The sequence below is a fragment of the Mastacembelus armatus genome, chromosome 19 (genome assembly GCF_900324485.2).
Source record: "Mastacembelus armatus chromosome 19, fMasArm1.2, whole genome shotgun sequence".
Classification (NCBI taxonomy): Eukaryota; Metazoa; Chordata; class Actinopteri; order Synbranchiformes; family Mastacembelidae; genus Mastacembelus; species Mastacembelus armatus.
In genome coordinates this window covers 12,619,955-12,690,459 of record NC_046651.1, presented here as the reverse complement: position 1 = coordinate 12,690,459, position 70,505 = coordinate 12,619,955, and the positions used below count along the sequence as shown (strand labels likewise).

The 70,505-nt window shown below is 40.2% G+C and overlaps 7 protein-coding genes across 8 annotated transcripts; 5 read left to right on the top strand and 2 right to left on the bottom strand.

The window, feature by feature from the left end:
- Positions 1–33,938: 33,938 nt before the first annotated feature.
- On the top strand, positions 33,939–35,490 carry crygmxl2 (crystallin, gamma MX, like 2). The gene is made up of 3 exons (XM_026315392.1): positions 33,939–33,947; positions 34,502–34,744; positions 35,215–35,490. Exons 1-3 carry the CDS (start codon positions 33,939–33,941, stop codon positions 35,488–35,490), a joined length of 528 nt encoding a protein of 175 aa, XP_026171177.1.
- Positions 35,491–36,001: 511 nt separating this feature from the next.
- On the top strand, positions 36,002–37,402 carry crygmx (crystallin, gamma MX). Its single transcript, XM_026316090.1, has 3 exons — positions 36,002–36,010; positions 36,578–36,844; positions 37,127–37,402. The coding sequence occupies exons 1-3, from the start codon at positions 36,002–36,004 to the stop codon at positions 37,400–37,402; spliced, it is 552 nt and encodes a 183-aa protein (XP_026171875.1).
- Positions 37,403–41,148: 3,746 nt separating this feature from the next.
- On the bottom strand, positions 41,149–49,997 carry aldh18a1 (aldehyde dehydrogenase 18 family, member A1). Its single transcript, XM_026315862.1, has 17 exons — positions 49,919–49,997; positions 48,619–48,770; positions 48,128–48,277; positions 47,688–47,792; positions 47,388–47,546; positions 46,812–46,902; positions 46,279–46,403; positions 45,659–45,803; positions 45,190–45,263; positions 44,992–45,091; positions 44,484–44,704; positions 44,252–44,389; positions 43,948–44,143; positions 43,632–43,753; positions 43,254–43,440; positions 41,678–41,773; positions 41,149–41,345 (listed from the first exon to the last, which is right to left on the bottom strand). The coding sequence occupies exons 1-17, from the start codon at positions 49,992–49,994 to the stop codon at positions 41,149–41,151; spliced, it is 2,334 nt and encodes a 777-aa protein (XP_026171647.1). The 5' UTR covers positions 49,995–49,997.
- Positions 49,998–52,336: 2,339 nt separating this feature from the next.
- Positions 52,337–53,934, top strand: LOC113135861 (phenylethanolamine N-methyltransferase-like). The gene is made up of 3 exons (XM_026316179.1): positions 52,337–52,508; positions 52,866–53,076; positions 53,496–53,934. The coding sequence occupies exons 1-3, from the start codon at positions 52,337–52,339 to the stop codon at positions 53,932–53,934; spliced, it is 822 nt and encodes a 273-aa protein (XP_026171964.1).
- A 1,843-nt stretch (positions 53,935–55,777) lies between these two features.
- Positions 55,778–59,658, top strand: LOC113135669 (phenylethanolamine N-methyltransferase-like). Its single transcript, XM_026315871.1, has 5 exons — positions 55,778–55,899; positions 57,266–57,395; positions 57,572–57,802; positions 58,315–58,525; positions 59,014–59,658. The coding sequence occupies exons 3-5, from the start codon at positions 57,634–57,636 to the stop codon at positions 59,465–59,467; spliced, it is 834 nt and encodes a 277-aa protein (XP_026171656.1). The 5' UTR covers positions 55,778–55,899; positions 57,266–57,395; positions 57,572–57,633; the 3' UTR covers positions 59,468–59,658.
- Positions 59,659–59,864: 206 nt separating this feature from the next.
- On the top strand, positions 59,865–62,095 carry LOC113135796 (phenylethanolamine N-methyltransferase-like). Its single transcript, XM_026316089.1, has 3 exons — positions 59,865–59,889; positions 61,042–61,252; positions 61,741–62,095. Exons 1-3 carry the CDS (start codon positions 59,865–59,867, stop codon positions 62,093–62,095), a joined length of 591 nt encoding a protein of 196 aa, XP_026171874.1.
- An 879-nt stretch (positions 62,096–62,974) lies between these two features.
- LOC113135612 (protein phosphatase 1 regulatory subunit 1B-like) lies at positions 62,975–70,129 on the bottom strand. Of its 2 annotated transcripts, none has more exons than XM_026315788.1 (5): positions 69,780–70,129; positions 65,138–65,221; positions 64,819–64,894; positions 63,929–64,057; positions 62,975–63,816 (listed from the first exon to the last, which is right to left on the bottom strand). In XM_026315788.1, exons 1-5 carry the CDS (start codon positions 69,906–69,908, stop codon positions 63,680–63,682), a joined length of 555 nt encoding a protein of 184 aa, XP_026171573.1. In that variant the 5' UTR covers positions 69,909–70,129; the 3' UTR covers positions 62,975–63,679. The 2 variants fall into 2 exon arrangements, with proteins under 2 accessions (XP_026171573.1, XP_026171574.1); XM_026315789.1 differs by having other exon boundaries at positions 69,789–70,129.
- Positions 70,130–70,505: the final 376 nt, after the last annotated feature.

The following is a 70,505-nucleotide window of genomic DNA, read 5'->3' as shown; positions in this document are numbered from 1 at the left end:
CCAATGATTTGTTTCCTCCACCATTTGGAGGAACACAGCTCACATCTAAATGAATATCAGATTAACACCTTGAAGTTATTACAGCACTGTCTCGATTTTCATGTTCAGTCCATGCACAACAACAAGCTAAGTTATGATGAAGCATTAGATTTTGTTTTTTCATTGTTGTGTGTGTGTGTGTGTGTGTGTGTGTGTGTGTGTGTGTGTGTGTGTGTGTGTGTGTAGAGGACAAAGAACAGAGAAACAGCCTCAGGGTTCATTTCTCTCATTAAAATGTCCAACGCTCAGTAATGAGATAACCATGCACACACACAGGCATGCTATGCACACATAAAGTAGTCAACAAACATGTTCATCAGTAACATTACAACAGTCCAACCAGGTCTCTTGGGACTAGATGAAGCTTCTTTAAGGTAAAAAAAAAAAAAATATTGGTCAAGATGCTCAGAAAGTTAAGATTAGATGCAGCAGAGAAGCCAAGGAGGACAATCCAGATCCAGTGGGCCCAGGTGGAAGTCATTTGTTAGCACCATGTCCTTTCACAGTGTAAAATAGCCTGGGGATGGACCTGGGGTGCTAGGCCAAATAAAATCTGGGGGATTGTAAACCAGAGTACAGGAGAGAGCTGTGAACTCTTCAAAACTTCAGCTGGAACAGAGAAGCCAGCAAGAATTATGACTTTCTTCTCAGACTTCGATTACACAACAGTCAGATACTTGGGGTGTGATTTTGGAAGCTCGGGGTATACACTACTTTTCATGTTCTACAAGCCCATTGACTTCTGAAGCTCAAGTCACGTTTGTAAAGTTACGGGTATGGTCAACAATATGGCACAAATCTGAGACACAAAGCAACAGCAGAATCCATACATACTGATGTTGTTTAGCATTTATTTTGGCAGTCACTAACTCTGATTAAGTGACCAAGGCCCCTGTCAATGGGCTCCCATCTTATCCATAGAGAATTCTCCTCACTGCACCGCAGGTTGTAATTTCAGCCACAGGGGAGGGCATGCTCATCTTTTTTGCGTGACAGATCTCCAACATAATACATTGTCAAATAATTCTTAATACGGTAAGTGTGACACGATGGCCGTGTTCTCAATATTCAGATTTGCTCTGGCTCATAAACTCAGCCACCACGGTGTGCCACTGGCCCATCAATCAAGACCCCCCCCACACCCCCACCTCTCCAACTTTTCTTCACCTGTCAGCCCATTTGAATATGAGGTGGCGCTTGGATGGCTTCCACAAAATAAGCCTGTGGGAGAACAAGGCTTGGCAAAGCTGTTTACACATGTAGGAATTTTGACTGAGGAATATGCAGCTCTCTCCGGGGCCAATGGATGTGACAGTCCCTCTCACCCCCGTCAAAAGGGCCTCTCCAGGTTTATTTACACATTACAAGCTATATTTCATCTTGTAGCAAAGTAAAGACTTTTATTAACCAATCTGTTGACACTCACTGTTTGAACAGGCGTTTGCAAAATTCCTTGGCAAACACTGGCTACAAATAAAAGCAACTAGACAATGTTTGCTCTAGTTTGATGATGAGAACAAACGCTGACAGAAAATATCAAGGACTGACAATCGCTGCCCATCTTTCTTAGTCTCCCCTTCAATAAGTCTCCATTTAGACACCCTGTATAATTGAACTTGTGTAAACAACAATCCATCTAAAAGCAGAAGGGCTATTTAACACAGAGTGATTGTCTGTGCATGAGGGTAAACAAACAGAAAGCCACTGGATCTGTCATGCCTTGGACCCCTCTAGATAAAGATGGATGGAAAAGTGGAAAGGAGGGAGGGAGCCAAGGGACTGGGACAGGCAGTAAAGAGCCACGTCAACTGCTCTCCCTCCTCATGCATTAAATTCAAAGGAGGCTGGTGTACAAAACTCCCACTGATCAATTGTAAGCAAAAGGGAGCAGAGAACGGGAAGGGGGGCAGGTAACCGTGGCTCAGGTTTGGCATACGTGATCAGCACATTGGGCCAAATGATGTCATCCATCAGGACGGACACTGCAATTTTCCATCTATTTCCTCATCAATCAAACTTGAGTGCTTGTACAAGGGGGTGGGATATGTGTTTATGCATGTGTGTATGTGCGTCCGTCTCTGTCTTCTGGAGAAAGGATTCTGCAATCTGCAGGCCTTACCTGAAGGGCTTCAAGTGGCATCAAACCCCTCCACTGCTCTTTTATCCCTGAATAACATTTAGAATCTGCTCAGCATTTTATTTCTCCAGAACATTTTTTTCCAAATAAAAATCTTATGCTATTGTTAAATGCGTTCTTAAAAATCATCATGCACTTCAAACTTAAACCTTGTTAGAGAAGACAGAAGACTTTTGAGTTATGACTTGTTTTTCAGAATACTTTACATGGCGCCTCCACTCTCTCTATCTGACCGGCCATTCAGCTGCTGGGCTGTTTTTAACTCAATGCACCTTTAGCGCTTGAAAAAAAAAAAAAAAAAAAATCTGTATTTCATCTATGATCCTCTAACTGACCAGTCGATGTTTTCCCAGCTAAATTTCATTAAATACATTTGGTCCTAACTTCTTTTCATCTATTATCCACAAATATTTGTATGCCTGCATTGTTAAACACTATTTTGCATCCTCCTGAAAAAGCTCATTCACAGTCCTGTTATTCTCAGTCACAAGCTTCAGTCTTTTAGAGTTTGAGAGGAATTTATTATCCTGAAACATATACTGTCTCTATATAGACAGTGCTATATGTGCTATATAGACAGTATATGTGCTATGTAATCACGTCATAAAGTGGATTAACTGTGCTGGATGGCTTTCCCCAGGCATCTCAGATAGAAGTTGCTGATTAACAGTTTCTCCTTATATATTTCCTGTTGGGTCCTGACAGTGTTATTCTCAGCACATTTTCAGCCTAATCAAGCACTTATTCTTAGTACTGAGACTATCCCGAATGATCAAGTTTGAATTAGTTAAGACAAGACATACTCCTTCTTTATTTATTTATTACTATTGGCAGAAGTATTGTAATGTCCTCTTATCCACACATTCCCGTTATTTCTTCTTCTTTTGAGTTCTTCTCTTACTTTTTCTCCTGCATCTCCTAGTACATCTTACTAACTTTACTATTATTGCTTACAGACACTACCACTGCTAATAAATAATCCATTTATTCACAATCTTATGACCATTACCTGACCCAACAATTCGAAACAACCACTGCTCTCTCCCTCATCACTTTTCTCTTACAATGCTGAGATAATGGTCTTCTCCCCTCTGGGGGTAAAGGGCTACCGATCTTTTCTGGGACTGGAAAAGATCAAGTTCACCTCATTATTAACCCACACACCCCTTCTGACCTCTCCAGCACCCACCCACCAGGCAGCAACATGTGCATCTCATTGTGGGAGGATTCAGTGGCCCCCTTTTACCCCTGGCCTGCCTCGGCTGGCTCGTGTGGAGATCCAGAGCTGATTTATGGCCCTAACAGATTGGTCCCAAGTGACTCGGATGCTTTGCAAAATGTGATGCATGACTAAGGGTTGGCACAAGAGCTTCTTGTGTGATTGCAAGAGTCAGAGTGATTTAGGTCTTCTTGGTTTTAAGTTTTTAAAAATGTGAAAAAGCCAGCCTCCATCTCTTCTTTTTTTGTGTCATTACTGCACAAATCTGTAATCTACATAAACCAAAATATCATGAGGCCTGTGCGTTATATAGTGTTCCTTTTTAAACGTACTGCCTCATTGACAGGTTTAGTTCCCATCAGGCCTGTAAGGAAAGTCTGATAATGCCAGTGGTGAATTCCAGCAAATGTGTGATGCATTTGTGTGTTTGCATGATGAAGTATGAAATCTTTTTACTTTTCTGAAGGTAACTAAGCAAACAAGTGTCTTTTGGTTATTATAATGTGTAAACTCATTTGATCCAGATTTTGTCAGGACTCTAAGCAAAGACAGAAAATACTTGTCTGTCTTGTAGTGAATATTTCTCTTTCTTTGGTCTGTTATCAACAGTGCACTGGAACGGTTGATGGCCTTTATCTGAAGTCAGATATGTTACATAGTTTTCTCCATTTGGACCAAATCACAATTTAAATAAATACCCACTGAGCGATTTTGGTGAAAATGTAATCAGTGGAGTTTCTCACTTGGTAGACTTGCTCTGTAATGGAGCAGAACAGATGAGACACAAAACAGAAGGACAGCGGGCTGACAGTTTCATAAAAGAATAAATATGCAAAATGAACAAAAAGTAGAGGTACTGTACAAAACACACACAGGCACACACACACACATACAACACTGACTCCCTCTTTCTGAGTTACTCACTCTCTTCCTCGCTCTCTTTTTCACTCTCTTTGTCAACCAGGCTGAGCACAAGCAAGAGCGCTGGCATCCACTCGGGCTGGGAGATGTTCTAAGACCTCTTCTTACTTTGTGCCAGCTCTGCTATACCCTAGTGGGTGTGCGTTTAAGTTTCCCCATCTGCTTCTGTTCACATTATCTAGCTCCAGGGCAGGCACCTTGCCTAAAATACACACATGCACTCATGCACAGACACACACACTCAAGAGTTTCATCTTTATGCTGATGACGCAGTTTTACAGTTGTGTGAAGCCCACACACACACAGCATAGCAGGGGTGGTTTTTTTTTTTTTTTTATCTTTACCTTCCTTTTCTTTCTCAACAGAACAGGCGAAATCAAGAGGAAGTGCTGGCCTCTGGAGAGTGGAGGCCGCTAACTTCCTCTGAGCGTTGTGATCACTGGCTGCTCATCCCTGGAGGTTAAATCAGTAGTGGAGCTCAGAGGACATAGGGGAGCAAACATCACTGGTTTTTCTGCTGTGAATGAGGGGCCAGATTTGCATCAGAGTACTGCTTTTTTCTAATTTTCTTTTATAAATACTTCCTAAATAAAATCATACTCCGCAGCAGTGGGCTGTGACTTCCAAGGTACGAGCAAGCAAAATCTTCAGATGATTAAAGAACACTGATTAAGAACTGGGAAAATAAAGGAAGTGAGTAATATAGGAAAGTGGTGAAAATGTCCAAAGTGATTTGAAATGTCACACCTAAATTAAAGGAAACATCTCAGCTACGTAACTCAGAAAGGGTTACAATGAAAAAGGTAACTCCAAAGAGGCCCCACTTCCCCAGGGCCATATGATGTGACTACGCTGTCTTTCTCTACTGTGACTGGTGCCATAAAAAGCTGATTGAGCTGTCTGTTCACGAGGTCGGAGGTCAAACTCATCCTGTCAGCAGCAGGCTGGTGGTAAGCCACAGGGAAGGGTTAGGGGCCAGTGACCTGTTGATTGTCCGAGGTATGATGGACTGGGAGGGGGCAGAAGGAGGCTGCAGTGTGCAGCTCCCATGAACTATGAGGAAAATCAGTGGTGACAAGGGGTGACTCGGGGTGGCTGAGCAATTCTGTCACCACCTGATGCTCTTTTCTGAAACTGAGAGGAAAAGGAAAGGTTGAGCAGAAAGAGAGAGGAAAAATATGTCCAGCAGGGGGCTGATCTTCTAAGAATATCTTAGTTCAAAGACTTAGACATCATTCAGAGGTATTTGAAAACACATCAGTAGAAGTTAAAAATAAAAGCACCACAAGGTACCTGGCACTGCCACATCACTATTATATAACAAAATAAGAGAAAGTAGGCCTTGGACCATTTCAGGAAAGCATCATCTCAACAAATGTATGCATACACGCTATTTCCACCGCTGCTAACAAAAGCTCAAGGGCAAGGTCTAACAGGCCTCTGAGCACACAGACTGTCAGTGACAGCACCTTCTTTACTGTATATGTGTGTGAAAACCAAGAGATCCTGACAGCCATGCAGCATCATCAAACAAATGATTATTTCCAATTTAAAGCAGTGACTTCACATGCTCACTTTTCATGTTTCTTTCAGTTCCTCGTCTGGTCCCTCGTGTTTAATGGCCGACAAGATGTGTGTATGCCTGTCCGCACGCCTCCCATTTTTTTCTTTATGTTTGCTTATCTGTTTGCCTTTACTTATTCATATCTGCGTTTTGGGCGCTCCTTTCTTGCCTCTTGATATTTGTCAATATGGGCTTGACCTCAGTGGGCCAAGTCTCTCCTCTGAAGTGGAAGCTGGCTATAGCCTTGAAAACAGACCTTTAAATTAAACGAGGGAGAACACAGATTGTTGTATAATTCATCTGGACCCCCCGCCGAGGATCCTCTGTGCAGTCCTGTTACTGTCTAGATTAGAATTTCCTTTTGTTGCCGCCTGTTTGTGTAATACACAATGTGGATCCTGCCAAGGCCCAGTAAATTACCTCTTTAAACATTCATTTGCCTTAACCAAGAGGAACGGGGAGAGGGATTGGGAGGAAAGGAAGGAAAAAACCTCTTGATTTCACATACAATGAATAAGTTAATAAAAAGATTTCTCCCTCTCCTGTGCACGCATTTTTTTCCATACTTGAAATCGTCCTCACTAAATCAAAAAGAGAGAAAGAGAAAGGGAGGGAGGAAGAAAGAAAGAGAAAGAACTAGAGTGAGACAGAGAATGTCTGCGTATGCAGAAGTACAACAACAACAAAAAAGAGGAGAGGAGTGAAACCGATTGGAGAGGAGAGAGGAAGCATGAGAGAGAGAGAGAGAGAGAGAAAGAGAAAGAGAGAGAGAGAGAAGGAGAGAGAGAGAAAGAGCCAGATGAGCTCTTGGAATGATGTGCCTCATAGTCCCCGCTTACGTATCCCAAAATACCTGGTGCTGGAAATGTGAAAGCCAGGCACACAACGGACGCCATTCCCCAGAGAGGCTCGGCTGGTATCATTAGCGATGGAAACGGCGGGCTCAAGTGGCGTACAAACTTCAGCAAAACGTCAAGCGAGAGAAATGTGCACGCATTGCGCCTCTTTTTTTCTCTCCCCTCTTTCCCCCTTTTTTCTCACTCTCCCTCTCTCTTTTTTCTTGCTTTGTGTTGTGTTTCAGATACGACACCACTCTTCTACCAAATTAATATTTCTCAAAATAAAAGCCAGGACAACTTTAAACTAGCGAGTGAAGAAAGGGGAGGGAAGAAAAGAGAGACGGTGTAGGGAGAGAGGGAGAATTTGGTTCAGTTTGCACGGTTCCTGTGAAGTGGAGTCTCTGTCTTCCTGCACCTCTCATTTTGAGGTCTGTGGTTTTGTCGTCTCCGTCTTGGAGTCAGCTCCATCTAACTGATGAGGTCGTCACAACTGCTTATGAATGCCAAATGAGGGAACACAGCGAGCATCCGTCTTAGGAAAAGTACATTTCCATACTGTTTGTATCATAAGCAAAAATTCTCCTTGACCTGGACAAAGTATTGTCACATGACTGGACTGTTCTGACACTTTGAGCACAAAACTTAAGCACAAAAACAGCCTTATATGCCAAATAACCTCCAATCACTCTCAGTCCTGTTTGTTTTGCTGCTTAGTCTTACACTTTCTGAGACACAGACTTAGCAGCCTTATCATAAAACCGTTCTTGTGTCATGTGAAATTTCTAATAGCAACACATTCAGGAAAAGTTGAGTCACTTATGATTGCCTCTTAAACGAGATCCTCGTGGCTCGTTTCTCCCACAGCCAATGGGACGGCGCGGCTGCAGCGCACAACTGTAATCAAGTGGGACAGCGAGCGCCCTTTGACGGTTGCCTGGTGAGTGAAGCCAAATATGTCTTTTCTACGTGGTGCGATCTGTCGCAGACATAATTACAAGTTAGATCTAAATAAACAAACAGCTGCTGCCTGACCGCTCCTTCAGGAGCTGTTTGGTGGCTGCTCTTGGAGATGTGGGCTTGCTTTGCTGCAGCGTTTAAGCACAATCATAAAAGAGTGCACACAGACGTGTTCTATATAGGGTGCTCTACAGACACAACACAACTAACCCTGTTATCATGCAAGACCTCACATGCACTGCATACTTTCTAATGACAACTCCGGTAAGAGGATAAACATATATGACACATACATTCAGACACAGAGCGTATAATTTTAGCTGCACCAGTCTACAGCCGAGAAGGAGGATTTATTTTTTTTTTGTTATGAAAAAGAAAAAAGGACGAAGAAACTGTTGAGCAAACTAACAATTAGCCCTTATTTTAATTAAAGCATTTCAAAGTGGATCAGTGGGCAACTGAGGCTAACCAAAAGTACTAAGTGGTGCTAAACTTGGAGAAAGTACGGCCTTTTTTCCACCACTCTTATTTTTGGAGAGACAGGCCGAGAGAGGAACTACAGAAGCCAGGAGCTGTAGAAAGAACTATAGTCTATGATACATGCATATAGAATCCAACAAAGCACTGGTCTGCCACCTCAACAAAACATATTTGTGGTTCACCACTACATAACCAAACAAGATACGAAACAACTGACTCCCTCCCGGGAAAATTACAGGAGGTGGACAATTTAATCTGTGTGCTGTGTCCTTCAAATGCGTCTGCGGCCAACAGAGGACATAGAGTTATTTGGTCATTAACAGCTGCCATTGTTGGCCCGATACTAAAACAGCTTAAATCTGGGGTAACAACTTCACTGCATAATTTCATCTCCAAATATGATCTAGTCTGAGATATCAGATTCAAAAAATAATAGATACACATTTGTGTATAATAATCTACATGAGAAAACAACAAAACAACACCAAAGAAACTGCTCTGACATTTATTACAGGATGTTTTTGTGACAGGTGTTAATCTTATGTGAAACTAACTGGGATAGGACAAATTATTTTTGCTGTAAGAATTTGGCCAAATGTTGCTGCCTTATATGTACCAAATAGTAAATACATTTACCTTACATGGAGAGATATTTTAGCATAAATAAAGAGCCTATGAATTTCCATATCAACAGGTTTTAGTTGGTGTTTGAATGAAAAAAATACTTTGAATGAAATCAAATAAATAAATACTTGTGACAATGAAAATGGATTTCTAGAACAACCAAACCCTTCTGTCACATAATGAGCTAACTGCTAGTTAATCACATTAGGGAATCAGACTGAATCAGCCGTCTGCTGTGTCATGTTTGCTCAAGGCATTTCAAACGCAGAGCAAAAAAATTAAGAAAATCAAATCCCTAGAATGAGAATTACTTAGGCTCTTTTCAAACCACACAAGTCAGGCTAACCGAACCTAACACCTAAGCTGACATATGACAGTATAACTAATCAAAGGTGCTATGGACTGCCATTAAAGAAACCCACTGCAACTCAGTTAATCCAGATGCCTTCTGGCAAAAGTTGTTGGAAACTGTCTTTGGGGAAATGGACAGTGCAGATGTTGCAGATGTGGAATTCTTAATGCTGCTGTCATCCAAAATGTGCTGTCAAAAAATTGTTTGCAAAATATTATTAGTGTTTTGCTAACTGGCTCAGAGTTAGCGAGTGGCAAAGTGAGCTGTTTGTATGATAATTTTAATGTGGCTGGACTTGATTACAATTTCACTGAAGCTTTAAAGTTTCCCCGAGAGACTAATTTTCTACGCGCATCTTTTCCAGCAGACTGATCAAGTATGTGAGAATCTGCAGAGAACAGCCATCAACAACATCTGAAAATTGTAACATGCTAAATTTTATGTGTTCATTTGTGCCAGACTGCTGTTTATGGAATTCCTTTATATTTTGACATTTTGAATATTTGATTTCTCCGATCACAGCATGTCCTTAGGTGATCAGTGTCCTGCCAGCAGAGACACAGATCCATGAAAAATCTGAAAGAAATGTTTGTTCAACAGAAAATACAATCTAAAGGTGATGCAGAAATAGTACAACTACTGTTTTCTGTTCAACGGCGATTAAATAGGCAGTTTATAATCAGTAATAAGAAATAACCTGTAATTGTTGACTGACAAACTAGTTGGACAAATTCCAAAGGCAACGGTGCGAATCTGGTGAGAACCCTGCGTGAACCCTGAGTTCAAAGGTTGCTCCTCTTTTTAAAACTGTGTTCCACTGTCCCACACAGAAACATTAGCCACTGATAATGGTTCTAGAGTAGGTAATGTGCTGATAACACATTACATTTGAAGGTTTGAGTGCTTTGAAACACCGGAGGGATGAGGTGTGGGAATCCAATCCATTAGATAAAGCCAGCAGTAATAGGTATCCCATATCAAAGGGATATAGTTTAAACTGCAGGGGCTTTGGATGCGCTTATTGCTATTTATTGTTTTAAGTGGAGCTTTACGCACAGGAGGTGATATCAACACACTAACAAAACCCTTTCAACAACATCGGGCTTTGCATGACATCAAATGTGTCTATTAACCAACCTCTTGACAAGCCAAGGTGATTCATCTTTACTGTGCTGCATGTGTGTGTATGTGTGTGTATATGTTTTTATTCCAGATAGTGATTTGAATGTAACTTAACAACAAACCGTACCAAACATGAACTATTTTGGCCACATATTTTCAATGTGACTTTTTCTTCTCATGCAATGCATTATAAAAACAATTAAAAAAATAAAAAAAAAAAAAAAAAAAAAATATATATATATATATAAAAATATGAGCACAAAATCCTAAACGACAAAACCATTTTCTTCCCTTCAGAGGGATGAACAGGGTACTGGCTTACTACAATAAACTGTTAAGAATGAATCCTTTTGTGTGTATAAAAAAAAAGAAGAAGAAGAAAAGTTGCTGACAGCTCACCAGATTCCTGAAACCTAGCGGCTAAACCCAATGTCATTCTGAAAAACAATGAGAGGCCCCAAAATCAAAGTCCCCCTTCAGCTCAATCACTCTAGCTGCTTCTCCCAAACACTAATAATCACTTTCCTCCCTTCCTTTCTTCTCCCGTGTGTGAAACATCGCATTGCCTTTGATTGGGCTGTTTAAATGATTAGCACACCACCTCGGCAGAGACGGCTGGCAGTGGCGCCAGGGAGAAGGGGAGCGTGTGGGCCTCCCGCTGAGACGCACGGTGTAGAGATGAGGCTCGGACCCCCTGTCACATCACAAGAAGATGGCGTCCAATAAACACTCGCAATGGTCACATCTCTCCCACACAGTTTGTCTCACTTACCTACATGCCTTCACTTAGTATTTGCTCCCTAGAGGATTGTTTTATGAAGGGGAATTTGGGGGAGGGGGTGTTCTGATTCGGAAGATGTCACCTAAATGCGGTTTTGTTTTGTTGTGTTGCTAGCGGCATGATGCAAATCTGGGTGTAGGTATGGTGTTACATCTCCAAACTAATAATAGTATAAGGTTTAATGTTTGTCCACAAAATAGACACAATAGAGTCAAAAAAGAAGAGAGGGTACTTTTTGAAAGAGTCTTTTCTACCCATAATCCTTTGTCAAACACTAACACATTGAGTACCGAGCGACAATACCTTCATACAGTAAGCCTTTAGAACAAAAAGTGCAGCCTTGATCCTTGGTTACTTGAGAAAGTCTCAAATGGGTGAATTGTGGTGACCATTGTTATTCAGTGGCTATAGTTCCTCCGGGCAGACCGGAAAAATACAAGTGGGCAGACAATTGGAACAAACAAAATATGGAGCCAATGCCAAAGCCAGCATTTTTTTTTTCTTTTTTTTTTTTCCACTTTGAGGATAAAACTTTGGTCTCAGTGCCCAGAGTCTTAAATGAATAGCATGGAGAGAGAGACTTTGATGTGACAATCATTCCCAAGTTAATTTGTGTTCAGTCACGAGTGCTCAGGGCATCCAGTGTACAATCAGCAGAAAGCAAAAGAAATACTACAGAAAAAAATGTTTTCTGAATAATGTTCTTGCTTTGATATGCTGGCTGTTCTGCTCCCACCTAAAGGCTGCACTATAAGTTAAGATCCATACAGACAATGAATCAGTCAGGGCCTGTTATTTTGTAATATTTGCACATTAATCAATCAGTTTTTTACTTTGCTCTTACTCCCAGACACACACGGTCACTTGCACAAACACAAAAAGCTTTTTAGATGAATGATTGAAGAGTAAAGTTATATGCACAGACTACATTTTGTCAAAGTATGAGATGCCAAAAAAAGTCCTATATTAAAGGCCACTGATGTGAGTGCCATGAATTTTGGCTTTTACTGGGCATGTTAACAGATACGGACATATACTGTATTTATAACATTTTAGAGTAAAGTATTTGAATGAGAATATATAATTTCAAATTAAACAAAACGATTTAAAGTACAATCCACTATATTTGCATAGTGTGTATTAGATTATTCTCTAGTATCCTGTATTCATCAAAATGTAAGGTCAATTCTTGATATATTTAGACAAACAATTATCAAATCAAAACATGAATGCTACATAAAACTTCTCCCTGATACAGAATCAGCTTGTTCTCTTAAAAGTATTTCACATGATTTTTATCATATATTCACATTTTTATCTTTCCCTGCACCTGCAAGCTGCAGTATTTGTGCCTACATTAGCCTGTGTTTATGGTTCTGAATGACAAAAAGCAGATATGTTTACTAAATAAGCTATTTATCTGAATATGACTGAATGGTATCAATAGTATCAATATGACTTTTCATTATTTCCTTAATTGACTCTGCCTGCATTTTAGCTCATTATTTCAATTCAATATCTAATTCTTCCCAAAATGCTCTTTTAAGTGTATATTAATACATTTGCATATGTTCAATTGCAGCCGTGTTATCATGAAGCGTATCTGCGAACAAGACTGTAAGTATAACAATAATTTCCAGGGCTGCTGGGGTAGTTTTTTGTAGTTGATATGCACACAGGCTAAAAGCCTCCTCTCGCCATCTCTGGTGAGTGAAGCTGAGCTGTTTCAAAGAGCGACATGTTCGTTGTGCTCTTCTGCCACCCGGTGGCCACCGGGGAGAACATAGAAAAATCTCCAAAGAGCTTTTGCCTGGAGAGGTTGATCAATCCTCATCCTTCATCAAAATATCATGATTGCATCTTAGGAGAGTCTTTGCCATCAGCCTGGAAGGCAAAAAATAAACCTCTCTCAACTCTCTCTTCTTCACATCCGTCTGTCTTCCCTTCTCTTTGTGTCTTTGTCAGTGGCATGACAGCTGATACCTCTTTAATGACTAAGACAATTAACTTTCTTGTGGGTGCAAAATAAGGAATAAGGGGTTTGGAGTGGGGGGTGGGGTGGGACTTTTAAAGAACGAAAAGGAAGCTATGTCTGTTTACCCACGTCATCATTAAAGTGACGGCCAACACTAGCCCAATGGGCTCATCTACATAATTGAATAGAGTTAAGAGTTGCACCAAAGCCTGTGGTTTCTGGCTGTGTGTGGACTCTGGAGCCTCAGTATCTTCCACTTGGTACAAACGTCATCATTAGACCTCCTTAGCCCAGTGCATAACAAAGAGTTAGCTCATTACTGACAAAAATATCTTTGCTAATGTCTCCCTCGCTTTCCCCGATTCTCTTCTAATCTCTCTTGGCACAAATGACTTCAATTTCATGATGATAACATAGGGGAAAAAAAAGAAATGCGCACAGAGGAACTGGAAGAGAAAAAGAAACAGCTTCGGTGACATGGCCACACTGTGTACAGAGATAGGCATGCCAAAATACAGAGAGAATAAAAAGAAATGAAAGCGCTTTCTTCCTGGCAATATTCCTGCCAACATCTGTCACAGGCAATGCTTGGTGTGTGAAGGTGTGTCTGCACACTATACAGTTTGTGCCATCTGTGTGTACGACTGTGTACTCGCTTCTGAATGCGAAGGAATACATATTCATGTTGTTGTAGAGTGTGTACATCTGTGTACAACTGCATTTAATGTGTGTGTTTATGTGACTCCATTTCAATGTCTGCAGGAGTGTGCAATCACATGCACTTATGTTTTATATGTATATCCAAATCCTCTACTCCTCATTTCCTTCACATTTTGTGAGTGTGTGTGTGTGTGTGTGTGCGCGCGCAAGTGCGTGAGGCCAACCCAAATGTTTTTGCACATACATCCAAAGCTTCCTCAATTACCCCATATTTGTAGGTATGTGTGTAGGGATTGTGCGTGTTGATGAGCATGTGTGTCTCCAACATGCCATTAGGATGAGCAATGACAGCTGTAGCCTCTTCACCCTGCAGCCCTCCTTTCCTGCCTCTAGAAATGTGCCTCCTGCTTGTCATAGAAGAGCTTGGCCCATCACTACCACCATATATCAAACTGCCGAACGGAGGTGCAATAAGTGCAGAAATATTTAACTCAAGTACAATCACTGCAACTTCATAAGTGCCCCTTTCTAAGGGTGTCGCAAAGCTGACTTCAGTGAGAACTGAATGAAATGATTGAAAAGTGCTTTTTAAATGAATCACAGGGAGGTAAAGGCCCTTAGAAATGAAATAACTAGCTAATTTATACCTCTGGTCTCGAGTGTATCTCACAGACCCTGGATAAGAGGGGAAGTGAGGTATGTTAGGCTCTTGCTCCCACCAAGGTACGGTATGTGCCGCAAAGAAAAGCTGAAGGCACTAGTGGATGAAGAGAGGACACATTTCCTGCCTTTGCTGTGGCAAACATTTGTGAAAATGTGGAACTAAGGAAAAGCCTGAAAATGACTGTAATCTGGGGAAATAACGTAAAAACAAACACTGCACGGAAAAAAAGAAAATGTCCAAATAACAAAAAAGAGAAAATACTGTATGTTATCTAAATTTCTTTTTGGTCTGTTTAACCACAGGTGGAAATGACTTATCATGTCTCTCCTAGCTCTCTTACAATGCCAGTAGAAAAAAAAGAGAAACAAAAAAAGTCAATTAAAAGACATCAGGACCTCTGCAAAAGCCATTTCCCAGAAATGAAAAATAAATACTACATGTTCCATTTGGGAGCAAGAAGTTGGCAAGTGACAATTACAGCAATGGATGACAGAACAACAAATCATAAATTTAGGGGAAATAAATTCTGAGCCCCAAAAAGTGTGTTTTCCATTTCCGATCAAAAATACAAGTAGTGAGGTCAGTCTTGAAAAGTATTATAACAGAGGTCTGCTGGAGAGGTAATAAGCTGCAGGCCCTAGAGCTAAAGCTGGTGAACTGCTTTTATAATCAATTTCATCAAATACTGCTAGTCACTGTGTTGGTTGCTGAACTATTGATGTTCACTTTAAAGATCCTTCTCATACTTAAATTAACAAGACCATAATAGCACACGTCACCAGCGATGACCATTAGGTTGATGTCCTTATCAAACAAACAACACACCAGGAAATATGTTAAAATGAAGACAATTGTGTTTCAGCAAAGTCAATTTGTAGCTGGAGATGACAAACACAACAAAATGAAAAACCCAAACTCCATCCTTTGTCTGTAAAAGCAACCTCTTTCAACTCCAACCTGACCCAACTCCAGCATCACCCAACCCAGAGCACTGCAACTCCAGCCAAGGCCTCTCTGCTCTCAGGCATCTCTAGTAGACAGTTGAGATCCACCTTCTCCTCTAAAGGTCCATCTAAAAAGAGAAGCAGACCTGGTGATGCTCTGGTCTCCTCACGCCACACATCTCCCCTGCTCAAGAAAGCCTCACTGCTTCTGCTGAGCCGATTGGCTGGCTCAGTGCACGGACCAGATAGGATCTTTCTATTTGCCCAGCGGCGGGGCTGCCTCTCTATCAGCGCTACCTCTGGAGGAGGTTTATCTGGCCTGCTGATAACAATATTTTCCCCAACCTCCCTCCCCTCCCTTATGGTTTGTTACACTAGCAAATGGGAGTCAGGGCTGGGGCTGAGCAGCCGCTGCAGTCAGCTGGCCCTACATTGCTTGTAAACAAGATTGGCTCGATTTGCTTTTACGACTCATCAGTGATGTGTGAGAGAGAGAGAGAGGGACAGAGGGAACAAGAGGGGAAAAAGTGGGACAAGCCTTTTTTACACTCACTTTTTCTATCACTAATCAAATTAGTCAACAAAAGTTTATTAATATATATTTTAAAAATGAATGTAACATTTTAATAATCCTGTGGAGTATAGCACAAGTCAGTGCAGTTCTTACTGCACTGTTGCCAGTGCATCTGTTGTTGGGGAGTTGCCAGTTTGACAAATCTGTTCCGAACAATATGCACTGGAGTCCAAGGAAGCAGCACTAAACAGCGTCTGTGTTAGACAAAACCTTGGCCAGTGCAGGAGGTGGTACTTTGCAAAGTGCACCCAAATATAAGTTGTAGATCACTTTCTGAGCTTGGCTAGAGCAAAACCTTCATCATGCTTTTTCATTCATGCTGTGGTGGGAAAAGCCTTGAATCTCTCTGCATGGATGAAACATCTGTAAGCTGTTGCTGAGACAGAGCCCAGAGAAAAACATTTACCTAACAGAATACTAATTCTTTCAGGCCCTAGTGTCAGCACGTCATAACTAAGCTTGCACATATGGTATTGTTTTCTTAAAGTGGGTCTGGGGAAACCATTCTGGTCATGGTAATCTGCCACATCCACCCATGAGGTTTTTTTTTTTTTTTTTTGACTGTTGTGTTTCTTTCTTTAGCTGCTTATGGCTGTTTAACACCTGCCTATTTCAATCATTTCTTCTCCCATTCCACATTTATATGTAAAGTATTTCTGCGCTTCATAGATTTGATTGCAAGCAAACAAAGGCTACAACAAGAGTATTAACAAACAGACAACACTGATGGCCATGAAATCGGATTTAGTGCTACAAGTCTTTCTGACACTGTGGATGTGCACATCCAGTTCAATACATTTGGATCTTATAAAGAAAGCTTTTAGTATACAGTAAAAAACCAGTGCAACATTTTTCAAACGTGGGTTGCTGTACGAGGCGTCGCAGGCTGTAAGAACAGCATCCAACTAATGGCCTACCATCTCCATCTCCCTCGTAGCACAGGCAAAACTCTGCTTTTATGTCCCTGCAATGAGTATGTGCATTCCTCTTTGGGAAGACTGTCCTAGATTTAAAGGCTTGTCAGACACCACTAGCCCTTTATTTTTCCATAAACTTTTTTTTTTTTTTTTTTGTTTTGGCAATTTTCACAGGGGAATTCTTGCTGCAGGAATGGTGTTGCAATGGATTATACAAAAAATGTCCACAACTGGGAGTTGACATGGAAGACTCCTTTATCTTTGCCTTGCAGCATCTTTTGTTGTGATGCCTGTGAGTTGGCAGCACAGAAACGCAGAAAGATTAAAAATGCACAGGAATTACAGATTTGCAGTTTTCATTTCAGGCACTAAAATATATGTAATGTAAAAGCGTCAAGCTGATGGTGTCAGCGGGTCAGAACATCTCTGTAAATGTCACAATTGGCATACGACAGCATCTGCAGGTATTTACAATTAATCAGAGCACTTTGGTAGCCAACAAGGTCATAGTTTGTCTGAGACAGGAAATGGAGATATTCAACACTGACAAGTCATCCTCAGCTGCTAAAATACATAATTCAGTGCTTTTAAACTGGACTAGTCTGGTGAAGCGAGCAGCGCTTGTGATTTTCTTTAGTACATCTGTCTCCTCGTCACTCCTGGAAGCTGACATCTCTCTCAACAGCATGGCACAATGGAGGAAAGAGCACTGCCATGGTGCAGGTAAACCCGCCAAGAAATAGCAGGCCCCCTCATGAATAAATGATTGTGACACGCGGCAATAATTTGCATCTGTGTAAAAGTGACGCATCAGCGCTTTTGTCTGCCGAGAAGTCTAGAGGTGTGTTTTTATTTTATTATTTAATGTAAAATGGCTTTCATTAACAGTGGCAAACCAAAAGGTGTTGACAGCGATGCACCGACTTGTCAAGCCGATCACAGCCTGTTTTTCAAGCCGATCACAGTCTCAGCCTTTTTTTCTCTAATTAGGCATATGCCGCAAGCATCATAACAAACGCTGAAACAGGTTTGTCCTTGCCTAATCCGAAGAACTAATTTTTAAGGTTATTATGCAAATCGATACTGTTTACAAACATGAAAGCTGGCGTCCTATTTTTGATCTGCCACATCGGTTTTCAATAGCTTAAAGCCCAGCTCGGCAGGTGTCATGTCAATAACAACCAGCAATCGATCTGTGCCAGTCTGAGGGGGATTGGGACAGCAGGGCCTTGCTGCGTAGATGGGATTCTCATCAGCTAAAGACTGCAGCACAGCCACAGCACAGCCGGACTCTTTTGTGCATGGACACACCCACTGATGACACGGTGGCTAAAACAGGACAGATGTTTATTTTCCTTTTTATTTCAATGTGATGATGCATTTTTGCATGTGTGACTCTGTAATTACAGCAACCCAAAAATATTCGCATACTGCTAATAATCTAAATGTAAAAACGTAAAAGCTATTTTTTTAATATGACGATGTAAATGACCACAGACGTATACCACAGCAACCTGAACTTGACATTAGTTAAAATTTCATAATTAAATAACTTGGAATTGCTGAACATACACCTTTTGTTAGAAGTAATATCATGGTGCAGTTGATACAAGCTCCAGTGAAAATGCTGAATTTTGACATGAGTTTATCTTTAGTAACTGTTTAGAAAAAATTAAATCTAAATCTTGGGTCAAGGTTTCAGTCACATGAATGATCAGGATCAGGATGCACAGCGTTGGCTCAAGCATAGCTTCCTATGGATCCGTATCATATGTGAAAGTCTTTGGATTTACAAACTTAATCTTAAAGGATTAAGACAAGAACTGCGATTTACAAGCTGAACTTCCTGGTTCTTAGTTGGCCTCAAGTTACTGAACATTCTGTCTACAAGTTCAGAAAATTCAAACTGAGAAAACAATACAACTCATTGGTTGTGACTTGCTCCTATATTTTAGAAAATATTATTGAGCTTTTTAGTTCCTACAGTATAACTGTTGGTTCCTATAGTTCCACATTAGAATTTAAATCATAGTCCATGGGATTTTAAACAAAATGGACAAAAAGAAATATTGTTGGGTTTAGCTATTATGAGAGTTAATAGGTGATTTGGATTTATTGAAGACTTGTTTTAGACATTATTATATGTTTTTTTTTTTATAACTTACAGCTCAACAGAACAGTGATGCAGTAATGCTACAGCATAGGCTCACAAGTATGGCATTTTATTTTCAGTGGATCGAACTAAAACTTGAAGAAATTTTTCAGTTTCTGCCCAACGACACATTCAGCTTCAGTCTTACATCTTTTTCTTGTGATTTTAGTTAAACTTCTCATTTATGAGTGTAAACTGTGCTTTCTGATAAGAAATTCAAATTGTAAGCTTCCAAACTCAGACAACAGCACAGTTTTGAAATTGTTTTTGTTGTTTTTTTTTCCCTTTTTCTCTACAACTACTCGGTCAAGTTGAAATCTTTGGTTTTCTCCAGTGATTTCAGTCCAGTCGTTCATTTATCAAGTAATTTATTCATACATTTATTGAAGCTTCGCTCAATAGCATCTGACCCCAGTGCCCCATCATCTGACTCTCCCTTCCGAGACAGAGCACAAGAGGTCCCTCAAGAACCAGGGAATACAGGTCAGAGGCAGAGTTTACTTGGGGAGGGGGCGGGGGGGCAATTTTCACAATGTGGTAGTGTTAAGCGGGTAATCATAACGTGATAGCGCTGTAGCTGCTAGGGTCATATGTGCTTATGAATGTTAAGGAGGACTGTTTTAAAGGCCTTCAGAATTACCCCTGATATCAAACACTGACCTTTTGTGGAGACTGCAACATGCTACGATGATTAGAATTACAATGTGTGGAGCTTTCGCCAAATCATTCAGTCACATGAGGAACATGATAAACCCCTCAAATAGTTATTTACTCCTGTTTATATTAAAGGAAATATATATATATATATATATACTACTTGTGACAAAAAACTGAAATATACGCCCTTCTGACTGTTTACCAGAAACCACTAAATCATCCATTATTTGACAAGGAGAATCAATACTGTAGTGAGGTTACCAATTAAGCCCCACTGTCTTTTAAGTCTGCTCTATGGATCAAAATCTTATGTTCCTATGTTGCTCTTTAAATTAAAATACAAAAGGGTTTATAGTTCTATTTATAATGTTCAGCATCAGCCAGTTTTCTTTTTTCCTTCACAATAACCCAATCATCAAATGCTATGAAACTGGGGCTTGGAAGTTAGAATACACAAGACTTTGTCACCAATGAAAACTTTCAGTTAACTCGTCGAAGCACACATCCAAGGAGTTCAGCTCTTATCAGAGAGCAGGATAATTGTTGAAACAGGTGTAACTGTCGAAATGTCAGCATGCCTCTGTCTGTGTTCTGGTCCCCGAACCAACCTCCGCCTATGACTCCATCTCATAAGTCTTTCAGACAACCTTGGTGTGATTTCTTGACAAAAGCACGCTCGCTCTCAAGGTGCACTCGAGCGCGATGTAAAAAGGGACAAAGACAGAGCCTGAGAGAAGATAGGAGAGGAAATGGAGTTCTTCTCTAATTATGCAAGAAAAAGAGACTTTGTGAAGATAAAGTTGGGTGACACAAGGGCATATTGAGGGACACACTCACTTTAGGAAGATTTTTCAAAGTGGGAGGCACAAATGGATGTTTGTGCTATAAGCTGTGGCTGCTAATTGGTACAAACTTAATGAATGCAGGGTGCTGTGTGGAGACAGATGCTTTGTGCAGTGTGGCAGATTTCAGTGTCTGCGCGTCTCTCTCCATCGCTGGAACATCAAGAAGAGAAGAACATTTGGCAGGTCACAAAATTATGCGAAGAAAAGGGGAAGCCCAAAAAGGCAAAAAAAAAAAAAAAAGAAAAAAGAAAAAAAAAATGTAAACAGTTGTTTTGTTTATTTTTTTGTTAATTTAGTGGTGAGTGTGTGTATGTGTAATATTTTGTATGTGTGTTGAGTGTGAGAGTTAACAGTTTCTCAAGCACTTGTCTATTTGTTTGAGCCATCGCTTTTGTTTTGGCTTTCTTGCCGCGCCAGCTCTGTGGCTCTCAATTAGCGTGCAAGCCTCAGGGACCTAATTAACCAGTTCAATTAATAAATAATTTTCTTAAAAATCCCATACAAGCCATTCTGACATTTGTCAGCCACTCAGGAGCTGTTGTGTGTGTGTGTGTGTCTGTGTGAGAAAAAGAGAGAAAAAGGGAGAGAATGATTAGCTTGTTTGCAAGCTCTGTTTATCCCCCAGGTGGCTGATGCAGGGGACAGTGCTGTGTGTGTGTGTGTGTGTGTGTGTGTGTGTGTGTGTGTGTGTGTGGCTGGATGGAGAGGGGCTTACTCACAGCGCTGGACCCCACAGCAGAGGAGGGCCCCCATGACCTTTTATCGAGTGTCCAATCAATAATGTGCGAGCGTCCATCTCTTTGAGCTGCAGCCCGAGCCCAGGCTTCTGAAGGCCTGTGGCAAGCAGCAAAGCAGGATGGGAACAGGCTACACAGTGGGGCAAAAGAGTCCTTGGGGGGCCAGGAGTGGAACAGAACCACCGCTTCATGTCATTTACTCATAATGATGTCTTCCTTTAGTTGAAAAGGGAGGGGTGCAGGGGCTGGAGGGGGGCAGTGTCCCCCTCCTCCACCAGGACCATAGCCACCACAGATTCAGCCTCTCTCTTCCTTTGTCTGATGGTGAAAGCATCCTCTTTAGTCTGTCATCGGGCTCTGTGATTAAGGAGTAGAAACAGAACCTAGCTTTTTTCACATTAGAATCCCATTTAGTGTTTCTTATCATAGCTATCTATCTGGTCACATGTTGGGATGGAGTTTTATCTCATTGTTTTTCGTGAACTGTAACGTATATTCCCTTGTGGGCACAATGGGACAGATGTGCTTGTTTAATTTGTAGCATTATCTCCAAACATCGACATTACAGGATCTGGTTGTCATCACTGAAGAGCCAGCGCTGATGGATCTGACTGTGTACTAGTGTTCATTAAACACACTCCAAACAGCCTTCAAACCGACTATTAGTAGCTGCCTCTAGAACAAGAGGCGCATGAATGCAATTTTTGACCATGAAATACTCTTTAAGCAGATGAACAAGACTTGAAAGATGAACAGGACTTGAAGTTTCCTTTTTTTCCCCTTGAAAATGCCAGTGAGGAGTCAATCAGTGGATATCAAAGCAGAAGACACACACAGGAACATCCATTGGTAATATATGGACTGCCCACATTCACTGAACACTGTTAAGATCAGCATCACAGGTATCAGCGCCGACACAAAGAGCAGACACTGGCCTTTCAGGGAGCAGCTAGCTGTCGCTCTGTATTAGCTGCAGGCGCATGACGACAGTTTGTGCTGAATTGAGATCCTGCGTAGCTGTGCAGAATTAGTCCAAAACACTTGGCTGACCCACACTGCCCATAGCAGTCAACATATGGCTCCCGGGTCTGGCTTCATTGTATACGCACGCTGCAATTTATTTCTACACTCTTCTGCTGAGAATTCCCACATAAAATGAAGGAAAAAATATACTTTGGCAGTCAGATCAGCAAAAAAGTGAGTTAAATATACCAGCAGACAAATAACTATTAAAGTCTGCATGTTCATATTAAGCTTCATCTGTGGTAGTCATTCCTCATCACAACTGGGCCGGAGAGATTTCAGCCCATCGATCGTAAAGTAAGTGTGCAAAAGAGAATATGAGTCAAAAGGGGATCTGAAGGTGGGCTGACAGATGGAAGACACATGGAGGACCCAAAGATGGAGAGATCACTTTTGTTCCCTGTCAGGTTTGACCGAGGCCATCTCTGCTCAGAGGTGACTGTTGCACTCTCTGGTGCCCCCTAACACCCCCCTGAGATTACTCCACTCAACTCCACTGCCTCTGCTTTGATGCAAAAGGGGGAGTTATTGTGTAAATATTTTGCTTGAGCATTTGAGCATCTTAATCTACCATAAGGTGATCTTTGGAGTGGAGCAACACAGGTTGCTGATGTTCAGAGGAGCTCCCAGTTGTAGAAAGAAAGAGGGAACGAAAGAGACAGAGAAGGGAGGGAGAGGAAAAAGAAGAAGGTCTGTGTACTTGCTGGAGTGCTGGGAGCTAGAGTTCACTACGGGGGCGTAAGTGTGTCAAGAAGAGAGCTTTTCCCCCATCCACAAGCCCCAGGCCCTCTCCACAACATTAAAAAGCATAAACAGTCAATACTGAATGTAACTCAGAAAAAGAGCAAGAGAGGGAGCGTGGAAAAAAAAAAAGAAACAAGTACGGGAACGCAAGGGTTTTTCAAGCGTTACACAACATAGGGAGATCAGAGAAATGGAGGCTGGGCTGTAGTGTATAGTTGCAAAGCTTTCAGATGGAGGAAGGGAGTCTCTCCAACTGAATCATTCATTGCGGGCGGCAGGGGTGTAAATATAAAGAGGAGGGTTGAAGGAGAGTGGGATCAAGGAAATGCACACCTGGTGCAAGACATGGGTCAGATTGGCCCTACACAAAAGGAAACGAAAGGGGAAAAAGAGAATGAGTTGTCTGGCATACCTCCGTTTAGACAGCAGCGGTGCTTCTATCGATGCGCTTGTGCAAACACATACTGGAGTAGGTAGAAGGTGCATATGGTGGCTGCCAGTACTGATACAGTTCACATGCTGAAAACACATGGAAGCTCGCCTTATTTAAAAATAATACTTAAAAAAAAAAACAAAACAAAAAACAAAAAGCACTTTCAAACGTTCAGTATTTTAGACTTCCAGTTTGGAGATGTGACGGCTTGTTTATCTGTGGCACATTGTTCTTGCTCATAAACGCTCAAGAGTCTCAATCAGTCACTCCTTTTCTCGGTCTCTCACAAGTTTTTCAAACAATATCTCCCAAACACTCGACACCTGGCTGGCTGACTTCAGAGCAGAAATCAGTGGAGAGGACTGTGTCTCTCTCAGTCTGTTTTAATCATCCATTCAGTCATTCCTCACATGTTCAAGCCCATGCATTCGGAGAGATCTTCGTCTATAGACAGATTAGAAAGAAGCAGAGATAACTGAAGAACAGGTGTGGGGTGGCTGCTTCAGCACGGTACGCATTTTGAAGACGTGCACAAGTCATCGTTTGTGTGCACGTAATTAAATAACTAGATAAAAATTTCAATAAATACAATTATTTAAATTAATTGACCAAAACCAAAACTACCATCATATTATATTTGTAGAAATAAACTTGAATTTTAAAAGGATGGATAACCACCAGGACTGTCAGGTTAAAAAATGTTTTACTGTAAGAGTATTTATTAAAAAATGTGTATGATATCCTTGAAATGATAAAGTGAAACATCCCAAGAAAACTAATTGTAAAGAAAAATATAAACAAGCCTATGGTGCAACCTTTGTTTTCAAGGTTCTCCAGTTAATTCAGAAGTCTTGAACCAATGTTTTCCTCAATAAACAATTCCATCTTAAACCAAGGACATTCAGACCACATACTGTTGTTTTCTCCTTGAGAGAATATTCTCCTGGTTTATGGTCAAACAAAAGTTACTGCAGAGCAAAGTACTGTATGTGCCACTTCCCTGCAAGACTCCATATTTAAAACATTTGGAGTACGGAACAATATCTATGAAATTTGATTTCTACCCCGCGGAATAGGCCATTTCCTTCTGTTGTCAAACAGAATGACTAAACATGCTCATTCACATGCTCCCATGGTAGGATGTTATTAATTTATCACTTCAGAGTCATCCGTGCTCTTGCACACACACACTCGCACACGTATATACATACACACGTTTGCTTCTCGGTGATTGACAATGTGATAAATTTTATTTGAATATGGCTGACATGAATTATGTAACTAGAGAGACTGGTGGCTTTGTTGCTTCCCTCCAGCTCTTCACTTTTCCACCCAGATAATATACAGTTGATAATTTACAGTAGAACAGATTCTAAAACTATAAAGAAGATATAGCAACAACGCCCCACAGAGAACAAAACAGGGAGCTTCTGTGCAGCCAGCTGAGCTCTCCGAATGGAGAGGACAAGGTTCTGCAATAAGGTTAGGTGGTTGACACTTTTGACACTGGAAAGTGATTTTTCTGGAGTTCAGCTCTGATCGTAGTGATGAGGTCTCAGCAGACTGAGTTAGGCCAAAAATAGAGAAAAATAAATACGAATGAAAGAAAAAAAAAAACGAGCACAGCACCCATGGTATATCTGATGTTGATAACTGTGGCGAAAGACTGTCTTTGAAAGGCTTGAGGAAAGTGACAATACTGTATGTTTTTTCCTTGTTGCAGCTTCTCCAGACGGCCAACATGAAGAAAGAAAAAAAACTTGTCTGATTGGTCTGAAAAGACTGTCAAATGTCAAGCAGTTATCAAACAGCAGGCATGTTTTCTTTTAAAAAGATACCAGCAGAAGGAAAAGCCTAACCTTTCAGTGAGTGAGTGGAAGTCACTCATCCCATCATGTGCAGTACTGCACACAAGCAACACCCTTGCTCTTTACAAGGCTTACACTGTCCCCTCTGATTTAAATCTATAGGTGCTGATACAAGTTTCCTATGATGGAAACAGATGGACCTGAACAAATATTAAATTCCAGGGAATGATGTGCTACAGAGAGCCGAGAGGATAACCTCTGACACGCACATTTTACCTGATGTATGCAGAATATGTGGGAACAAAACATTTATTAATTTTATTACAAGTAACCTTCTGAGAACTTAACAAAACAAGCTTTTTCCTCAATCCATGATCACTTTTACATCTAAAAGTGCTCCCAGGTCTTTTTGCAGCACCCCTCACATCTCAGTGTGCCCTGTGCAGATTGCATGTTCTAATCATTGGCTCAGACTGATAGAACAGCTTGCTCAACACTGGGTGTACACTTGTGTTTTGGTGTTTCTAGTTCCTGTGGCTGATGTTCAACTCCCTTCACAACGAGAAGCAATTGTACGAAAAGGAAGATGGGACGACAATGTCCTTGATTTTCAAAGCGGTGAGACTTGTTAATGCCCTCATTTTCATGTACACCACAGAATCAGTCATTACTGCTCTATTGCACCGTTCAAACAAACTTCTGCATAACTTTCACATGAACCTACATTTCTATTCTCATTATTTTTGATTTTATTCACAGAATGTCTCTTTGTGCTTTGTGCTCGCTGTGCAGGCAGGTCAGAGATCAGGCTGGAGCTGGCAGGGATTCAGTGTCTTGCTCAAAGACACTTGAGCAGCCTGGGTGCTTGCTACTGTGGGACTCGAGCCCAGCTACACTGCCCTGCAACCCCAACACTGACGGTCGAGATGAATCTCCAAGAATTTCTTGCACTTTTGTTCTTGGATTGTTTTACAAGGCATTCGGTAATCAATGAGTTTTATCTCCAAATATCTGGCAATGCTTAAGGTGACCTGAAGCTGAGGGAAAATAACAGCCACATACAGAACTCACAATAGAGGGAATAAAAAACCTTTTAACAATAAACTTCCCAATAAACAATAATGCTGGATTTGTACTTTGTTGTGTATTACTTAAGAATAAAATGTGTTGCTGGAAATGAAGCCAGTGTAGGAGAAAAGGATGGAGTTGCCACTGTCCATCTATGAGGACATGGTGAGTCTTCAGTGTTAATCAAAAACACATATCACTTCCTTATAGCTACATGAATTTAATTTTTAGAGTATAGAATTCCTTCCAACTTTGAATACGCTGAAAACTTCATTGTAAAGCAGGTTGATTTTTGTATTCAAGGTGGCCAGCAGCAGCTGACAAGGCCACAAACATCACATCTCCATTTAAAAACAAAGGCGAGGCCAGGATAAAGTCGGCACTTTGGAATTTCTCTGCACTGAAGGGAGGTGATAATGAACATTAATATGTACAGCAGCTATACAACTCTTGCTGTGCTGCCTTTGCTGTCCTGTTGAGAGGGTGTCTAAGCAGTGCACCATCAATGACAGAGAACAAAGCTGAAAAAAATATCAAGTCTTTTTCCACAACTGCTCGCCTTGCTCTGCCTTAAGATGAATCTAATTTGGTCTTTATTGAGAAATGGGTAAGAGCAGTTTTGTTTTATTTATGTATGTTTTTTCCTCCTCTGCTCCTTTCCTTTGTTGCTTCTCCTCGGCTGCTTCTGACAAAAGACAGCCAGCCTGCCAAGCCCGGTGTTGCTCTGGGACGAACCTGTCAATCACTCCTGACGGCACTCTGACAACATGTATGTTAAAATTTCAAACGGGACTCAAAGGCAGCACGTGACAGCCAAGCCTTTGAAAGTGGCTGTAGCGCTCGGCGACAGCCAGTAGAGTATGGGTGGAAAACAAACTAGAAAACAACAGTGCGGAGGGAAAAGAGAGAGTCAGAGACAGAGATGGGAAGAAAAAAAAAGTTAAAAGCAAAACAGTGAGGAATGTGGGTCTTGATGATGGGAACTGGCATTAGATTCTCCCTTGGTGTATCATTGTTTTTTAATTTGGCTGAAATTCTCAAGTGGAGCTTTGAGTCTTCCAGGGACTCAGCAGAGGGCCCGTTCTCGCCGCAGTCCAGGGACAGCAGTGCCTCTCTCCTGCTCCTCTGAGGCCGCCCTCAGATCAAGCCAAGCATCTTATGCATCTCACTACCCTATCCTTCAACACAAAACAACTGTGCACAAATGTTAATAACATTCTTGACTCCCTCTTGCATACATTCACTTCATGGTTGTGCAATTAATTCCCAGTAGAAATGGAAACCAGCATTTGCCACCGAGAGAAACCCATAGAATTCGTAAATCTAAGATGTGCAGGCTTCCAATATTGACAGCACAACAGACAACTCAAATTAGATATTTATGTCCTGAATGCACCAGAATTAAATCTTTTTATCATGCAGTGTGTCCACAAACCTTCGCTTATAGCAAACAAACAGCATATGGCGCACAATGTGCACACACAAGCTTGAGGATGTACTTTTAAATGATCACCCAGCACAACACACGGACCACCACCACCTCTTCAACATGGCTAAATGAACAATGTAAACGGGGTACAACACAAAGGCCCAGGCTGTGCCAGACCCTATGGGAGAACTGCCATCTCTGCTGTCCTGCAGTTTGTGCACTGATCCTTCAGACAGCATCCACATCTGCAGTTCAAAAACACACACACTGGCTTGAAACTGCTACAAAGCTAACTGTTCATTGTTCAAGACTTTGTTTGGCCGTGCTCTGCGTGCATTTGTTTGAGTGTGTGTCTAGTGTGAGTTTGTTTGAAACTAGCATTCTAGAAGCAACTCTAAAGCTACAGAGTGTGTGTCTGTTTGAGAGGAACAAATGTATGTGCTGCTTCTACAAACAAGTGGGCAGCCAGCATGTGTGCTGGGACACGGGTCACATCAGCCTGTTAGTGATTGTGTGTGTTTTGTTTTTGTTTTTTTTTACTTCTCCCTTGATAAAAACTATGTCTGAGCACAGATAGGCTGCAGTACAGACAGGAGCCATGGAACTGTACCACATGAATGTATGCCACTGTCTAACTCAAGCCTAAATACATGTGTACACATGTGTCCAAGCTTACTTTAAAACATATGCACGCAAGCAAACAAACACATAGAAGCTGCTCACAGATATGCCTGTGGTTTAAAGAAATCAAAACCAGCCATCCTGCAGGAAGTCAATGCTTTGGCTTCTAGTGCCCTCTAGTGCTTGGAACTACCTGGCAAATGAACTGGGACATCTCCTGAAACTGTCAAACTGTGCAGACAAACTGAGAGCTATTAAAATGTAGTAGTGCAATACAAAGAGCAAATATACTACAAATATTGCTCAGAGTGTGTATAAAACTAATAAAAAATGGTTTATTTATGTATTTGAAAATAAAACAATTTCCTTATAAATCTTGGAGTCACATCCAATTAGGCAAAGGGTTTAAAAAGTCAGCCATGAATTTTGATTAAACTACCAAAAGACCTAAATTTGACTATATACCAGAACTATGTTATTTCTTTCACAATGTGTTTTGCCATCATCATTACTATTTGAACAATTACATAGCCCACTATTTTTCATAGTTGAAAAAAAATCCATTTGATTCGAACTGACTTTGAATTACTGAAAGATGCTATTTTAAACAATGTTCTTTTAAAGAAAAAAAAATAACTCTACAAAAAGAAGCTGCTATAAAATAATATTACCAGCCTGTCTTATATGTATAGTGTCATCAAACTGCTTTACAAAAATATGAATCAAACTAATTTGCATAAATACATAGTTTTTATTTTATTTTCAGCCCCTCAGAAAGGGCTGCTGTTCTAGATTACTGCAACATTTCTAAACATTTTTTATTTATTCTTAAGAAGTTACCAGCAGCAAAACAAACAATTAAACTGCACACACAGTAATATCACAACTAGATGAAATTGAACCTATTTTAAATATACTTCTGACAAATATAAACATGAAATGCATTCTATTATCATATTTTGTCGTGTATTATTAAATGTGGTGCACCAAGTAACATCTCAAGGTGCCTTAGACAACAGGCAACATTTTACGCATAAAATGTGACTTGTCCCATCACATAAATGAGTAACATCACATGTTGTCTTCCATGTGTTTATCTCCTGAAATCATTAATTCCTTCAATCACTGAATATTTATTGCAGCCAATTTTGTGCAAAAAGCATTACTGCATGTCAGCTCATGAAACTGACAAAAAAAATAAACTTTTTGTTTAATATATAAAGATGTGTTTTATATTAGAGAAAAATCTTAAATAAATCATAAAATCAAACTGCATATTAAACAAACACAAAAATCCAAATCCAAATCTTGACACATGGGAAGCCAATATAACCTAACATATTTAGGCCAACTAAGGTCACAGCCTTTGAGCTGCCTCCATGTGAGAAGTCTTATCCACTGCTTAATTTAGTATAATAAGGAAGGATTTTTGTAAATCATATGCGTGTATTTTTTGCACAAGTATGATAGATCTGGCAGAGGTGGGATTTGAGAGGCACCTCAAAGCTATGATTATCCTGAGTGTCTCTGCCCAATGATGTTACCTGCTGGGACAGCAGCACTGCTCCTCTAAATAAATTGCAAGTGGCCTTGGGCAATAAGAGGAACCTTCCTTTGATCTGCCTGACTGCCAACGAGGAAAATGTGCAGACAGTCAATCAAGCTCTTAGGGCTCTGCAACAATGGAGCCGACCCCAGTTTATTATTTATTTTTTAAATTGGTGTATTTCATTATCACAAGGTGTCTACTTGCTAGGGTAGTAGGAGGGGGTGGGGTAGCGGGGGGCAACATGATCAATAATTGATATGCGGTGTGAAAAAGCTGATTTGCTGCCTCTCCTCTGGTGCACTTGTCACTAGTTGTTGTCAGAACACATTTGCTTTGATGACAAATTTGAAGAAGTGAACAACAGCATCACATCTGATTACAAATTTAGTGAGTGGTGAAAGACAGGGGCCCCCTCTCGCTGAGGCTCTGTTTATTCAGGGCGCTCAGGAGGAATGACTACCAGGCTCTGAGGTGAGTTATAGTCTTGTAAGCAAGGAGATGAGAGGGGGGTTGAACTTTTTTGTCATGTGTCAGTAAACAGCGTGACTTGTTTGAAAGGCACCTGGATTACAGGGTGAAAAGTTGCTCTTTAAACCTTTAAAGCTTTGGGGCATGGGAGACATGCCACGTCAAAACAGAGTGTGGAGATGAGGAGTGAGAGCAACTAAAAGCCATCACTCCCCCAGGTGTCTGCTGAGAGACAAAGGAGTTGTCCTGCTTTTTCACAGAGTTTGGGTCATATTGTATGGTGCAGCATCTCAAATCGATTTAGTCAAAAAAAAAAAAAATGCATGAATCATTTGAACAGTCCAGGATCCCTGAAAGACAGCCTGTACTGACATGAAAAATCCACGATAAACAAGAATTTGTGTGTTGCAAAATAACTTCGAAACTTTTCATTTCTGAACGCAAGACCAAAAAAAAAAAAAAAAAAAAAAAAAAGAGGTGTTACCTAAATCTAGTAAATTAAAAACTATTTCTACGAAGGATGTTAAGTGATATTAGCATGTTCACTGTGGTACCACTGTCAAATCTAATTTAGTGGAAAAACTGCATTCACTGTAAACAGATAAGACTTATAAACCAAGTAAAACATTGGACATAAATAATCACCTGCAGGTCATCACAATCAAATCCGAGAAAGATTTATGGTGAGTTCACTGCAAGTGTAGTTCTTAATTATGGTAACCATGTATGGAGTTGAGATTTGCCACAAACTTTAAAACTAAATTCTGATGGGGAACAGTTCAACACAAATCTGAGAGAAGAAAAGACCAAACAACATATAAAAACTCAACATAATTGACAGCTGCATCCATTTGCTTAGTCCAAGCCCCCTCCTCTTGCTTTTCCACTCTGTTCTTCCAACACCATTTCCTCTTTTAATTATCCCGCAGCAAAAAGATGGAGCACATCAGACACATCGCGGTAAATCCTGGCCCTGGCACAGGCTCATAGCGCCTCCTGCGTCTGGCAATCCCGATAGAGCCTGCGCGCTGGCATTGACAGAGAGGCAGGATGCCTGGAGATTTTCTGACAGAAAGAATGGAGAGGATGATCTCTCAGCAAAAGTGAGGTCCTCATTCTCCTCCCGGCGTGGAAGGCTTTTTGGCGAGCGCTTTCCGATCGTACCACATTTTCAGCACGAGATTAGCCAGTTCTCAGGAGCAAAACTCACATAGACCCCTTGTTTACATTTCAGTACCATAGTGTTTTTATAATGGCCGTCCAGTAGACAAGCACATTTATGGCACTGCAAGCATGGCTGCTCTCATATCTCTCCCTACAACATTTTAGGGGTGAGACTTGTTGTATATAGAAGGGTCAGAGAGACCATGGTTTGGATTAAGGGAGTGTGATTTGTTCTAAATTGAGAGAACTCTCCTCTCACCTGAAATGTGTTTTACTGAGTGAACTACACATTAACATTCTAATTAGGTATCAGCCACATGAATGGGTCTTTCTTTTGGAAGCCGAATAGATAAAAAAAGGTTGCAAGTTAACTAGTACTGGGGCTGCTATCTGTCAAAGTTTCTCCCATCTCTGTGGTGTGCACATCAGTCAAAGAGGTCCCCAACTGACAGTCCTTCTGCAGGCTAATAGTGTCGTCATGTCCCACGCGATTACACAGATTTCACAATGAGATCCTCGGACACAATGGAGCTGCAAATTTAGCCCTTAACTCTGTTCCCTTCTCCTTTCCTTTTCTTCCATCATTCTGAGATGAAGAGTGGAATGCTCCACAGTGGGTAGCTTTCTTCTCTTCCAGGGGGAACTGAAAAAGCAGGCAAGGGCCTTTGTGATGTTGCTTTCCCTTCAGGGTGGGGAAAAGATGTCTTGTAGCACAGCTAAAGATGATCATTTGAGACTCTGTGAAACAATGTTCCCCTCTGGAAGCCACAGAGACAATGAGAGAGCCAAGGTCCCAGTTAATGGGTTAGGGTTAGCTGATGTTCCTCAGTGATGAAAACGAGAAGAATAATAATCGTGGTTGCAGCAATGAGATCATTTTTATTTTTCTTGGTTTAGACATTTTATTGCACCTTAGTTACCTGGTCAGAGGTCAAACTGAGCAGCAGCCTTGGAGCTGGTGAAATCCCACTCAGACACCTCAGCACAGCACATTCTCACTACTGTATCCCAACAAGTATGGTTTTCCTGTCATTCTGCTGCCCTCTTGCATCAAGACCAGGTAAAAAGCTTTTACATTTAATAGGCATGATGAAAGAAAACGTTAATCTATGAATGAACACAAGAGGAAAATCTAAAGATTTGTTTATTATATATTCTGCTAAAAACCCTTCCTCCTGGAGTAAATATCTGCTTCAAAAACTCACAAAACAAAACAACATCCCATCTGATAATCTGCCACAATTACACTGCACTGTGTGATGAAAGGATATCAATGATCTACTTATGTCATAGAAAAAGAGTGCAGCTTCAAACAGGAAACCTATTGAAGCCTATGAGAGTTTCAAGTCAATGAATGATCAAAGAAACAAAAGCTTATCAACGCTGTTCCTTAAAACTGAAACAGTGTCATGTGGCTGTGGATAGACTACCACAGTAGCATGCCCAGGAACATAATGGCTATTGTGTTTTCTGAAAACATTTGCCTTTTTACACAGTTGAAGCTGCAAAATGCACACAGTGGAGAGGGGGCACAGGCTCTTTATCCTGATGAAAGGCTAAAGGATGAGACTGACCTTTCTGGCATCAGCTGGGCTTTGGGAACATAATACATGGCAGCTACTCTTTCTGGCCTTTTCCCCTTCAGCTCAGGGCTATGCTTACAAGCCAAAGACTCAAGTCCAAACATCTATCATTTTATACAAAGACTCAAACACAGATGCCCAAACCCCTCCTTTTATATCACACACACACACACACACACACACACACACACGGAGCAGTTCTGTCTGTACATCTGCAAACAGACCAGTCCCGTCTGGCATCACAGTACAACTGCAGGCTATGGAAGCTAAAAGAAACAACAGATCACTGTAGATTACATCAACACAAAAGCTTGACTCAGTCCATGGAATCAGAAACACTTCCCTTTAACAGGAATTGAACAACAATTACATTGTGACCCACACCACTTAGGAAACACACAATCCAAACTGACTTAACCTGGGATTGGATGTTAAGTAACTAACTATTTTTCTACCAAAGCAAAACATGACATATAAATCACCACCTCACTAGGTATTAGTTCAGAGAGTACCCCCAGAAATGACCTTACACACTGCACAATTCAAAGGCTTTGTTGTTGGGGGGGCCACATACCTAAAGGGCCTTTGTGTGATATTTCAAAAGGCTGCATCACAAGGTCATGGTAAAACAAGGGTCATGCAAGCACAGAATAGCACTTGTATAGTGTTCATTTTTGTGAGGGGGTGTCAATTCTATAGGTAAACTCTAGCAGAAAGGAGGTAAGTTACCCGTGGGCAATCAGACAAAGAGAACAGTAGTTGGCTTCTGAAAAGGTAAAGAGTAGTAGTCCCTGACGTGTCAGAGGCCTCATGGTCAGTGGGAGAGTATAAAATGACCTGAAAGTGTGTTTAGGGCTATGAAGCGCACACATCCACAGCCCTGCAACCATGGGAAAGGTATGAGCTCACACACAACTATGGCAGCAGGTTTGACAAACATATGGTGGAGGAAAACTGCATGATTTGGGAGCTTGTGTCAAAAAATTAAAATGCAGCAGATTGGAAGAGGTAGCAAAAGGATGAATTTAAGTAAAGTATGTTATCTATAAAAAGCTAAAACCCATTTTGCAGCCAAAAGACACACCTAGAGCTCTTTAAAATGGCAGCTGAAGATGACCAGTTAAACTGTATTCAAATAGAGCTGATTCTTTGTATTTCTACATCAACAATTTCTGGCTTTCTAAACTTGAGAATTGTGTCTATTTTGTCCATGTAGAACATACAATATTATTTAAAGTCTTCAAATAAAACTCAGCTGAAACAATAGTTTCAATTTCATTTGGTTTAAACTCTAAATAATAGGCAAGCGTAAAGCAGACTGGAGAGGTTTGTGCACACATAGGACTATGAAAAAGTAACTTAGTTTGTTCAAGGGAGAGCAGTGTCCCCTACAGTCCACTCATGAGTATCACAGTCATACTAATGGTACATGCCTCTCTCTCCCTTTCAAGATAATCTTCTATGAAGGCCGCAACTTCCAGGGCCGCCACTGGGAGTGCAGCAGTGACTGCATGGACACCTTCAGGCATTTCAACTGCTGCAACTCCATCCGTGTCAGCGGTGGACACTGGGTGGCCTATGAGAAGCCTTACTACATGGGTTACCAGTACATCCTTGGCCCTGGCGAGTATCCAGACTACCACTGCTGGATGGGCTTCAACAATTGCATCCGCTCTTGCCAGATGTTCCCCCCTGTAAGTCAATCAAACAGACAGATAGGATTGGTACACCCCCACACCCCACCCCTCACCTGGTACATCAAATGCCGCTTTAGAAATGGATGTCAATCACCTCCCTTTTGATGTCATTTACACATACTCAGGCAGGTCATAGCATAAAAGTGTTGCAAGGCCCACAAGGAGACCCAGTCAACCTTTAAAAAGAATATGATACACCCCCCCAAGACTCAGTGCCTTCATTCTAATTCTGTTAGTCATATAGAGGGTTTCTCTGTGTAAGGGGTGTTGGGCTGGTGGGGTCCAATTCTGTCATGTTGCAAAAGAGTTGTTGCTCATTCTCATCTGTAGTTACTTCAAGAAACCAAGTAGTACAAGTACTCACTTGAATTTAAAGTTGAAGAGATGAGCTGAGAACAACATGCTCTCTAGGGTGCACACCTACCAAAACAGCATAATAATCATTACTCATTTCTTTTTCTTCACAGTATAGAGGGTCCTACAGGATGAGAATCTATAATCGGCCTGACATGATGGGACATTCAATGGAGTTCATGGATGACTGCCCCAATGTGTATGAGCGCTTCCGCTACAGGGACATATACTCCTGCAACATCATGGAGGGTTACTGGATCTTCTATGAGCACCCTAACTACAGGGGACGGCAGTATTTCCTCAGGCCTGGAGAGTACAGAGCCTCTGGTGACTGGGGCTGCCACAACCCCATGGTGGGCTCATTCAGGAGAATGAGGACTCTCATGTAAACTCAAATGAACATTAAATACTTGACTTTCAAATGACAACAATGTCTATTGTGAGCTTATTTCAACATGCAACATATAAACAGGAGTCTGAAATACAAAAACAATAGATTTGCTTCCTCCATAGTGTGTATCTTCAATCCATGAAGCCTACTGCTGCAAAATGATATCTGTCATGTCAAATACCTACTGAAACACACCAACCTTCTGTCTTTGCTGTCCTGTCTACCCTCACAGTCTGCATGCAGCTTTCATGCCAATAAAGGCAGATGTTGCAACTCTTATTGTAGCCATTTGAGAAAGTGCAGTTGTATAGTATTTTTCACAGACAGAGCTTTGACAGAGACAAAGCAGCTGATGCAGCTAGCCAGCCCTATAGTGTTCTGCAGTTTATAGAGTGCACTGTGCTGACACGACAATGCTTTGTTTCACATTTGCAAAGCCCTGATCCCAGCAGGGTCTATAAAAAGGTCTGGTACAGTCCAGCATCTGGTCTGGTCTGAACACAGTTACAATGGGCAAGGTAAGTGTATAATTTTTACTATATGTAACGGAAACTCTAAAATTTGATATGCAGTGTATTCATGGTTTGCATCTATGGTGTAAATAAGTCTAAAATAGATTCAGAATTCAGAAATGCTGCAAAGGCACATATAATAATTGCTCAACAAATGTTGGTAAAATTTTTAATAAATGTAATGAAATAACATTTTATGCCTTGAGAGCAAAATATTACAATTATTCAACTGAGCTTACAATCTTTCTGTGAAAATAGTCAAGAACTTAATACAAAGCCTTGAAGACTATTTCTCTTCCTTAAAACATATCACATTGGAGTTTCATTCAACTTCACTTCTGGTACCATTTGGGACATGTTTTCATATTCACTTAAGCTGATCTATTCCAAAGTTCTTCACTCAATCTTTCTATACCAAAACTTTGTTAGATAAAGCTAACTTTTTAAGCTTGACTCAGAATACTAAATGCAATGGTTATAAAAACCATGTAGATGAAAATATTGAGGTTAATGTTTTATTGCTGGTGAGAGTCTGAACAAGTGGAGGACAGTGTATCAGCCCTGTGGTGATAGTGCTCACTCATCTGTCATGTGCAGATTATCTTCTACGAAGACAGGAACTTCCAGGGTCGTCACTACGAGTGCAGTAGTGACTGTCCCGAGATGCAAAACTACTTCAGTCGCTGTAACTCCATAAGAGTGGAGAGCGGATGCTGGGTGGCCTATGAGAAGCCCAATTATGCCGGCTACCAATACATGCTGCACAAGGGCGAGTACCCTGACTATCAACGCTGGGCAGGCTTCAATGACTGTATCCGCTCCTGCCGTATGGTGCCACCTGTGAGTATTAAGCGAGAGCTTAAATGTTATTCTGTAAAAGTGCAACTTTAACTCTAAAGCCTAATCCCATTTCCCTACTTGGAGCTAGTACCTGTGGTTTTTGAATATCTCTTTATGATTTGATCTATAACTGCACTAAAATAAACAACTGCATCAAGTCAGAAGGGATAATAATTTGCATCAAATTGCCATGTCATTCTATATTACTGTGGTAATACTACAAGGTACACAGATATTTATCTTCAATGGCAGTATCACCTCATTCTCTGAATTCCTATCTAGTATAATGGGAGCTACAGGATGAAGATCTTTGAGAGGTCTGACTTTGCAGGCCAGAATCTGGAGCTAATGGAAGACTGCCCAGATCTGCATGAGCGCTTCCACACCCGTGACATCTCCTCTGTCAACGTCATGGAAGGTTACTGGATGCTGCATGAACACCCCAATTACAGGGGGCGTCAGTACTTCCTGCGGCCTGGAGAGTACAGGAGGCACAGCGAGTGGGGGAGCCCCAGCCCTACTATCGGCTCTCTGAGACGTGTCACTGAGATCAACTGATTCCCAGCTTTTTTTTTGTCTTTCTTTTATTGACCATTATTGACCCCCACTGTTAAACTTTCCTTCCTGTTCACCCGTTGTTCCCCTAATACCAACACTGCTTCTGTGTGGTCACAACACTGTTGTGTCCAAACCTTAAATCTCTCAGAAGAAAAAACAAAACCCTTTTATGATGAGGGTTGTGGCGTGTAGGATGACCTGGTTTTGTTGGGATGGTTTGCATTGATGGGTAAAGTTCACCTCCAGCTCCAGCAAGGAGTGCTCACAGCAAACAGTGATATTCTTTTTTGCTTTGGTCATCTCTTAGCAAAAACAGTTTGCTTCACCAGTCCCCAACCCCCTGTCCTACTGGAATCACAATAAACGAAAACTTGAAACTAAATGCAGCCTTTGGTAATTTTCGATTGACTGCTACAGCTGTCACTATCAAAAGATCAGGGAGACACGGCTTGTCATAAATCTGAGGGATATTTTTCTCTTTAGTGTGGTGATTGAACTTTAGTTTCAACAGGCCACAGAGTTAGATGTAGATGTATAATCACTGAGGTCCTAGTAAGACCAAGAGTTTCTACAGTTTGCCGCGATATCGCCATTCAACATACACAAAGAAAAATTATCAAGGAAACAGAAGCTTATTCTTTGAAGCTCAATATTAAAGACACAAAAAAAGAGTGTCTGAGGGTGAGCATGTAGAAGTTTTTATGAGATCACATGGTACAGAGTAAGCGCTTTGGGTCCATGAAAGATGCCCATATTAGATCCACATCACAGGGCCAGTGCCAACTCAAAGAGATGGAGTCAAAGTGGCCTGGTATTAGCCCCGAGCATCAAGCTCTCTCAGAACAAAAAACAAAACCCAGTCCATATCCCTGCTCATGCATTTTTCATCAGCCCAAGATACTGAACCCTTTCAGAAATAAATATCAATTATTGAAATTGTTAATTAGATAGTGCGTAATTGGTGAAGATACACATGAATAAATAACTTTGACCATTAATTATTGATTTAAAAAAATTTGAAGCCCAGCGGGGAGGGCATTTGAGAGTCTCTTAAGATCAAGAACAACAAGAACTATGAGTTTTGGCCTTGAGTAATGTCCAATTAAGGGATTGTCATCTTTGCTGTACAAGTCCAATGCTTTGCCCTCATCATCTTTCTTATATAAGTGGACAACAATACCCAGCAGACAACAGGACGAAAACAGGGTGCAACATAGGATCTGATCAGCTGGGATCTGGGGTCAATACCAGATAAAACACAAGGTTAAATGTAAAAGTTACAAGGCCTCAACTGTAACTGGAAGTTAATTTAAGGCCATGGCAAGGCTGTGGCTTTGAATATTCATCGCATTAAGCATTTTTGAAAACACATCTAGGGTCATTTGTGTTTAAAGTTTTTAGCTAAAAATCTTGAAAAAAATTCACATAAAAACAGTAAAGACATTCATCCTGTAAACTGCACTAGGGCTTCAATATTCAGCACAGACATGCTGCAAAATCAGGAGTTCTACTGCATTTTCTACTCATATCACTGAAATATGCCTGTAGTTCAGATAAATACAAGTCTTTTTTTGAGCATTTGAGTATGTAATGTGGCAACAGAAGCTTTCTGTAACACAACAATTCCTATTACTATCTAGGTAGAAAATTGGAATTAACACAGCAATACAGTAACAACAATAGCTACAGTACAGTTACTGCAGCACACAACTTTGATTCATGTTACATTGTTAAATACACTTCTATAATATCACTATGCATCAAAGAGGCAATACCCAATGTCCCTGGATTGTTCCTTTTCTACCTCAAGTCATTTAGAGGATTTTTTTTTTTTTCCAATCGCTTCAAACATAAAAAGGACAAAAGAGTGAGATCCGAGTTTTGTCTCCCTCTTCATCTCTGAACCCTTTGGACTTGGTGATGGGAAACTGATTGAAGGGTAAGTAGTACGTTTTGGAAGATGAATTCTTTAGATGATAGAAAAGAGAAAGAAAAAGAAACTGAGAAACACAGAACATAAGCATGTGATTCCATTATTAGTCTCAGTTCTCCTTCTCTCTCTTTTCATTTCTGATGGCTGGATAATTAAACCTCTATAGTATTGTCTTCCATCTTCTTTGCCCCACTTCCAGAAATATGAATTCCCCTATGGGCAACTTTAAAAAGGGCCTTTTTAGACATCTGTTTTCAAATCAGTATGACTTTTTTCCCCCTATTAATTTGCGTTCTTTGTGAAAGTAGAGACTAGTGCCGGGACAGAGATGAACACACGTGTAAAAATCCTCAACATTTCAACTGCAAAAATCAAAAGAAAGTAAGAATAAAAATCCAAATATTCTTTTTCAACTTTTTTTTTTTTTTAAATTCCACAATACTGCTATTAAACAATCCAAAACAGTCCTTAAGTGTGCACTGTAAGACATCAGACAGGAGCTCAGAGGCTGGAATGTTACAGAGCTTAATTTAAAAGCAGTCGCATTTTCCCCTCCAGCTTGAAGGAGGCAGCTTGTCAATTACTGTTCCTGCTCTGACAGAAGCTTTGGGCACCAGAAGGAACAAACAGGAAAGCAGAAATGCATTGGAAAAAAGTGCAGAACTTGTAACAATGATCAAATAAATAAAAAATAGCAAATAAAATTGATGCATTCATGTAGGAGTGAATTTTAACTTCAGTCACTATAGTGGTATATTACAACTGGAACGTTCCTCACACTTCTGCATCAAATGTGATATTTTATTTTTAATTCCTCTAAACAAGTTTTAATACTTAAGATCTTGTTCCTTTTCTACCTCCAGTCCAGTCTTAAGATCTCAGACACACCACAACTGGTTATACTAGTAAGAGAAAGTAAACATTTTTACTATCATTTGTCATTCTGCAAGGTCTTTTAAATTACCCAAACCAGCACTCATTTCATTTAAATACCTGGACATTTAAAGATGGTAGAATTTCAGAAACCTGGAACTAAAACAAGAGCCAAAAAAAACGAATTAAGAAAGTACTTAGAATATAATCATAACAAAAATTTATTTGATTTTTTAATTGACCAGAATGTTATATTTAATAAATATTTCAAATAAAAGACACACATCAGTCTTTGTAATACTTTTCTGATTGGCTATGCTGACCCTTAACCACAAATACATTAAAATGTGCCTTTAGATAAGAGGCAAAAATATGCACATTTTAGTACTGATTGTGATTAAAAATATGTTGTCATCCTTCCTTGTCAAGAACATTTCATGGATAAAATTTAATTATATTTCGAACTTATATTGTCAGTTTACATTAATGACCTGAGATTGCATTATTTATAACAAATTCACACTTCACTTTCCTTTGATACACAAACAGTAACATTTGTCTTAAAGTAATCTTTCTCCCTCATTAAAGTTTTCCCAATTAATGTATTACTGTGGAGGTATTTTGGGTGATAATTGCTACATAATACCTCTGGTTGGAGATTCCAGGTGTGACTTCCCTAACTCATTATAATATTATGCTGAGGTAGAAATTAAAACATTTGTAAACTCATAGTGAACAGCAGCATAATTGGAACAATGGAAACTTTTTGATAGTTCTGTTAAAACTGACCATGGGTGTGTTCAGTGACTCCTTCCATATTGTGTGCTGCACAGGTCTCAGACCATGACAGGCATCATCTGGAATAGATAACGCCTAAGGAATTGCTGGTGGGTAATGCAAACTATTTTCACCAACATTAAGGCTGAGCCGGTGTTGTGGCTTAATTACTATCTCTCTGTCCAGCTAAAGGGTTCCTGACAGGCAGGTTTTCATGAAGGTACTTCATGGTGCCATTTTCAGAGAAGTCGGCTACTGTGTGGCCGTCTCCTCTCAGGACCCACTTAGTGGTGAGCAGACCCTCCAGGCCCACAGGGCCCCGGGCATGGATACGTGCTGTGCTTATACCAACCTCTGCTCCTGCAGAGGAAGCCAAAGACAAAACAGTGAGGAAGAAACAAAATGTGTGGAAAGAAAGCATATAATTGTCTCAAGAGAGAATTCCAAATGAATATGGATAAGAAAAGCTAGCAAGCTGCGGAAAGATGCTGCGGATAGATGCTACGGATAGATGCTGCGGATAGATGCTGCGGATGGATAGATGCTGCGGATGGATAGATGCTGCGGATGGATAGATGCATGCCGCGGATAGATGCGGATAGATGCATGCCGCGGATAGATGCTGCGGAAAGATGGACGCAGGGAAAAAGGAAACAAAAGACAGATGACATGATGATGGGACCACCACATACCCAGTCCAAAGCGGTAGCCATCAGCGAAACGTGTGCTTGCATTCCAGAAAACACAGGCACTGTCCAACTGCTGCAGGAACTGCTCTGCAGTGTTCTCTGAAAGAGCAAAAACACCTTATTGGTGCTGCTAGCCCACAAATGTATCTCTGAACTAAGAGTTTCAGTCATTAACACCAGGTATGTGCCACATTTGTTGTAGTTAGGTCATAGAAAATGACCTTAAATTGATGCACTAAAAAGTAAGAGCTTAAAAAAAAAACTAAATCTGCTGTTCTGAGAACATAATTACAGGCACTTATTGCTGCCTTCACAATTGCAAATAACTGCCTGTTATATTGTTTCAGCATCATCATCATGATATGCACATTTAAATAGTCACATCACAGGATATGCAATGTCAGATAGGCATTTTATAGCCTGAATCAAACAGACTCACATGACAGCAGCAGGCCAAATGTGCCGCTGGTCAACAGAGTCAATGTCAGCTCCTGACCAGCTCAGGCCACAGGGGGCGACATCTCCCCAACAGAAGAGCTTTCTCTGATTGTTTCATGTTTGCTCTTTCATTGCATAAAATTTTAATATGATGCACTGAAGAACACAATGACACATGAAACCAGTTTTGCAAAGTTTGCAGTTGTATGAATCAGGAGAAAATCCCCAAAAACAAAAGATATGCAAAGTCAATTGTATGAAATTATTTTGGCTACAGAAAAGGTGATATTTGTCAAAAACAGGTATTTTGGTCCTGCTTTCTGTATGTTTTTAATGTTGTGATACATATAATCACAGAAAAACACTGCAGTTTCTTCCAATATCATGCAACACTACTATCTATGATCTATCTAATCATAACTCAGTAATCAACTTTGAGGTATGTTGACACTGACAACTGTGCATATTGTAATTTACTGAGGTTTCTTCTGTGGTCACTAGGTGGCAGCAGCACGTCCTCCACAGGTTAGAATAATACTCTGTTATAGTGTCAAGAGCACTTTGTACATATTTTTGTTGCAGTATATCAGAGGTATATGGATGAATGCTGCTATGTCAGAAAAAATAAAAATACTACAGATACCCTTAGATGTTTACAGTACACCTTTAGTTCCCATTGCAATTTCTTGATCTTCCCAAAAGTTACCTAAGAAATGCATTATAAAAATTACAACATGCAATGTGGAAACTGTTTTTAAAGCCTAGAAGTACTCTGGACCCTGCACAGAACAGTTTCTACCAATATGAGTTACAAAGATACATTGTGATGGATCAACAACAGAACAAGGCTTTTAAATCTGCTCTACATTTTAAATCCTGTACACTGGAGTCGCACTCATCACATAGACTCGCTCAAGTGCCACTGCTCATTACACACTTTGGAAGAAAGTAGAACGAAAGGAGAATGATATTCAAGAGAGTAAGAAGAACCACTGGGGATTTAGAGGTATGGAATTAATTAAGATTGACCTAGACGTTCAGGAGCTGTTTAAGATATGACCAAAATTATGGGAAAGGGCATCTTTTCCTGGATGCATTTGGCATTTTTAAAAACTGTGGTGCAACACACTGGGCCACTTACCATTTTCTGTGACGATTACATCTGTGTGCGAGCTCCCATACTTGTGTATATGGTCCACAGCCTCCTGCATGCTGTCCACCACCTCCATGCAACACTCCAGATCACCGTACTCTGTTCGAAGGCACCTGGCCTCTGAAGGGCTAAATGTCAGGTAGGAGGCAAACCGAGGGCCTGCATGAATCTTCACCTGGTGATGCCAGTCAGATTTAAAAAGGAAAAAAAGAGAAAAGATAAATCTTACAGAAAAATGCATATCCTTCACGTTATGTTGAATGATTTGTAAAGTGTTAGGAGTTATGTACCAAAATATTTTCTGCTGAAATGTCACACATCTCTTGATGAGTTATTGTGCTAATGTTTATGTATCTGGTGCTTTACCTGTTCCGTGCGCAGCAAGTCAATGAGCTGGTCAAACAGCGGCGTCCTTAGGATGTTCCGATGTATCAGCAGAGTTTCCACAGCATTACAGGCAGCTGGGTAGTCACACTTTGAGTCTCTGACTGTAATGAGGAAATTGTCAGTGACTGATGTGTTTGTCATCTTGTTGTAACATATATGGCAGAACTGGCCAACTAGTATCACAATTACAGTTAACTAGCACCCGGTAAACTGATGTGTCCTATTAATTTAGTAATATGTTAGAGATGTACACATGAACCTATATAAGACCACAGGGGGATCTGTATTTGCTGACCAATCTTGATGACTTTGTCAACACTGGCGTCTGCATCGACATAGACATGACAGATTCCTTCACTGTGACCCAGCACCGGGATACCCTTGGCCGTCCGCTGAATGTCCCTCACCAGCTGGGATGAACCTCGAGGGATAATCAAGTCAATTATCTTGTCCAGTCGGCATAGATCCTCCACCTCCTCACGAGTGCTCACCTAGTAACAGAATTTCAATTGACTGATTAAGGTGATGCATTTACATCAAGGCCAAAAACGAGGTTACATAAAGTTTGTATTGTCTTATGTGTGAGAAACTAATTTTACCAGTTGCACAGCTTCTCTAACCCCATGCATGGAAAGAGCCTCCTGGGTGAGCTGGTGGAGGACACGGTTGGTGTTGGCTGCTTCTTTGCCTCCCTTCAACAGAAGGGCATTGCCACTCGCTATAGCTAATGCTGACACCTGGATAAAAACATAGAATTTGTGATATGACTGCAGTCATTTTAAGAAAAGAAATTATAAATAAAAGTGTTTTAGATGTGCCAGTCTAAAATACCTGTGGCAGACAGTCAGGCCTGGCCTCAAAGATGACCAGAAGAACTCCGATGGGCACAGTGATTTGCTCCAGCACTAAGTTGTGAGCCACTCTGGTCCTGCGCAGCACACGTCCCACACTGTCCTGGGCTGCCACAGCTATCTGTTGCAGACCGATGGCCAAACTGTCAAGTTTGGCTGCTGACAGACTTAGGCGCTTCAGCATAGCTGGTGGCAAATGGCCTGTGGATAGCAGGGTCACACTATTACATTAGGTTAAAATGGGATCAAACTCTTATTAACTGAGGCCAACCATATGGAGTAAAAAACACAGTCGCCCTCTGGTGGAGAGAAATGAATTGCAGTTTTACAAATTAATGATAAACACCTGTGATATGACTGCAGTCATTTTAAGATATATATATAATATTATGTACTCAACTTAAGCTGTAAATGTTGTCTAAGTGTCTGATTCTACACTCATTCTTCTCTACTCTTTCTCTATAAACTTGACAAAGTGGCACTGTTACCTGCATTGAAAGCCAGGTCCATGTCCATCTTATTGGCAGCCAGAATCTCTTTCTTCTTTTCTGTCAACATCTCTGCTAGACTGCAGATGATCTCACTCCTCTGACAACACAGTGAAATAAAGGCAGGATTAGCATATACCACATCAATCCACAAGGGGTCAGTGTTAACACAAGATTGTATTTAAAACCTACTCCTACCTGGTCTGGGTGCAAAGATGCCAGAGTTCTTCCAGAGTTACGTGCTATTTCTGTCTGCTGCTCTACACTGTGGCCTGGAGAGGGTCAGGGACAGGACAAACTTCAGTTAACACCATTTCATTTGCAAGTTTTAGGTGAACCTACAGTATCTACAGTAAAACTAATGTAGTCTATTAGAACAGCTATGCTACAAATCCTACCATCACAACAGTCACAATGTTCATTATTTGATGACACTGTTTTAGAGAGGTGCTAGTATAACTTCATGGTCACTGTCAGTAATGTGAACAGGGTAGACAAAATAATGAAAACATTTCCCAGTATAGTGTAAAACCAAACCACAGTCTGCAGTCTGCAAAATGACCATAAAATTGAAGACCCCTGAACATCATCACTTTCAACAGAAGGATGAACTTTGAAATATTTCTTTTAACAGTAACATAAACACATACAGCTCAAGTTCACTTACCAGCAGGTTTGATCTCAGAAAAGAAGGTTCCCACCTTCTTGCCCTCCACAATGTCTGTAATGACATGACCAGTTACTTTGGGGTTGGTGCCATTTGCAATGACCACAGAAGTGCCACTTTGCAGCGCCCAAAGCGCAGCTTTGACCTGCAGAAAACCCAAAGAGAAACACAAGGTAAAGTAAGTAAGGTTATTACTTTCAGGGGTTTACAATCTCAGTATAAATGTCCAAACCTAGTAACTTCAGACCCACATTACATAAAGAAGCAGGTATATTTTAAATGTAGAGTGGTTTCAGAAAGTATTCAGACTTTGACTTTTTACTCAGTGTGTTTTAATTTGATAAAATTGCCATATTATCAGTCGACACTAAGTAAACAACCCATGACGACAAACTGACAAGTGAAAATATTAGAGGTCTCTGCCAACAAAATGAAACATTTACACAAATATTTAGACCCTGTTCTGGCCACACCTTGATAGAGACTAAGATGCAGTTTTAACATCCCTCATTTGGGACAGTTTTCTCCTCTAAAAAACAAGACAAAAAATCGAAGTAAAATCCACAATACAAGAAGCTATGGACTTTGTCCGTCTGATGAATGTCCACTTATCAACGTACCTTGGCCTCCATGCCTCCAATCCCAACTCTGGACTTCGTACCATAAGTTATAGACTGCTGGTCTCCAGGGTAGAAGTTGTCAATGAGCTTAGCGTCATCAGTTCCAGGGGGGCTGTTGTACAATCCTACAGAAATCAACTATTATAATGCAACTCATTTGTTCATGTATGTCCAGCATGACACACAAGAGTGTGAGCAACACATACCAGCACCTAAATCCACCACAGAGGATTTGGATTAATAAAAAAACATTGATGGTGTTGTAAATGAAACATTCTTAGTTACTTTTAGAGAAGACTTGCACATGACAAAGTTCAAACATGACAGTTTTTACTTTACAAAAGTTTGTTTCTCGAAACTCTTCACTTGATGCAGAATGGATTCACAGGTATACTTGAGTCAACACCATCACCACAGTCTTTGTTTGTCTCCCTCATGTGACTCTCATTTGACCCCCGTCAGTGAACAGCGAAGACAGATGGTAGTGTTGTACTAACAGCTGACCCAGACTGTTGCTGTGGTAACACACATACCTTCCACGTCAGACAGCACAATGAGCAGGTCAGCCTTGATCTCTACAGCTAGCCGTGCTGCCAGACTGTCATTGTCCTTAATGCTGATCACCTGCAGAGCCAAAAAAAAATGACTGACGTAAGCTCCTAAAAACAGAAAAGCAGTGGATGAAATCTACCATTTACCCATTTGAGAATTTTCCTAAATGATAAATAGGAGCAGACACCTTATAAACTGTAGAATAAGACCAAAAGATGTTAGTTATTTCAGCAGGATAAGAAGGAAAGGAGGCCTCAACCTACAGAAGTTAGTTCCAGTACCTTCTTAGAGAACCTATGCCCAGTGCATGCAGTGCAATCCATCCCCTTCCTGCATGCACATGCCTTAAAGGACCAAAACCAGTGGTTTTGCATATTCAAGTAAATCATCTGTCAAATTTCACAATAATTGCAAATGAGAGTAATTTTGTTTAATTAACCTGTTCCACCCATCTTCCAGCGACTCATTGCCTCCAATGAAAGGTGTAAATGGATGGTAGTTCAACATGCAAAATCACTGTCATGGTCCAGTGTCGACCCCATGCTGTCTGTACACACATTTACCCCCTGCAGGTCGCTGTTGGGCTCTGGCGGTGGCACCACAGCGTCGTTTGTGTTGATGATGGGCATGATGTTCATGCGCAGCAGCTCCTGCAGTGTGCTGTTCAGGTTCTGCCTCTTCTGGTCATCATGGAAATCCAGATTCGTCACCAGAATCTGTCAGCAAAAGAGGGAAGAGAGTAGAGAATCAGAGCGAAAGCTTATTCGCCAAAAAAAATAAATAAATTACTCTTCATAAAATTCATATGCTCCTGGATCATTTTAAAGTGATTATTTTCCTTTTAAGTATGGAAGTACCTGTGCAGTGCAAGTGCTGTATTGGGTGAACATGGCCTCATACAGGGCCATCAGGCCACTCTGTCCAGCCGCAGCACAGGCCCGGGCCTCCAGCAATGGCAGAGACTGCAACATAAATCAATAACCATCTGGTTACCAAGAGACTTCTGTGGCTGCACAGGTAGGACAGCACTGTATTTATGAGGGAATACTGTATGTAAGATCTTCTATAATAGAACAGATCTAAAGGTTGGCCTGGCTCATGGTGGAATTCATATCTACCATGCAAACATGTAGCAAACAGTAGTGTATGTTTGGACAAATGAATCTTAAATTACACAGCAATCAATACAGTGGGGGGGGGGGGGGGGGGGGCAAACACTGCTCACCACAGAGATAGAACAAAACCAGCTGTTGATTTAAACTTCAACATTATCTTTCATTCCTCCACTTTTTCTTACCATGTCTTTGAGCTGATTGTGTCCAGAGTGCAGCGCCTGTCGGACACTCTGAGACAGCAGGATCTCGTGTCTTAATCTCTGCTTGCCAAAGGCCACTGCTCCACTGGTGACAATTATCATCTCCCTGCCTTGATTCTGTAGCATAGCCACCTGGACAACAAAACAAAACTAATTAGGAAACAACAGCTGTTTTTATGTTCAGACTCACTGAAGGTGGAGCTTTAAAGGGCTAATTCACCCCCTCAAAAAAAGTAGTAACTGCCTACAGGTAAACTAATCACAATGTTACAATTTGTTTTATTTGTCAAAAATACCTTCTACCAAAGAAAGCAAAAGAAATTTTCAGTTTACATATGACCTAAGTGGAAAGAGGTGATGAGAAATATTGGATTTCCTCCTTACTTTCTTTAAGGAGGAAAAAAAGTTAGGAAGTTAAAGTTATTTCACCCTTGAATGCAAAACCTGTGTCTGTGTTCGTTGTGTGTTCTCACCTGCTCCACAGTGGAGGCCAGCCTCCCCAGAGCCAGGCCGCATTCATCACCTCGGGTGACCACAGCGCTGCCCAACTTGACTACGATCCTCTTAGCCTGACGCAGTTCACCACGGTGGGCAAAAGAGCTGCCATTGACCCTGCCCTGGAGAGCTGTGTAGAGGGACAGGACAGTTCCCCTTTACTGATGAAAAAGGACGTGTTTAATCAGCTGCCAAACCCTCAACACTAAGAGAAGACCAAATTCTATTTTTGTGATTGATAAATATGCCACTAATTGAGGGATGTTTCTAAATTCAACTTTACCAAGTCACCTTAGCTTTTGTCTAATTTACATGGTGCTCTTAGATAGGAAATCCAATCGTAATGGTCTCAGACTGTTGATTTTTCTATGAAATATTTAGAAACTGTAAATAGACAACTAGTAATCAGAAGAAATCAATAGTGTTGGTGGTGCAGGTGACACGTTCAACCACTTCAAAATCACATTGATGCTTCAATACAAGTTTCCAAACAAAACACTGCAAACATTACGCCACTGGGCAAATAGCCCTCGCTCTCATCCACGTGTAGACAACAGTAAATACATGCATCCGTCAAACCGCAATATCAGCAGGACAAGCAGAGAGTCTGTGCTGACAGTACACATCTCTGGGACAATGAGGCACGTGAGTGAGGGGCCCATGGGTGAGGGGACTAGACAACTCCAAGCATATATATTCTTGTTCTTCTGGAATTCATCACATCTGCCTGCACATACTTTACTGACTATACTGATACAGTCACATAGCTACAATAATCATGAACGTCAATCAATTATTTACTTTCACTGGAAAACCGATCTGCTTTCTGCATCAAAAAATGTCTGTCCTTTAGTCAGAAAAACACCCCAAACACAAAGATGTGCAATTTACAGCTACTCACACAGCAGCAAATCCTCACATTTGATAAGCTGAAAACAGTAAATATTTACATTTTTGCCAAACATCACAACTGTTGTTGATTTTGTGTCTGCAACCAATGGTTAACATCATTATCAATTATTTTGTTGATTATTATTTATTTTTAACCCAGATACACACAATGCTTTAAAAAAAAAAAATTCAGTTATAGTAAAATATTTTTAAAAACCCAGAAATGTTCAAATGTTTAAAATTTTAGCTTGAAAAAACAAAAAGCGATGTAAACTGTTCTGCTATTAATACATTGTTCTGTATATCCAGGTAATGCCTCTAAATAGAGTTGACAGTGTTTACATAGGGATGTACAGTCTGACAACAGGGTAGTGCAGCTTCTCTTGCCTTGAGTCACTGGTCTGGTAAGTAACTGGCATCTGTGTGTCTGCAGTGGGATCCTTGAACACAAGGTCAGCAGCATGGTCAGTTTAATACGCTGCTACTATCACAGAGAGACAGAGAGTGGGAAACACAAATGCATTAACGTTATATGTGCATCAAAATAAAATACAGAGGAGGATTATGTTTACAGTCGAACATGACAAGTGAGCTTTAGCATCCAAATGTACAGTCAAAATATAATTATTCTTTAGGTTTCATTGATTTTAAAGTAATGAAGATATTCTTTTCTCTTACTTAGCCTCCTGAAGTTCCTGTGTATCTTGTGTCTGCACCTCTTCTACCGACTGTTGTTCATTTTGTTTAACTCGCTATTTATCAACAATCCACCGTTTGGACACAGGTTGATGTGAACGACTCCTCCCTCGACTGAAAGAGCCGCGCACGAAAGTTTATAACGAGTGTTTCTGTAATTTAACTCCAGCTACAGTTGAAGGACCCAACTTACGTTTAATTCCTGCTTCTTGGTATCGCTGACGGTAAATTTGCTTTTTCTGCAGAGCACAGACTCTTACATTGGCGTTGATGTGTCTACAGACCAGGCGAGCGACACACGTGGGGGTTGGGGGGGACGGAAATGTGTGATTTAGATTCTCACATTTCAAAATAAAAAATAAAAACCTCTGTCTTCACTGTAATAATAATAAGCTAGGGACCTTTTTCCATTAACCAATATCAGGTCATAGTGTTAGTAATAGAAGTTAGATTTTACCATTTGAAATTTAAAACAAGTATAATAACACACCTAAAAGAGCCATTTGCCCGTTGTTGATATCTGGATCAGGTGTGTGTGTGTGTGTGTGTGTGTGTGTGTCTGTCAGAAGCTGGAAGATGCCATCTCAGATGACGGTTGAAGCGAGTTGGAATCGTCCAACTTCCGGTCGACTGAACACACCTGGTCCAGGTAATCAGCAGTGGGTATAGGGCAGGGAGAGTTGGAAAACAAGTAGGGCTGCACTATGTTTCACACATGGAGTTATATGTTTTATACTACGTAGCAAATCAAACATAAAGGTTTCCATAAAGGGCTGCACATTTATAATCATTCTGCACTCTTCATTTATAATCATTCTGCACTCTGCAATTATTCCCTAAGAGGAAGACAAGGGTGTAGGACCCAACTGCCTTATGAGTTTTCTTTTAATAAAATGTCACCCTTCATTTACAAGAAAACAAAACATAACATACACACACACACACACACACACACAAGCCTGCAATACTAATGAAAGTTTACCGTACCTGCACTGTAACACAATGAGAAGTAACCCAGAGCAGAGTTCACCAACACCATTGGACTCCCACTGCCCTAGGGACCACAGATAACTAAATTGGCTTCTGTAGCTCTGGCTAAAGGTGTATTATTTCATTATATCCGTCCTGTTCTTTTTTCTGTTGTCCACTTTTGCCCTTTATCTGTTCTTCTGTATTCCTCCTCCTCTTTGCTCATTTATCTGTCCATCTGACTCAGGGGAAGGAACTGACCTATACCTTGGTCCTGGCCCCACTAATCCACTAACTATACTGTGTGCGTGTGTGTGTGTCTATGCAACCTTTTACCTTATTTTAGACAAGATAGTGAAATATGATGTTGTTTATATATTTTTTTCATATGCGTCTAACATGTTTTACCTATGCATGAAATAAATACAATATAAATAGTGCAGCAGGACTCCTTCACAGGAAAGGATTTGTTAGATGAAAAAAGTAAGTTGAATAATATTTTCATTACCCATAAATTCATTTTTATCTACCCTATTTTATAAAACAAAATATTCTTTCTTTTGTCAGCTGGCTGCAGTGGTTAAAAGCCCTATAGGAATAACCATAACATGGATTATGCAGTAAAATGAGGAGATATGTATATTTGTCAATAACATTTTTTTTTTTGCTATTCCCCAACTCTCAGCCACCAAACATCAACAGAGTAAATTGCCCGACAGAGACAAGCCAGTTTGTCTTAGAGATAGACCTGTGTGTTTCAGACAGCGTTGCATGAAACAAACCTGGTCTTCCGTTGAGTGGAAAAGGCCCTTTAGAATGATTGTGGAGATAGGGAGGTCCTCTGAGAGGTAGCTGGAAGCCATGTGAGGAGTACATTAGTGGGTCTAGTGTTGGAGGAAGCCCCCTGATCTGATGGTATCAGTGCCTCAGGCCAGGCGAAGTGAACATAACAAATGCTATCAGGGAGCAACATGTACAAAAACAGGATCACTATCTCTGCCCATGAAATTCAAGAGTCGCCCAAAGCACAGACACACACATAAAGACACACCCACAACACAGGTATATAAGGCAGCTGGAGGGGCAGTGGTGCACCTGAACACTGACCATCAAACAGAAGATCCACAAAGCCAAGTGAGAATGGAAGAAAAGGAAACAGAGAATGGAATAAAGGCCATGGCAGCCCACTACCAGAGATTTGATCCTGCAGCGTACCTACAGTATAACTACACTCCACCCCGGGCTGATTTTGAACGAAAAGACAGCATTGTACCATGGAAACTATCATGCCTTCATCGAGCATTCACTGAAGGTAAGGAAACAGATTGACTGTGACTTTCATGGAAGCAAAGTGTTTGTCTTTTACCTAATTTCACCTCCTACTGATTGTCTTCTTCTTTCTAAGAGACCTTGGGTGACTCCAAACACAGATTGAACCAGAAGATCAGATTTTTCTTAAAATCCAGACCTGATAGTTTCCAAACATACCAACTAAGTCAGGCTGAATTAAGGGATAACGTTTTAAAATATATAATAAATCAATCATTTTTGTATTTCATGTTAAAAAAAATGTGGTTTGGATCCAAATATTCCGTTCAAGTTTCAAAATATTTGATTTGATTACTAAAATCTAAAGAGTCTCTCCTTCTTCTCCTCCCTCTTTCTCCAGGAGATATTAATGGAGAGCTGCTGGTGGACATAGGATCAGGTCCCACCTTGTACCAGGTGATGAGTGGCTGTGAGGTTTTCAACAAGGTGATCCTCACAGACTTCCTGGAAGCCAATCGGCAGGAGCTGAGACGATGGGTCCAGGATGAGGGAAGTTCCAGTCTGGACTGGACACCATACCTGCAGCACGTGTGCAAGCTGGAGGGACGAGGGTACAGTCTACTACATTTCAACTGTGTTTGAAGTTTAAAGATTTTTTTAAAAAGTTTGATTAACATTATACCAAGTGTCATTATTATTATTAATATTATTATATGTAGATGAGAAGATTTAAACTACTCTTAAAGCTGTAGAGTATATATATGAACCATTATAAGCCAGTTAGTTAAGGGTTGCATAAAGCAGCACAGGGAAAAATTACTGGCTGTTGTATTCTCTCATCACACTTTCAGCTTGAAAGAAAATATTTCCCAAAATGTCAAACTATTACTTTGACATGTGGAAAAATGGGGGCAGTCATCATGGAGCAATGCTCCAATGTGTGCAAACACAAACTGATTTAAAATGAAAGGCTGTTTTTACATGGCTGTTTTTCTGTAATTGTGTGATTTATTAATATTGTATCCAACAGACCTTCAGCATGGACAGAGAAAGCTGCAAAGTTAAGAAAGGCCATCACACACATCCTCCCCATTGATGTGCACTGCCCACAGCCTATGGATCCATGTGCCCTTCCTTCAGCAGGGGCAGACTGCTTGGTGTCCACCTTCTGCCTGGAGAGTGTTAGCCCTGACCTGCCTGCCTTCACCAGGGCACTGGGCCATATTGGGACACTCCTGCGCCCTGGTGGCCACCTCCTGCTCATCGGAGCGCTAGAGGAGAGTTTTTACCTTGGGGGTCCTGGGGTGAAGATCCCTGTGGTCCCACTGAATCAGGCCCAGGTTTGTCATAGTTTGAAGGAGAAAGGCTACACCCTGATAAGGCTGGAAGTTTACACACTGCCTCAGGACATGAGGGTCGGGGTTGATGACGTGACTGGGGTGTTTTTTGTAAAAGCAAAAAAGAACTAAAAGCTAAAAAAAGGCAAAGGTGATTAACAAGCTTATTAAAGGTGAAAGTGGAGGAATATATACAGTATATACAATATTATGGATTAAACATAGTTTAGCACAAATTAAAACTGGATTATTGTTGATGCTGACAATAATACACAGATGTGTAGTCTTTTGTTTGTTTTTTTCAGTGCCAAATTGCTCTGGATTGTGATTTTCTTTTATTTTACAAATTTCACACAAATTCTCATGAAAAAAGAAATGGGCAAAAATCATGTGTATGAAATGATTCCTTTTATTTATTATTTATTTTATTCACACAGTAAATATCTTTCCTGAATTGGTACTTTAAAATTCACCGTTGTTGACAAAGGATCAATCATTGTTAAATGTATTATCCAGTTTTATTACCTGCTACAGTTCAAACATTGGAGCAAAATGCTTCAATATTTTAAGAGATCATACAAAATATTAACATAGCTGTTTCCAGTCAGTTTCTAGACTACATATTTTCATATACTATTCATTAAAAGGTATATTATTCAGTGCCTCATAAGGTGCCTGTTGTGTTTTGTCATATGTCCTAGTGTGAATAAAGAAGTAACGCTAAAACAATACTTATTTCATGGTGTTTTATGATCTCAAACATTATATGTATGTAAACTCAATAATCAAACAGAAAGAACCAAGGAACAAACAAGATTCAGGACCAGACTGGTTTTACAATGAGGCTACTCTGAAAATATCACCCCAGTGCAGATCAATATTGTTGCTCAGACTTCCTCAAGAGATTAAATTTAGCTTAGCCATGAAAACCAGTTTATACTGTAGATGTAGGCTCACAGTGGAATACACTGAGAACATTGATTCTTCTATGTATTCTAGCTAATCTTTAATGTAGGGAATTACACTGCAGTTGATATTACGGTGATGGTTTTTGTCCCTTGACCCCTTAGGCCCCTGGGCCTATGTCCAGGAGGCCCATTCAATAACATGAATTCATCTTATTATTTGCTATGAAATCAGATCATTTTAGATGCTGATGAAACTGAGAATATGACTGTGCAATGAGACACGGTGAACACTGGGTGTCAGTACTTGGCCATCTTTCTCTGAAATAATCAAACACCTTAGAGCAGGTCACTATTGGTGCCTAGACTTTCTCCCAGCAAATTTAATTCAGTTTAGCCCTGCAACAGGGTTTATACTATAGAGAGGATCACAGAGGAATGCACATTGAATAGTAGTTTTTTCATGTTTTTTAACTTTACAAGCTATAAATGACAGTAAATGCATAGAACAAAAATGCCATTGTTTTGTGGTAATCTTCTTCTAAGGAACATGCACATTTTGTACAGCCCTACAGACTAATTCCCTAATGCACAACACCACCAGACCACTATATTGTTATACTGTTTTTGTGTAATTGTGTGATTTATTAATATTGTACATAACAGACCTTCAGTATGGACAGAGAAAGCTGCAACCTTAAGAAAGGCCATCACAGACATCCTCCCCATTGATGTGGACCGCCCAGATCCTATGGAACCCGGTGTCATTCCTTCAGCAGGGGCAGACTGTCTTGTGTCCATCTTCTGCCTGGAGGCTGCCAGCCCCATAGCTGCCTTTAACAGGGGATCTTAATATTTACTATGTTAATCTTATTTAAATGATCATTTGTGACATGAAACTGAGACTATAATTGTGCAATGAGAACTGTTGAACACTGGGTGGCAGTACTTGGACATCCTCCTTCTATTCATTCATCATTTCCTGCTCATTACGGAACATCCAATGTCACAGAGGGGTTTGACAATCCCAGCTGATGGAGAGGTACACCCTTAACAGATCACCAGTCTATCACTGGGCTGACACATAGAGACAAACACTAACATTCATATCTACAGGCGATTCAGAGCCACCACTGAGCCTACAGTAACCCCAGCCTGCATGACTTTGGATTGTGGGAGAAACCCTACACAGGTACGAACAGAACATGCAAACTCCACACAGAAAGGCTACTTGGACAACTTGCTCCCAGTGCAAATCAATACTGTTGCTCAGACTATCTCAATAGAGTAAATTTAACTTAGCCATGAAAACCAGTTTATACTGTAGATATAGGCTCATGGTGGAATACACAGAGAACATTGGTTCTTCTATGTTTTACAGCTAATCTTTAATGTAGAGAATTACACTGCAGCTGCATTTCTGGTGAAGTTTTCTGTTTCATTTTAGTCACTTGATATAGTTTTGCAACTTTGTCTCGTTTGGCTTTTTGACATTTTGCCTTTTTGGCAATCATTTTCTAGTTTTCATTTTTACTTTCCAACAGAAAGATTAACAGTTACTCCATGGTTTTCTGCCCTAGGGGTTCCCTGACTCAGTAGGCCCATTAAATAACCCATACCAATCCATGATCTCTGCTATTCCCAGCAGATCATCCTTTACTATTACAGAATGTCTGTCATATAAAACCAGAAGACTTTTGTGGAGGATTATTGCCATTCTATTATTTGATGTCATCTGTTATTTAACACATACAGAACACAAACACTCTCAAGACTGAGCACTTACCCTTTAAGCAAGGGTGGGTGACACACACTCGAGGTTGTGTATTTACCCCTAAGCGACGGTTGTTTGTAGATTGAAGTCTAATACACATTCAAGTCTGACCGTTTAGCCCTAAACCAGGGCTGCTGGTAGGTTGACGTGTAAAGTAATTTCATCTTCAAAAATCTGTTTTATACCATAACATGGACATTTTGCAGAGTTTTCATAAAGAAAGTAGGAAAGTGATTCCTACTTTCTTTATGACTTAAGAGAGAGAATGGCAGGATATTGTTTATTGACTGCTGAAGTGGCCAATAAACAATATGGACTGTAGCCATGTGAATATAGACTGTTGGTTATATTTGAACTGCCATTATTGACACCTGCTTAAGTACAAACTTATAGAAGATGTGCAGTGTCAACTTCATGGAAACTGTTTAATGGAAAAATGTTCGTGTGAGATTTTCTGTTAATTGAATGTCAAGACTACATTCATTTTATTAGAAAGAGTGTGAAAAGAAAATGCATTAATATTCTGTCATAAATCCTGAAATTTGATTCATTGTTTGGTCAAAGTTAAAAAAAAACTGTGATGGAGCTAAAAACATTCTACAATGATAAATGTCAAATTTATAATGGTCCTTAAAACTATATGAGTTACTCCAGCATTAACTTATAAAACATCAGAAATGTATTGAATTTTTATGTCTATGTAAATGTGTTGGAAAGATTTGTAAAAAAGAAAAAGAAAAACAAGGGTGTGACGACCATTAACCACTACAAAGTGCTCCTTCAGGTCTACATTGCATTGCTGCTGACTCCACCCCATTCAGCAGTGAGGACAATTCATATGAAGCAGGTATTTCCCTCAATTGAGTAAAGAACTCTGAGGAAACATCATCAATCCTTCTGACGCCCTTTTTCAGGTATGTCGACTGCATTGTGTCATGTAGTCTCTTTCAACATTCATCTTCTTTGGACATATATATTTGTACATTGTTATATTTTTGCAGATACATTTGAGTAAAGAACTCTCTGAGGAAACTTCATCAATCACTCTGTGATTATTTCTTCGCTTTTTTAATGGACGTAACTTACACAGGTACACAAGGCAGCTGAGGAGCAGTCGGGCACCTGAACACTGACCATCAAACAGAAGTGAGAATGGAAGAAAAGAAGACAGTAAATGAAGAAGTAATGAAGGAGGCTCATTGCCAGAGATTTGATCCTGCATCATATCTACAGTATAACTTTGATCCACTGGTTAAGCTTGATGGAAATCAAAGCTATTTGCCATGGGTACTGTCATGCTATCATCGAGCATTTGCTCAAGGTAACAAAACAGGGCAATAAATCATATAAACTAGGTTTTACCACTGAATTTAAATTTTTAAAGAAAATATAGTGATCAGTTTCAATATGTGTGTAATTTCACACCAACTGTCTGACTTTTACTGAAATCAAATATTTCTGTTGCTCTTGATTTGAAAATAATTACTTACTTATTCTTCCCACCTGTAACTTCTATAGAAGCAAACTGATTGTTGTTCCCCTGATTTTAACATACTGATTGTCATCTTTTTTCTAAGAGGCCTCAGGTGACTCCAAACACAGGTTGAACCTGAAGTTCTAGTTTTCTTCAAATCCAGACCTGATGGTTTCCAAACATACCAACTAAGTCAGGCTGAATTAAAGGGACAAATGTATAAAATATTAACTAAATCTAGAGATTTGATTTTTCTATTATTAAAAATGTTATTTGCCTCTAAAGGCTCCTTTCAGAACATTAAATTTGATTAGTTCATTTTAATGCGTCTCTCCTTCTTCTCCTCCATCTTTCTCCAGGAGATATTAATGGAGAGCTGCTGGTGGACATAGGATCAGGTCCCACCTTGTACCAGGTGATGAGTGGCTGTGAGGTTTTCAACAAGGTGATCCTCACAGACTTCCTGGAAGCCAATCGGCAGGAGCTGAGACGATGGGTCCAGGATGAGGGAAGTTCCAGTCTGGACTGGACACCATACCTGCAGCACGTGTGCAAGCTGGAGGGACGAGGGTACAGTCCACTACATTTCAACTGTGTTTGAAGTTTAAAGATTTTTCAATTTTTTGTTTTTTTTTGTTTGTCAAATATCATATTTATATTATTGTTATTATTACTATTAGTAGTAGTAGTAATATAGCTGAGATGAGAAGATTATTACTACTCTTAAAGCTGAGTATATATAAACTTATCATTATCAGTCACTTGGCTTAGTTTTGCATTAACTTGCATGGGGAAAAATAACTGGCTGCTGGATGAAGATTCACAGAGTATTCATAGAGTATGATGAATCTTGTTATCACACTCTCAGCTTGAAAGCAAATAAGCATATTTCCCAAAATGTCAACTACTACTTTATCATGTGGAAAGATTAAGGCAGCCATGATGGAGCAATGCTAAGTTTTGTGCCAACACAAACTGGTTTAATGTGTGATCCTGTGTGGGACATTACCTGACTCATTTTTGTAACAGGTTTGGTTTACTGATATTGTATCTTCTAGACCTTCAGCATGGACAGAGAAAGCTGCAAAGCTGCGAAAGGCCATCACAGACATTCTCCCCATTGATGTGCTCCTCCCACAACCTATAGCTCCAGGTGCCATTCCTTCAGCAGGGGCAGACTGCCTGGTGACCAGCTACTGCCTGGAGGCTGCTTGCCCTGATGTGGCTACCTACAAAAAGGCACTGAGCAATATTGGGACACTCCTGCAGCCCGGTGGCCACCTCCTGCTCCTTGGAGATTTACAAGAGAGTTTCTACTATGCGTCTCCTGAGGAAAAGCTCCCTGTGCTGACGCTTAATGAGGCCCAGATTTGTGCTAGTTTGAAGGAGGCTGGCTACACCCTGATCAGCCTGGAAGTTTACACAGCGGGGCCAGAGGAGAGGACGTGGAGTGATGATTCAACTGCGTCAGTTTTTGTAAAGGCAAAAAAGAACGAAAGGATAAAAAAATGATTGATATAGTTTATTAGAGGTTAGAGTGAAGATCTATACGAAGTATAACATATTATAATGTCAAACACAACCACTAGCACCAAAAATGTAAAGCTTAAATTTTAAAAAATACCATACAAGATCTTAATATAACTGTTTTCATACATTTTATAAACAGTATATTTTCATGTACTGTTCATTAATATGTGTAATATTCAGGCCCTCATGAGTCGACTGTTCTTTCATGTGATAATATGAATAAAGAAAGCGTACTAAAACAATAGTTATTTTCATGATGTTTTCTTATATCAAACACTATACTGATATAAACTCATGGTTTTATTTCTCAGTTAAGTCCAGAAGTAAAGAAATAACATAATAAAATTCACAGAGTCTATAAGAAGTTTGAATATTTTTAATGGAAATCTATGAGAAATCTTTGGGTATACAGGTGACAAACAACACATAAGAAATACAAAATCATAGTAAATAATCCCAGACCTGTACAGATTTGAACCAAAAGGAGTCTAATCTAACCAGTTGTCAAGAATAAAAGAAAAACCCTCAAAGGAAAACGCAGTAATACACATTCACAGAGTTCCCAGCTCTACAGCCCAGCCTGATCCAACACAAACACAGCATTAACTAACAAGTACAGCCTGAGGAAATCACAAAGAGGACACCTTGTTCAAACACCTGCAACAAAGTTATCTGCCAATTTTTTAACATTATTATAAAACAATAAAGCCACTAATTAACATAAACCCAACCTGCATGACTATGGACTATAGGAGGAAGCCTGACTATCCAGGGAAGCCCCTCACATTCACAGAGAGAACATGACAGTAAATACACTGTATATAAGGCAACCAGGGAGGCAGTGGTGCAACTGAACACTGACCATCAAACAGAAGACCCACAAAGCCAAATGAGAATGGAAGAAAAGAAGACAGAGCATGAAGTAGCAGCTATGGCAAACCATCACAAGGAATGTGATCCTTCCATGTTCCACTGCTTAACTTTGAAAATACAGACAGCTTTGTGTTGGGGACAATCTCATGTTTTCACTGAGTGTTGACTGAAGGTAACGAAACAGGGCAATAAATCATATAAACTAGATTTTACCACTGAATTTAAATCTTTAAAGAAAATATAGTGATCAGTTTCAATATGTGTGTAATTTCACACCAACACTTTGACTTTTATTGAAATGAAATATTTCTGTTGCTCTTGATTTGAAAATAATTACTCACTTATTCTTCCCACCTGTAACTTTAAAGGAAGCAGAGTGTTTGTCTTTCACCTGATTTTAACATACTGATTGTCAACGTCTTTAAGAGGCCTCAGGGGACTCCAAACACAGATTGAACCCAAAGATCTGTTTTTTCTTCAAATCCAGACCTGATGGTTTCCAAACATACCAACTGTGTCAGGCTGAATTAAAGGGACAACTGTATAAAATATAAACTAAATCTAGAGATTTGATTTTTCTATTATTAAAAATGCTATTTGCCTCTAAAGGCTCCTTTCAGAACATTAAATTTGATTAGTTCATTTTAATGCGTCTCTCCTTCTTCTCCTCCATCTTTCTCCAGGAGATATTAATGGAGAGCTGCTGGTGGACACAGGATCAGGTCCCACCTTGTACCAGGTGATGAGTGGCTGTGAGGTTTTCAACAAGGTGATCCTCACAGACTTCCTGGAAGCCAATCGGCAGGAGCTGAGACGATGGGTCCAGGATGAGGGAAGTTCCAGTCTGGACTGGACACCATACCTGCAGCACGTGTGCAAGCTGGAGGGACGAGGGTACAGTCCACTACATTTCAACTGTGTTTGAAGTTTAAAGATTTTTCAATTTTTTGTTTTTTTTTGTTTGTCAAATATCATATTTATATTATTGTTATTATTACTATTAGTAGTAGTAGTAATATAGCTGAGATGAGAAGATTATTACTACTCTTAAAGCTGAGTATATATAAACTTATCATTATCAGTCACTTGGCTTAGTTTTGCATTAACTTGCATGGGGAAAAATAACTGGCTGCTGGATGAAGATTCACAGAGTATTCATAGAGTATGATGAATCTTGTTATCACACTCTCAGCTTGAAAGCAAATAAGCATATTTCCCAAAATGTCAACTACTACTTTATCATGTGGAAAGATTAAGGCAGCCATGATGGAGCAATGCTAAGTTTTGTGCCAACACAAACTGGTTTAATGTGTGATCCTGTGTGGGACATTACCTGACTCATTTTTGTAACAGGTTTGGTTTACTGATATTGTATCTTCTAGACCTTCAGCATGGACAGAGAAAGCTGCAAAGCTGCGAAAGGCCATCACAGACATTCTCCCCATTGATGTGCTCCTCCCACAACCTATAGCTCCAGGTGCCATTCCTTCAGCAGGGGCAGACTGTCTGGTGACCAGCTACTGCCTGGAGGCTGCTTGCCCTGATGTGGCTACCTACAAAAAGGCACTGAGCAATATTGGGACACTCCTGCAGCCCGGTGGCCACCTCCTGCTCCTTGGAGATCTGTGGGAGAGTTTCTACTATGCGTCTCCTGAGGAAAAGCTCCCTGTGTTGACACTTAATGAGCCGCCTGGAAGTTTACACAGTGCCTCCAGAGGAGAGGGTGTGGAGCGATGATTCAACTGTGTCAGTTTTTGTAAAAATTTAAATATTTATACAGTTACTTCTCTTCTTCTCTCTCAGGTAAATTATTTTCTGTTACTCTTATGGGTGTACTGTGTATACCACTATAAACCATGTTAACTTTGCATAAAGTAGGATTAGGAAATATTTTAAGATCACTTACGATTGCAATTCCATAACTTAATGTAACATTGAAACTAAAGTAAGCACAGGGGGAAGCACAGTGAAATTCATAATCTATGATCACTTATGATTTGAGATCCATGGGTTCATCTTAATATTTGCTGTGTGATCAGTATTATGACCTGTCCAGGGTGTACCCCTGTCTTCTACCCGAGAGAGAGCTGGGATAGGCTCCAGCAGATCCCCGTGACCCTGGTTCAGGAAAAAGCGGGTATAGAAAATGGATGGATGGATGATCAGTGTTATGATCATTTTAGACATAAAACTGAAAATATGAGACCTATTGAACACTTGTTGTCAATATTTTCTCTGAAATAATCAAAGACCTCAGGGTCAATCAGTATCAGTTCCCAGACTTTCTCCCAACAAATTTATCTTAGCTCTGCAATATAGTTTTTAGGTATAGGATAGCAGAGGAGCACACAATGAATACAGTTTCCTTTTATGTTTTCTAACTAGGTTAACCATAAATCACATTAAATGTATGGAAGTAAACTGCCATTATTTTGTGCTAATCTTCTTGTAAGAAACATCCAAATTCTGTACAACCCCGTGCATTAATTCTCTGTCAAACAACACAACACCACAAGTTGACTATTTTATTAGCAACATAAAACATAATTCATATACATGGTCAAGTATGGACCTTCATGCTCATTACAAATATTGTTTTGAAAATATAGCTCTTGTTTCAGCTCCCTCCAACAGCTGATGCATCACCATGTTACAAGAAAGCCTGTTCATATAAAACCTGTGCAGCATTAACATGATTAGTTGGATTAGTCTGATATGCTTTAATGTGTGACTACCCTCAGGTCATCTATAATCCATCTTCCTCTGAAGTCATTGACCTTGCATGCAACGGTCTACATTATTATTATTATAATAATTATAATTATTATATAATTATTATTAATTATTTTAACTGCCCCAGCAGTTTCCTTTGCCTACCTGAGATATACCAGAAAACAATAAATATTAATTGACTCCTTGCATTAAATTGAGGTCAAATTTGTATTTTGCTATTTCTGATTGTTCTTGAGGTGTATTGTTTAGCACCAATGTAGCAAAATGCCCTGGACAAGATGTGCAATTATTCTGAGTCTTATTCTTCACACATGGATAACTTTGTGGGAAAAGAATTGCAAGCGAAAATACTGCAAATCTTAGCGGTTCTCGTGTTTCTTTCAGTGTCCTTGGCTGATAAGAATTTAAAGCTGGCTCCCTTTCTGACCCTCCTTAACACATGTTTTCATTGCTCTATCTCTCTTTTACATGGTCAACTTTTTTGTGGCATGCATGCATATGCTCATAAACCCATTTAATACACCCATGCAAGCACACACACATTTGTTCTACACTGACATTCACTCTCCGTCCAGCAATCTTCTTTTGTCATTCTTGCTTTCCCTCCTGCCGGTCTTTGGCCTCCTCCTCTTCAGCTCTGCAGTGAAGGCTGAGCTCAGTACTTGCTGCTGAAATGTCTGATGGAGCACACTGGTCCCTGAACAATTTGCTTTCTTCTCTTAGATCTGACAAGAAAATGATTTTGAAAGTGCAAGCAATATGTATGTCTATGTGGATTGGCACTTGATCCATGTATGTGAAATGGAAACATATGAATGACATTCTTGTCCTACCCACCTGTAGCTAAGCCTTTCTGTTGGCTTTTTATCTCACCATGCTCCTCCTCCTCCCCTGAGGAGGGCTCCTCTTTGTCCACAGAGGTCATGTCTAGGGAGGAGAAGTGGGCCTGTGCCATCCTCTGGACAGCTGAAAATACAAATTAATATATAAAACAAAGGAGCACAGTTTAAGGGATAGATGGATGGTGGTTAGGTAAATACAAATTACTTATGTTTTGTAGATTTTTTCATAGATGATTATAAGATCACATTTTAAGTAGGCTCATTCAGGTTTTTTTAGTTTTTTTAATTTAGGATTTAATCATTTGTGGTTGATGATATCTTGTCCTGTCACTTATGAAATTAATGCTGAATAAATTAATAACTATGTTTAATGATGTAAAATGTTACATAGCATACCAATAACACTTCAGTAAAGCACTGCAGGCATCAAGAGCAACCACACTCATCCAATCCAAAAACCCCACAAAAAATACGATAAATATTCATAATATTATATACAGCATTCATACCAAACAGTAATGTGTGTGTTTGTATTTGTGCGACTGAGTGTATATACCAGTGTGTGTGTGTGTGTGTGTGTGTATATATGTGTGAGACCATGTTGCAGATGTGTGCCCATCCTATAATCCAGGATAATCCAGGGCAGACCCACAGCTGTCTCTGCTCCTAATCTCACATACCACACACCATTCAGACACATACCTACGCACACTGAGACACACATCTCTCACTGTGATTTTTGGATACCCACATGTTATAAACAGATACAGACCACATTACAGCTGCCACTGGAAAATTAGGTCTCCCAAATTCTTTCATTTCATGTCATCGGTTACATAAATGAAAACACATGAAACACAAACCCACTCCAGGCTGAGTACTTACCCTTAAGTGAGGGTGGCTGGTAGGTTGACATGTGAACCAATTTGGGTCTCAATGCTCCATTTTCCCCCAGAACCCACTGTAGACGTAAACATTCCAATTATGGTTTACTGATAACAATCATATTGTATATATACACATTATAATATGTACTTAGTGGAGTGTATCAGTGGAGTTCGACAAAATACCCTACACCATCAAAGTCTTAAAATCACAAATAAATGTGTAGTAAATTGCTGTTTATGTAATTAAAAGGAAAACTCATTTGCTCAAGTCAAGTTTTCTTGGTGGTATCCTAAGTACTGCACACAAGCTGATCTACCTGGTGAGGGCCACTGTCTTCCTCTGGTGACGGTTGATCTGTCAGTCTGAAGAGTGTGGCTGGTGTCGGCCTCCGACGTCGAATCTTAGCAAAGAGAGAGAGAGAGGGAGAGAGAGACGCAGCTTGTGTCAAACAATGCTTTGTGAGAAAGTACATGCATATCACCCTATCTCTAAAAACAATGAGCAAAGTGTAAATGGTTGCTGTATATAATGCTAGAGCTGTGCAGCTGGTCAGTCTTGAAGTGATGTTTGCTGAGGATTATTTTTTTATTGTTGTCCAGACTCAAAAGATTACATCTTCTCATAGATTGCAGTTGGATTGCTCAGAATTGTCTAATATTTTACTGCATATTCTCAACACTTGGTCGCAATCATTTAGATGTCCCAATTCTTTAGTCCACTGTTATTATACCATGAGATGCATGCTGACTTCTGCTTAAACCCTTGTAAACACTCTAACATCATATTGCAAAACAATAGGTCTCTTGCTTTCACTGATTGATGCCAGTGGGCTTTGAGGTTTAAATATTGGTGTTTTAGTATTTCATGCCCTTCAAAATCATTTCTCTGCAATATTGAATTTTTTAATCACTGCAGTTAAATGAATATAAAGCAGGGTTTATGTAAGTGTTATTGCAGCTACTAATGTTGTATTTTTCTGTTGCTGTTGAACAGAAGTTGATGTCTACACTCAGGTCACACACACTGTGGGCTCAAAAACACACACTCTCTATCTAATTTCTGCAGATTCATCATCTTCCTGCATTCTATGTGTGAAGCAGAGTTAGTCATAGAAAGCAGTGGTTATGTAACTTAAGAAATGTAACTTCGGCATCTCTGATCAGTATCTCCTGACAAAACTGTTGCATAACAAAGACTGACTATAAAATTTGTCCTCAATACATTTTCCAGTTGCTCAGCTTATAGAATTCTGTTTCTTGTTATGACATTTCTGCTGTGTAAAGTAAGTAAGTAGTTAAAAACACAGCCACATTATCACTGTATAGAAAAAAATATTGTTAGTAACTAAACTGCCCCACATTATATAAAACAGCAACATATAGTTAATTTAGAGTTGTGTAGAGGATATAAGATTAACAAACAGTATGTGCAAAACATGATTTCATGTTGACATTTGTCAGAGAAGACTTAAACAATCAAGACTGCAGATATTGGATATATGGGAACCAATAGAAAATAGCTGGTTATTTCTGAGCTCACATGGCCACACGAGGCCAAAATTCAGCTTTTTTTTTTTAGCAGAAATGCACAACAGTGAAAATGTTTCTTTCATCTATCTTGTACCATTTAAGTCCACGCTACACCAGCCTTTTAGTATTCACATTAAATAAAGAATAAAATATCTTCCTCTGGTTTACAATAAAAGTACAATAGAGCCATCACTCTGTTTTGTAACACATTACGGTTGTTGTGAGATAAGAGTGGCTGCCAAGCCAATCACGACTCAGAGTGTAGGCATGAAATGTGTGGGCACTTTTTCACTTTGGAGTAACTCTTAGCTGCTCCCACCTCCCTCTGTATGCTAAATTCATCCATATTCATCATTCACACGCTAGAATGAAATACGCTGCCACTGTGGGGAAACAAATTTAAATATGAATTATAAGGATCCAATTAGAGGTTAAAAATGCGTCAATGTGAAAATTTAAATGTGGAAACCCAGGAAAGATGAGCAGTTTCACACACACACACACACACACACACACACACACACACACACACACACACACACACACTTCTCTCAGACAAAAAGCATGCAATCAAACAACCAAAGCACATATGTACCCCTCTGAGAGCTTTTTCAGACAGTGACCTTTTCTAAGTGTTTTGTTAACATTGTAGACAGGTCCTTGTGCGTGTCTGAAATATATGTAAATATAAGTGGTAGCTCTGTGGAGAGCAACTGTATTATTTAAGAAGACTGGATTTGTTAGTTTTGCTTTTGAAAGAGCTAAATGGGAGCATACATATGCAGTTTTTTACTTGTTTCACATTTATCCAGCTAAATTAGAAATAGTGCACCTGCAGTCATGATGTAGTATCACTGGCAATGTTAGAAAGAAGAATTTAAGCAGTACAGGACCTCAATATATTAAATATTAATCCACAACCTCATTTTTATTAGACAGAAAGACCATCATGGTTACCTAACATTCAACTTCAGTGCATTAATCTGGGTGTTTGTAATGCACAGTGACATCACTGGGTGGGTGAAGTGCACTAAAGAATCATTTATATTTGAATAACCTGTCCACTAAACAATTAACAACGGCAAAGGAATAAATCCTTTGTTTTATTCGTACAATGCTTTCAATCTGTTCTGTGAATAATCCTGTGTAGAGCTTGATTTCCCCACAGCGCATTCAATCAAACTCACTTCTGTCATTTTACCTTTTGTTTTCCAGTGAATATAGTCACTGGCCAGGATTCAGTATGTGTTGTGTTTAAGTAAGATAATATTGAACTTTAGAGCTTAGCCGTGCTGTGGTGAAAATTTGTTCTTGGCATTAGTTCTCCTTGCCCTTGATTCAGGCCTCAGTCATCCACAGCTAATCTCTGGTTTTAATCAGTCCTCTGCTCCAGTGACCGTCTCCTTTTTCCTACTTGCCTTCTGTCAGTTATCTTTCTCCTTTTCCCTCCTTGTTGTCCTTCCCAACTCAGTATTTTCCATTCCATTTGTCTCTAGTATTATCTGTTATTTGCTGCTACTTGCTGCTTCACTGTTAATGTTCTGGCTGTATCTTGCAAAAGCTGTATACAAACTCTTGGCTGACCTTAGTATATACCCCTTACAGGCTTCTGTTGGCTTGTCCCATTTAAATTCCCACAGGTTTCAGTCACTGTCTATGGGAATGGGCAGCAGAGTCAGTCTATCACCGGGACAACAAAAGGCTGATAGACCACTGACCAAACCTCACAGACTGTTTGAGGAGGAAAATGACCTTCTTTGCACTTAAAGCGGCAACTTCACCCCACATGCCATGACCATTAGACAGTTTTTCTAATCTCCAGCATGGCAGACTGCACTAATGGGAAAGGAAGGAAAAACAGACGGGGTTATGAATTTTCATGCAGCCTGCCAAAAGGATGTGCTCTAAAACTTATTTTGCAGCTGACTGAATGTTTTCCCCTCAGCTGCATTGCTTTTATTCTGCAATGTTGAAGAAATTCCTGAAATTGCCTGCTGATTTAGTTCAACTATGATTTGTCAGCAACAGGTGATCACATGACACTCTTTTTTTCCACAAATTACCAATCAGGGTATGCCTATAAGGCATAAGACATATTACTGTGTATGAACCATATAAACTTTCACGTGCTTTTCCAAGAAGTGCTGCTGATTTTAGCACGATCATATACATGATGAAGGATTTGTAGTCATTTTTGTCTGTCTGTAACTGGCACATTGCCAGAGCATCTTATGAAAAAAACTGACTTGGCATGTTTCCACATAAAGCTGTCAATGAGCAAGAGGTGACGTTTCTGAGGGAAAGTATCATACTAATTGAAGACTGTGGAAATCATTAGTAATGTGAACCATCCACAGATAATTTGCCAGAGAATGGTAACCAAGAACAATTGTGATAATTGTTTCTGAGGGAATATGCTTAGAAAATGAAATCAAAGAATCAAGAAAGGATAAAGAAAGTAGACCAACACCCTGGAGACTGCAAATTGGGCTGTAAACAACAGATGTGTAAGAAATATTTGAGTCCCAAGATATTATTGATTTATTTATTTTTACATTCCAGCTTAAAACTAGCTTTCCAAACAGATGCCCTGTGAAATCTGTCAAATCCTCAAAAAATTTTGGACACAGCACCTGCTCTCCATAGAACTGTCCCTATATGGAGCAGCCTGCTGTTATAAAAGTCTAACGAGTGGATCAACATAACAGGCCATTTATTAGTGTTACATTGATAACCTATATATGCTGTTGTCACTGCCAGATTGAGTAACTGCTTTGCATGGCTACACCATTCCTGTTTATCCACAGCAGCATGTTTTGCTGTTTTTTTTTTCTTTGGGGTGGATCAGCATAAGCTTCATACACCTGATTTATCCTTTATTTTACATAATACACTCACCACCTCCTTCCCATAATGAGAGATTCTAAATTTTGAGACGTGAGAATCTTTTTTAATATTATTACAGTGCTTTATCTCTCACTTTCTCCTCCTCCACTCCATTTAAAGGGCACAGATGCCTCATCATTTTTACTGGCTACAAAAACTAAGGCTGCACAGCTCAACTTAATCCCAGTGCTGCCCATACCCTGCTGCCCACAGACTAACAAAGTCGTGCTAGACTGGTTATGTAACTGTCTGTCAAACTCAGATGGCGCAGGAGAGCACTCACAAGTAATGATAAAGTTGTAGGCAAACATGGTTCAGACTTTTTGCCATTATTTTGTAGGCTACTTTCCTAAAAACTCCATAGAACTGTAACTGACACGCCGCACTTGAACGTCTCACCGTAAAAGTAGTGTTTACATATTTAGGTAGTTTTAGGGTAAACAAAAGGGGAGAAAACAGCTGATCCTCACACAGCTGGGCATGTGACCTGAGTTTGCTTCCTCTGTCCACACATGCACACACATCACCTTCTCCCATTCTCACCATCTCCACCTGTCCCGGGTCCAGCTGGGTGGGCACCGAGGAAGGCACGGAGAACTGGATCTTCCTCCTCGAATCCTTGTCTGCCTCTCGCTCCATCACCTCCGTGTCTGCGGGCAGCAGCGGGTCCATGGCATCCAGCCTGTCACCTCCACAGCCAAAGCGCGCAGATGTCCAACTAAAAGTCCAGGCGGAGTCACTTCTGGTTTAACTGCCTGTGTAAGCTGTATGACTCCCCAGATATCAAAAGTGCAATAAGTGTTTTAAAAATAAAATTTAGCTGTTAGTGGCCAGCGGCATCCTTCTGTCCTGGCAGATGTCTTCGGACTCTTAAGTTGCGTTTGTCAGCTTTGGCTGCTTCCTGCTCTCTCACGCCTCTTTCTGCCTCCTTCTTTCTCTCTCTCTCTCTCTCGCTCTCTGTCTCGCTCTCTCTGTCTCTCTCGCACACAAACACACAGTGCGTGTGTGTGTGTGTGTGTGTGTGTGTGTGCAGACCTGGTGTTGTGTGTTAAGGAATGGAGATGAGCGGAGGTGGGCACAACGTGCTGAAGCTTGATGCCTTCGGTTGCCGTCGGAAACTTCGTGCGACAGCAATTTAAAAGTGGCCCAGAAAACAGTTTCCCTTGAGGTGGGCCGAAAATAACACGCTGGCGTGATGCTTTCAATGTCACAATAGTTTAAAACCTTTCCCTTTTAATTTGAGCAATCTGCTATAAATAGAATTTATTA

Coding starts and splice junctions, on each gene's coding strand:
- crygmxl2 (XM_026315392.1), top strand. Junction 34,745..35,214: donor CTTGCCAGATGTTCCCCCCT/GTAAGTCAATCA, acceptor TTTTCTTCACAG/TATAGAGGGTCCTACAGGAT.
- crygmx (XM_026316090.1), top strand. Junction 36,845..37,126: donor CCTGCCGTATGGTGCCACCT/GTGAGTATTAAG, acceptor ATTCCTATCTAG/TATAATGGGAGCTACAGGAT.
- aldh18a1 (XM_026315862.1), bottom strand. CDS start 49,994: ATGCTGCTGACCTTGTGTTCAAGGATCCCACTGCAGACACACAGATGC. Junction 46,903..47,387: donor GCGACCTGCAGGGGGTAAAT/GTGTGTACAGAC, acceptor TTGGCTCTGCAG/GTGATCAGCATTAAGGACAA. Junction 45,804..46,278: donor TTGGAGGCATGGAGGCCAAG/GTACGTTGATAA, acceptor GGTTTTCTGCAG/GTCAAAGCTGCGCTTTGGGC.
- LOC113135861 (XM_026316179.1), top strand. CDS start 52,337: ATGGAAGAAAAGGAAACAGAGAATGGAATAAAGGCCATGGCAGCCCAC. Junction 52,509..52,865: donor TCATCGAGCATTCACTGAAG/GTAAGGAAACAG, acceptor CTCTTTCTCCAG/GAGATATTAATGGAGAGCTG. Junction 53,077..53,495: donor TGCAAGCTGGAGGGACGAGG/GTACAGTCTACT, acceptor TGTATCCAACAG/ACCTTCAGCATGGACAGAGA.
- LOC113135669 (XM_026315871.1), top strand. CDS start 57,634: ATGGAAGAAAAGAAGACAGTAAATGAAGAAGTAATGAAGGAGGCTCAT. Junction 57,803..58,314: donor TCATCGAGCATTTGCTCAAG/GTAACAAAACAG, acceptor ATCTTTCTCCAG/GAGATATTAATGGAGAGCTG. Junction 58,526..59,013: donor TGCAAGCTGGAGGGACGAGG/GTACAGTCCACT, acceptor TGTATCTTCTAG/ACCTTCAGCATGGACAGAGA.
- LOC113135796 (XM_026316089.1), top strand. CDS start 59,865: ATGGAAATCTATGAGAAATCTTTGG. Junction 59,890..61,041: donor AATCTATGAGAAATCTTTGG/GTATACAGGTGA, acceptor ATCTTTCTCCAG/GAGATATTAATGGAGAGCTG. Junction 61,253..61,740: donor TGCAAGCTGGAGGGACGAGG/GTACAGTCCACT, acceptor TGTATCTTCTAG/ACCTTCAGCATGGACAGAGA.
- LOC113135612 (XM_026315788.1), bottom strand. CDS start 69,908: ATGGACCCGCTGCTGCCCGCAGACACGGAGGTGATGGAGCGAGAGGCA. Junction 64,895..65,137: donor AAGACAGTGGCCCTCACCAG/GTAGATCAGCTT, acceptor TTACGTCTACAG/TGGGTTCTGGGGGAAAATGG. Junction 64,058..64,818: donor CCAGCCACCCTCACTTAAGG/GTAAGTACTCAG, acceptor TTGTATTTTCAG/CTGTCCAGAGGATGGCACAG.